General features: G+C 33.5%; 6 protein-coding genes and 1 long non-coding RNA gene across 10 annotated transcripts; 3 read left to right on the top strand and 4 right to left on the bottom strand.

Moving 5' to 3' along the window:
- The first annotated feature begins 4,721 nt into the window (after positions 1–4,721).
- On the top strand, positions 4,722–8,775 carry LOC113696844 (AP2/ERF and B3 domain-containing transcription factor At1g51120-like). Its single transcript, XM_072056302.1, has 2 exons — positions 4,722–4,744; positions 7,824–8,775. Exons 1-2 carry the CDS (start codon positions 4,722–4,724, stop codon positions 8,773–8,775), a joined length of 975 nt encoding a protein of 324 aa, XP_071912403.1.
- Positions 8,776–12,181: 3,406 nt separating this feature from the next.
- Positions 12,182–29,797, bottom strand: LOC113694956 (oxysterol-binding protein-related protein 4C). Of its 4 annotated transcripts, none has more exons than XM_072055858.1 (8): positions 29,555–29,797; positions 22,289–22,378; positions 17,423–17,578; positions 14,472–14,717; positions 13,929–14,025; positions 13,240–13,534; positions 12,907–13,009; positions 12,182–12,717 (listed from the first exon to the last, which is right to left on the bottom strand). In XM_072055858.1, the coding sequence occupies exons 2-8, from the start codon at positions 22,289–22,291 to the stop codon at positions 12,463–12,465; spliced, it is 1,155 nt and encodes a 384-aa protein (XP_071911959.1). In that variant the 5' UTR covers positions 22,292–22,378; positions 29,555–29,797; the 3' UTR covers positions 12,182–12,462. The 4 variants fall into 4 exon arrangements, with proteins under 4 accessions (XP_071911959.1, XP_027069694.2, XP_027069693.2 ...); XM_027213893.2 differs by lacking the exon at positions 29,555–29,797 and adding an exon at positions 26,273–26,423; XM_027213892.2 differs by lacking the exon at positions 29,555–29,797 and having other exon boundaries at positions 22,289–22,658.
- Positions 29,798–32,369: 2,572 nt separating this feature from the next.
- Positions 32,370–33,468, bottom strand: LOC113696843 (probable carboxylesterase 12). Its single transcript, XM_027216227.2, has one exon. The coding sequence runs from the start codon at positions 33,399–33,401 to the stop codon at positions 32,460–32,462; it is 942 nt and encodes a 313-aa protein (XP_027072028.1). The 5' UTR covers positions 33,402–33,468; the 3' UTR covers positions 32,370–32,459.
- A 5,209-nt stretch (positions 33,469–38,677) lies between these two features.
- Positions 38,678–54,762, bottom strand: LOC113696842 (uncharacterized). The gene is made up of 9 exons (XM_072054088.1): positions 54,483–54,762; positions 44,146–44,568; positions 43,812–43,974; positions 43,462–43,703; positions 41,479–42,404; positions 41,053–41,396; positions 40,405–40,668; positions 40,078–40,283; positions 38,678–39,783 (listed from the first exon to the last, which is right to left on the bottom strand). The coding sequence occupies exons 1-9, from the start codon at positions 54,741–54,743 to the stop codon at positions 39,064–39,066; spliced, it is 3,549 nt and encodes a 1,182-aa protein (XP_071910189.1). The 5' UTR covers positions 54,744–54,762; the 3' UTR covers positions 38,678–39,063.
- LOC140009200 (uncharacterized) lies at positions 46,052–48,192 on the top strand. Its single transcript, XR_011816558.1, has 2 exons — positions 46,052–46,330; positions 47,672–48,192. It is a non-coding gene; the product is annotated as an uncharacterized lncRNA (long non-coding RNA).
- Positions 54,763–57,632: 2,870 nt separating the features above from the next.
- LOC113696841 (actin-100-like) lies at positions 57,633–60,985 on the bottom strand. Its single transcript, XM_027216225.1, has 4 exons — positions 60,511–60,985; positions 58,850–58,933; positions 58,124–58,760; positions 57,633–57,702 (listed from the first exon to the last, which is right to left on the bottom strand). The coding sequence occupies exons 1-4, from the start codon at positions 60,983–60,985 to the stop codon at positions 57,633–57,635; spliced, it is 1,266 nt and encodes a 421-aa protein (XP_027072026.1).
- A 7,796-nt stretch (positions 60,986–68,781) lies between these two features.
- Positions 68,782–71,294, top strand: LOC113696840 (uncharacterized). Its single transcript, XM_027216223.1, has 2 exons — positions 68,782–69,175; positions 69,277–71,294. The coding sequence occupies exons 1-2, from the start codon at positions 68,782–68,784 to the stop codon at positions 71,292–71,294; spliced, it is 2,412 nt and encodes an 803-aa protein (XP_027072024.1).
- The last annotated feature ends 795 nt before the right edge of the window (positions 71,295–72,089 follow it).

Here is a 72,089-nt window from a genome sequence, read left to right as displayed (position 1 = left end):
TTCTCAACTTCTTGGCATTACCAACCTTTCTGGGCCTGGGCCTCGATGGTAATCGGGTCTTGTAACCAAAATAAAAGGACCATCATTTTTATTTGGGGCAACTTTTTGTTGACGAGCGAAACAGCTTACATTCAAGGGGTTGAAAGCCCTATGCACACAAGGCCGCGTACTACTCTGTACATTGTTTACAAAAGATGCAAAAAGAAAGAAAAAAGAAAAAAAAACACACACGCACAAACATAGCAAAGGAAGTCCAAGGAAAGATCCCGTTCTTTTTTTGATAGAAAAGATTATTTCATTCAAATAAATCTACACTAATGATAGAAAATACATTAAACAAATATGATACAGATACAAATATATCTGAAATCAATAGATACAACAGATCCAAGAAAATAATACAAATAAAGATAAAACTGATGCTCCTATATATCTTCAATATGGATGAATTATTGTAACCCAATACATCAGTGCATGTGCTGACAAACAGATTTGTTTAAAACTGATTCAAGTCCAAAGAGAAATTTAGATTTGACAATAATAGAGAAATTGTTGATCTAAAAAATTAGATTCTAAATCTATAAAATCTCAAATTTCACAAAAATAAAAACTTAAAAACCTCTCACAAGGAAAACTCAAAAGAGAATAAAACTCTTACTAGAACAATTTAGGAGAGAAGAAACTCTCGTTAGAAGATCCCAGGAGAGAAGAATCTCTCATTAGAAAATTTTAGAAGAGAATTTATTCAAATAAGATAAACTAAAATCTATAAAGAGTACTTCCTCTCATAGGGAAAGACTAGATTTGGTCTCTCTCTCATGGGAGAGATGAAGAAGATCTTGATGGAAGAGTTCTAAAGAAAAGGGAGAGAAAAGAGTTTTAGAGAGAGAAGGGAGAGGAGAGACCTCATTCTAGGCAAAAGTTTAAAATCAATCTTGAAACTAGAGCTATCAATCACAATCCAATTATATTGACCTGCTCAAACCTGCCCATCAATAATCCGTCTATTAATTTTGAATGTGTCTAAATGAATATCTAATTAAACCTTTAATTGGTGGGTATTCGCCTATTTATACCCATTTAAAGGTAATTGTATATTTAAACTCAACTTTTAGTGAGTGTTAAACATATAAAAGTGAATTTCTTACCCATCTAATGACAATAAAATACCTTTATTTCTTGCCAAACAAGATGTGAAAACAAAGAAAAAATAAGTAGAATTTTAAATGACTCATAAATGGCTAATTGGGTATACCCATACCCATTTATTAAATGGATATAAATGAAAATGGGTATAAATGGGACCTATTTATACCCATTTATTTAAATGGGTGTAAATAGATTGACCAAATTATGCCTATTATCCAATTATAAACTGTCCAAACCATCTGAATCACGTATTTTGACACCTCTACCTGGAATCTTCCCCTAAGCCTTGATCGCATTCATTACACTCTTAGTAGGGGAGGACCATTGGGTTCGATTGTCCTAAGACATGAACAGTGAGGATTATCATATCTTTTTTGTTTGATTCTCACTCGTAAAGTTTAAAAATTTTAGAGTCTTTGTTGAACTAAAATCCAAAAAAACTAAAAAGAAAAGAGTTTATAGTTGCTTCAAAAACCACATAAAGTGTGTGTAGAAAATTATTCTCTAAACTATGGACAAGTACACAATGTGTGCATCTACTTTTATGTGCTTTCGAAATAATTTTCGTGAGCAACAGTATAGAAAACTATCCCGTGCTAAAATTTTACAATGGAGGGCTAGTAAAGATTTATCTAGTCGAGAAAAGAATTACAATTGAAGGTCTATAAGTGAGAAGCTCTGAAATTTAAGCTTGATATTGTCACCCTTTTGTAGGTGACCATTAACGATAAAGTTATGTATAAATCTCCTCTCAATTCATCTTCTATATGTCCTTCAAAATTTACCCAAAAAAAAAAAAAAAAAAAAAGCAACACATCAACTGGACATAAAACTGAGTTGAAAGTTAATAAGATTCCAAGAATTGGTCAATTAGCATGCATGGTTTAGTTTAGTAGATCATTATCGTTCAATCGATTGTTGAGACTTGAATTTGTGTTTGAATTAATGTATTCCTAAGCTATTTTTGGTAATTGGTAAAATGCTCTTTTAATTATTGGGTTAATTACAATACGCCCCTAAATTATCACTAATTTTCACATAATTAATAGATGGTAGCTAAGGCCTAAGGGTTTTCATTTTCACCAATCTTTTTGCTTCGTCAAACTATCCTTCCCATCTTTTAGAAATTAATATGAATTTATGAGCTATCATATGGTGAAACTTTTATAGGAGTAAAGTTGTAGTCAAATATGTGTAGGAACAATGGTAGCGTCAGAAACCTTTGCAAGTTTTAAAACTTACCGACGCTATATTTACTGGTTGTCTAGCTCAAGTTTTACTTTTTTTTTTTCTTTTTGTTTTGTGTCTTTTTGGTTGCTAAAATTTCTTTGTTTTTTCCAGTTTAAACAAGAACAATGCCATGTCCGAAAATTAGTTATGGTCATCTGCCATTCATTGAAATAATCACAAACTGGTAGACTACAATGACCTTGAAAAATGGATGAACCAATGGAAATTTGTTCAAACTATTGAATATAATTCTGCAAATTGGTAGACTACAATGAACCTTGAAAAATGGATAATCCAATTGAAAATTTGTTCAAGCCATTGAATATGATTCTACAATCAGATTTATAAAAGTTTCAACACACAAATCACAAATCACGGGCTAAATAACTTTGACTAACATAACTACCGATGATCAATTTAGTCATGGCAGAATCTTCTTTTTTCCAGAAAAAACTTTTAATTTTTTCTAATTGGTCATTGGTTACATAATAAAATAACTTAATTTGAAGTTGAGTACAAAAATTGAGGTATTACACAATTCTGAGTCTCAATTTATGGTTGGAAGGAAATTGAGACAAATGTTGGAGAGTATTAAGAAGAGTTAAAAGTTGGAAGAGAGTAGAAGAGTTGACACAATCCAGGGAATTGTGCTAGTTGGGAGGAGGAAGGGAGTATGAAAAGTGAAACTTTGCGATAAGATAACTATCACCAGATGAGTAAGTAGCCCATCCCCTTAAAGATGGATGTGTGGCTAATAATTAATGTAATTCTTTTCAACGCAAAGCTCTCATTTTCCAATGTGTAGATGAGAATGACGGGGATATTGTCCAAATAAGAATTCTCTTGCCAGAGCAATTTTGCTCACACAACTACCCTTCCAAGTCAAGCTCGATAAAACAGAGCTTTCTTTTTGGAACGTCCATTCTGATAAGTCGTCTCTTCTCTAGTATTCTCCATCCTCTATTCAGGGACAATTGGAGAAATAACCCATGGAAATCACCAAAAAAGGTAGAGAAATTAGCCACAAAAATTTCCACCCTTTTCCACCTTCTCCATTCTCCAGCAACAGCATATCACCGTAATAAACCAAAATCTAACATCAAGTCACTATGGCTGGTCAAAATTTTTCACATGTAGAATTCTGAAACTACATACTACTGAGGTTTCCACTCTCTGTCTCAATGCAGCTTTCAAGAAAAAATTGCAGAAAATATACTCAAGGGATGAGACATATTATCAATTTATTTTCTCAATCAAAACTATCCTCACTTTGTTGTTTGCTACTTGCAAGCAATTATCATAATCTAATTCTTTCGTTTTCATGATGACCCTCTACATTTAACATCCCAAAAATTTTATTATGCAATGCAAAAGGGATTACATTTCATGTTGTATATCAGAATATAGTTTGTAAGATAAACAAATATTGTGAAAATTTATGAACAAGATGAGAAACGGAGCAATGATTGGACAAAGGAGATGGAAGAGAAGGACAAAGTGAAGGATACTAATCCGGACAGAATTGGCTTTTATAGCTAGTAAAGAATTAAGAATCACTATACTTCGTAATTCGTATTTTTAGATCGTTCGGTCCTTTTTCTACCTTTTCTATTTTTTTTTTGTTTCCATTAAATACTGATAGACAAGAACCATACCGGATGAAGGGAGGAGGAGATGTTATTTTCGACGGCCCAAAAAATAATTTGAGAAAATTCTTGACAAGATTTGGCAGTATTACTAGCCCATCAGAATATGTGGCAAACTGATTGCTAATCAGTGACAAGATTTGTGATTGTTAAGGAAACTCAAGGTATAGTAATTAAGGAAGCCAAATAAATAAAGCAGCTATTTATTTAAGGCTATTTGTATATTTTGTTTGAAATTTTGACTGTGTGAGAGGGTATTTTGTACATAAAGAGCATAATTACTTTGGCAGGAACTTCTTGATTTGGCAGTGTTACTAGCCCATCAGAATATGTGGCAAACTGATTGCTAATGAGTGACGAGATTTGTGATTGTTAAGGAAACTCAAGGTATAGTAATTAAGGAAGCCAAGTAAATAAAGTAGCTATTTATTTAAGGCTATTTGTATATTTTGTTTGAAATTTTATACTCCTGATTTTAACTATAGGAGGAGAAAATTTTAATATGGAAGGAGACAGAATTTATTGGAAAAAAAAAAGAAGTCGAGTCAAATATGGTAAGATTTGGAATATCAAATAAAACAAGGTTGCCTTCTCTTTATGTTATTTGTTTTCCTTGTCAAAAGTTCTTCTTTGTAAAATCATATTTAAGAGTGTTCAATTTTATTTTTTTTTGATATCCACCTTTCCCTGGAGGCTATGGCGATTATTGAAGTAGCCAGGTAATGCTTCTCTTGTTTGGTTATGTTATCCTTCTGTTCTTCTAGAGACAATGATATATCTATATATTTTTATGTTTATTGTTTTTTATATTTTTCTGTAACGTATATTTGATGTTGTAAGGTTTATTTGATGCTTCAAACATCATAATTGTTTATATTCTTTTATTAATACACGATCTTTCTTTTATGTCAAAGTGGATTTTTTTAGTTATAATTATTACTTTTGATATTAAAGTCACAAGTGGACTCATGGTGTTTTTATTCCTTTTGTCTGGGTTTTTTTTTTTTTTATTTGAAAGAGTTATTTGTAAAAAAAAAATAATAATTAAGGAATAACAAGCCAACCGGCGCACTTGTCACCGTGTAACCAGAAGCTGAGATCTGTACAAAATTGAAGAATTTGTTCTTTTTGAAGTGTTATCATCCCTTCGCCGTTGTGAAAGTTATATCATTTCCCGTGTGAAAATCTTGACCGCTAGATGAAGAATTAATCTTCACGGCAGATCTCTTTGAAGCAAAACCTGGTTCTTTGGGTTGGGGCAACTCAACATTTTCAGTAATTAGCGTAAGGGATAATTTCAGAAACCTCCCTTGAGATTTCTTACAATTTGAAAGAGCTCTCCTAAGGTATGAAAATTACACTTACACCCTTTGATTTGATAGTTTTAGTAATAAAACCTTAAAATAATATTAACTTGGTCAATTTTTTAAATGAATACCCAGCAATGCCCTTGTGTAATGAGTTTTAATTTATTTTTCTATACAATTATAATATTATTTAGTATAATTATAAGGAAAAGGTGTCAAATTTATCATGTCCATATATACTATTTGATAAATAAATATATAATAATTTTATGACTATGATATGCTACTTTTGATGATATTTTATTATGGATTTAGATTTATAAGATAGAAAAGAAAATGTTGAAATAATTCATTTAGAGTTTATGAATTTTTGGAGTAGTGGGATTATCATAATTTAGTAGTGCTTTTGGGTGATTTCATTTTGATTTATTGTTAATTTCAATACCAAAAAATGAAAAACAAAGATGAGCAAAAACATTGGATTACATATAAAATTAACTAGCCAAAAAAATCACTAGTTCGACATTTTATTATAATAGAAACTAGAGACAATAGTGGTAGTTCTACAATTTTATTGGGAAAAAATTAAAAAAAAGGAATAAGAAGGAAAAAGAATGAAAAAATAATTTTAAAACTCATTCTAAATATAAGCATACCAAATAAGGGAATTTCATTAAAATATTTAAGGGTACAATTGTCATATTAAATGACAAGGAGGTATGTGTAATTTTTAAAATTTTAGGGGAGCTTAGTAAAATTATTAGAAACTTCAGGGGAGGTTTTTGAAATTATCCCTTAGCATAAATACCACAGTAGTCATCGTCTTGAACTTTCATTACATTAGTTTTGATTATTGATGGGGTATGTGCTTATAAAGATTCAACTGATTACTAATTATGAATCATGAACATATAAAGATCACATGATTTAACTTTTGTTGGACTTTTAGCATGTTGATGCATGGGAAGAAGTCTTACTACCTCTTGTTCAAGTGGATTCTTGTGATTTGATTACAATTTGGATAGTGTATTATTTGAAATATTATTTGGAATAATTACTGTAGCACTTTTTGTGATGTGATGTATGTGAGATAAAAAGGTGATTGAGAATATAAAAAAGTGGGTTGGAAAATGTGTTTATGATGCAAGCGAAATATTATTTGGGATAAAAGCACTATCCAAACAAACCTACATGTAGGATGTTGGAGATAGATAACACTTTAACTAATTTACTATGTTTTGTTTTCCCTTATCCATTCTTTTTCTTTATTTTTCCTTTCTCTTTATTTTTCTATTAGTAGTTTTCTTATTCTCTCTATGGATTTCTTTCTCAAAGGAATAGAAGCGACTTTTAAGTAAAAGATGAATTATGGATTCTCAAGCTGAATGCTTGTGCAGCAAGTTCTCTTGTTTTGTTTATGTAAAAGAGTTGTTATTAAGCCCATACCCTAGTACATTATACCAAATCAGGCTCTTTAACTTCAATTTGGAATTCACTTCCAGATTTGTAAAGCAAATGGGTGCTGGAAGATTTCCAACCATTTTAGTAATAAGAGTTCTAGTGAACTAGCCAGTTATAATAGGTTTATTAGTTAGATGGCAATTGAACATTGGTGGTTCTTAGATTTGCAAGTAGACATAATAAATGCATCCTTTTTTTGCTTTTTTTTTTTCCATCATCCTATGTACATTTTTCTCAGACTATTAATTATGGTGCATTCTGCCTAAAATCTGCTCTCTACTTTATCTTTCCTTGTCATTTTTGTATGACATCCGTTGGGCAAAAGGAATGATTATTCTATTTTCAGAAAATTAAATAATCAAAGAACGCTCGTATTCTAAATCCGTTGGTCAGAAGAATATGATCATATGATAGTAATTAAACATCTATGTCCAGTTATTGTTATTCACGATGTTGGTTAGATGATATTTGTTATATTGCAGCCAATTAACATTCAATTTCATAGAAAGTATATGCTGTTATTGTCATTACTTTTACTCATCCTGTCACTTCTGTTCTATTACGAAATTTCTGATTAAGAGAAAGAGCTAGATCCTTTTACTGAATCGAGATTGACAAACTGACCCTGATTGAGTTGATTTTCTAACTAATTTTGGATGATCTACTGTTCTATACCTTGATAGTGCTCTTGATTGAATTATAGAACACAGCTTAAAACTTGTAATTCATCTTTAAACTTGTGTCTTTGTATTGTTTGTAACATGATTCTCAAGGAGTCATCACTCGGCATGAAAGGAGAGAATTAGTATAATAGCTCAATTAGAAGCTATCTATACAATGGCTCTATAATTCTTGCAAAAGAATTGAGTATTGCTCCAGATTGGTAATCCATATAAGTGGCTTGGATTTTGATCCATAACATGATTCTCATTTTGTTCCAACTTTGTTACAGTTTCCTCTTCCAACTTTGTTAGGTTCTCATTTGTGCCAATTCTTTTGGTTATTCTTTTATTGCATGTTTGGCTTTCAGCGTTACCATGCAAGAGGAGAGTGAGATTTGTGGTACAGCAACAAATAGCATCCAAAAAATTTTTGATTCAAACAGTAGTAGCCATTTGATCCAAAATAAGCGCCAAAAGCAAGATACTGATGTTGCCAGCACAAGATTCAAAGGAGTAGTCGCCCAACGAAATGGGCACTGGGGAGCACAGATATATGCCCACGATCGCATTTGGTTAGGAACTTTCAAATCTGAGATCGATGCAGCAATGGCATATGACAGTGCTGCCATCAAACTCCGTGGTGGAGACTCGTACAGAAACTTTCCATGGACAAGCATCACCAAGGAGGAGCCAAAATTTCAGAGCCAATTCAGCACACAAGCAGTTCTGAACATGATCAAGGATGGTATCTATCCAACCAAGTTTGTTGAGTATTTGAGGGCACAATCCTTCGTGCAAAGTTTTGCGACAGTGCCTAGCAACGAAGGATTCCTGTGCAAGAAACTGTTCCACAAGGAGCTCACTCCTAGTGATGTCGGAAAACTTAACCGACTTGTCGTTCCAAAGAAATACGCATTAATGTACTTCCCTCGTCTAAATTGTGATGTACAGGAGACTGATCAAGACATTGCTGGTGAAGATGATGCCGAATTGGTTTTCTTTGACACGTCAATGAGGTCTTGGAAATTTCGATACTGTTATTGGAAGAGTAGCCAGAGCTTTGTCTTCACCCGAGGGTGGAATAAATTTGTCAGGGACAAAGGATTGAGGGCAAAAGACCTGGTTATTTTCTCACAGTGTGAGTTCAAAGATGGATCAGATGAGCTTCAATCTGTGCTCATGATTGATGGTGGATTTCATGAGAGTTTTCATGGTGCCTTGATGACAAATTCATCTAAGGGAGAGAATAATCTTCCAGAGATGGAACAAAATGGTTCGGTAAAGGGGGGACTAAAGCTATTTGGTGTGCAAATCATCTGAGAAACAGTCTACAACTTGAAGCAGTAGAAGAGTCTACAACTGAATTTTTCTAATTGCTTATTGCTTGATGGAATAGCTTTTGTGATAGTTTTTTTTTTTTTGTTTAACTTTTATTAGGTTTCTTGACCATTAACTGGCTAATTTCTCTGAAACAATATTGTTGACAAATAGGCCATTATCTCTCATATATAATGATAATTTTCTTCATGATATTTGGTGTTTATAATGATATGTAACCCAGTCTATCAAAATATCCTATTGCTTTTTTTTTTTTATTTTAAAATATAATATGTGTTTAAATTGGATATCTAGATTAATTAAATTTTCTCTTATCACGAGATGTATATGTTGTTATATATAAAGATTGTGATTAATTGTTAGTCGTGAAACTAAAAGGGATAAAGTACAATAGAAATAGAGGTTAATTAACATGTTGCCATTCTTGGACTAGGATTACAATGTTGTCATACTTTTCCAACATTGTTGGAAGCTTTAAAAATAAATTTTTAAACTATCCATGCTGTTAAAATCAATACTTGTTTGTGGATTAATACTAGATCGGATTCAAGTTCAATCTCTTAAGTGGATACTATTTTTGTATTAAGAGAACCTATGGCAACCTAAGAGAATTTTGAACTTTATATATAAACAAGCATAGAGACATGAAAGAGCAAAATTGGATTACAATTTCCAAACTTGCATAATTAATCAACTGAAAAAACCCATGAAAAAAAATGTACTTTATACCACTTCTCCATGAGAAAGATTTCTACATCTACAGAATTCTCACTTGTTTTGCCTCTTCCATGATTTGCCTGAGCACAATAAGGTTTCACATCAACATCTAATTTGTTGCTCTATTTCTCATCCTGTATATAAAAAGAACCGATTTGCATGTGTAATACACTAAACAGGCTTTTTTTTTTTTGTCAGCAACGATACATTTGTATAACCTACTCTATTTAGGAGGCTGTGATAGGGGGCTAGTGGATATACAGATCCAACTAGACCGAGGGAGTGCTTTGGTACAACCCTTAGATTTTTTTCGCTGCAGGTGAGGTTTGAACCCTCACCTACAGGGGCGGCCACTGAGCCATTGGCCCAGTGGTTAATACACTAAACAGGCTTGAAAGCAAAAATAATCAAGAAGACTTCTCCTAGATCCATAATTTTCTTTGGGGCTCCGGGTATCATGGAAAAATTGTAGATAAAAAATAAAAATCTAAGCTCACAACCAAGATGGGTTTAAGTTGGATTTGGGCAAAACCCAGCCTATCCACAAGCCTACATGGAAAGAACTTGGAGAGAAAAATATTTAAGCTTAAGAGTGATTTGAACAAAATTTTGTTATTGCCAACTTATTTTGGGTGGTGTTACTATCACAACTTGAATTTTATTTCCACAATTATTATAAAATAAAATAGTAAAATTGCCCTTCAAAATTCAAATGCATTTAGACTCGGATAGAGGCAGTTTTTTTTTTTTTATTTTTAACAAGAACTGCTTGGAATAAAAATTCGGCTGTGACAATATATTATTTGCCTCTTTTTCCTTGTCAAACTGTGGTTTGGTTCAAGCCAGCATTAGGCAAGTTTACAAAACACAAATCCTAAACTATTGTATCAAGCTAATAATTGAACTATTATTTGACGTAGTCAATTAACTATTCATTCTCTATCTTCTCTCTTTTGTCAGCTTTAGAAAAAGAAGAAAACAAAATTCTATTATTCTCTAAGGTCAAACTATGGACATCAATCATATTTCAAAACTTAAACCGGCATCATAATTCAAACAACATTTTTATGAAATGTCCATTCTACACTTTGCAAAGAGACTGCTGCCTAAAAATTTAAAATTAGCTATTCTACGACGTGTACAATATACAAAGTGCATGCAATTTGATTTTCAACAAGTTTTGCTTGATAATCTACCCCTTGGCTGTTCAATTATATACAACCTTTCTTGGTTATCCCACAAAAAAAAAAAAAAAATCTAAACCTATTTAGGGAGGCAGAGAAGCTTTCAAAGAGGAGTAAGAAGTGAAAATTAAAGTCTTTGCAATGACTAAGTAGAGGGGACAATGGAGACCAAGGAAATTCAGTAGATGATCAGGTCAGTCCCCTCCCCTACGCCACTGGCTGTCAACAAAGGGAAAGAAAACCCTCAATTGTCGTTTGTTTGTCTTGTCATTTGAACCCAATTCACACGTTTCAAGTCAACTCCACTATGCTCAATCCTTTTTGCGTATGTGCGAGTGCAATTTTCGTGATTAGTGTTAGACTACACTAGACCAAATTGCAAGGAGTTTGACAAGTACATCTAACAAAATACCAAAGACTTTTTCATTCTAATTAGTTGACCTGACGTGATATTCCACTAACCAAGAAGATATCATTATGCGAGTCAAGCTCTCTTGTTCTATATTCCACATTCCACACAGTCAAGTTCTCTTCTTGATGCTTTTAAAAGGAGCGAATGCCAAGCCAGGGAATCACACCATTTTCAAAACAATGGGTTGCTCTTTCTCTTGCGATTCTTCATCTGTATGCAAAAATGTAAGGGTGGTACACTTGAACGGTCATGTAGAGGAGTTTGATTATCCTGTTTCAGTCAGTGAAGTCACAGCCAGACAGCCAAAGCACTTTGTATGCACTTGTGCTCAGCTTCTTTCCACTAGCTCGAAGCCTCTCATGACTAATGGTTTCTTGGAACCAGGGAAGATTTATTTCTTGTTACCATATTCCGTATTTCAGTCCAATATGTCTCCTGTTGAATTGGCTTCTCTAGCTAGGAAGCTGACTAACATTGGAAAAAGTTGTCAGTCCAAAGCTAACTCAGGGCACAGAAGTTCATTGATTGGATTAAATGGTGGTAGTCCAGCTTGCAGATCACCAGCAAGATCACCAGCAAGTAGTCCTGGCCGGTTCCCAGATGTAAATTTGAGGGTGGAAACAGAAAATTGTTTTACAGACCTGCTGATGTCACCTAAGTCACGGTCATGGAAGCCGATTTTAGCCACAATCAGGGAAAGATCATTTAATCAGAGAAGTGAATCAAATTTACAGGAAGATAGTTAATGGCGTGTTAACTGGACATAGTCAATCATTGTATTGGATTAGGGTGTTAATTGGACACAAAGGATCATTAGGACGGGACCATTGCAGCAATTGGCCGGTGCAATGATCATTGGATTTTGAAGTTTTCTTATTGAACATCCTATCCTATTGTCCTATTATGTAAATAGCAGAAATCTACTGTTTTTTTTTTTTTTTGGGGGCTTCTTACTCATTTTTGCTTGCCACTGCTACAATGGCTTAATATTATCTATGCTATGGCTGGAGAGCAAGGAAGGCTCTGTCCTTAATGTAATCAGTGTCAGCGAGAATGTCCCCTTTGTTGTGCAAACTTATTCTAATCTTTCATGGAATTTCAATTTACAAAATAATACTCAGTTCAGAGATGGAATAGGATTACAGTTTGAAGAATTAACAAATCAGTCTTCTCTGAGAAGAAAAACAACTAATAACCTTGATTCTGCTTAAGTTCCTAAGTGAATTATTCTGTTGCATTGTCATTTCTGTGCTAATCCTACAGCTTGATATCTAGGCAAATGGCAAAGGGGATTGTGAAGGCTTCATTTTTTGTGCAAGTGTAGATGAAACTAGCCTAGTTCAGGTTTCAAATGGATTAAAAGGGGGCAACAATTGGTGCCGGTGGAACTGATTTATGAATTGGTAAGCAGTCCCACCCATTCTCCTTGCTGTAGGATACTGTAAAATGCTTGGGAACCCAATTTTGTCCTTTTGACTTTCTCTCCTTTACTTGCTCTCTCTCTCTTTCCTCAATAGCACTTTTTGCTTCCTTTGCTTTGTCCCAGGACTTATTTAGGATGGCCTGGCTCACATCAGCCCATACAACTGCGGATTCAGTTGGCCAAATACCCTGTTGCACAACATAACAGCAATCAAGAACCAAAATACACATATCAGAAGGCTAAAATGCATCTTCTGGAGTATTATTTTTTATCCATACTTGCAAAGGTTACATAAAATAAAGTGCAAACTTTTTAAACTTAACAGAGATTTCTCTGAAGTTTGAGATTAGCACTACTGCTAGAAAGATTCTGGATACCTGTGAATCCTTAACTATGGGAGTCTTCACTCCTGAAAGGGCTTCTTTTGCATCGTAAATGATCTTGGATTTTCCAGTATTAAGGTCCTTGGCTGTGACAGTTCTGCACATTCAATTAGTGAAATTACTTCAGTCAAAATTGTAAGATAACATGTTGTGACACCAATGGGATTCTTTTATCACCCTAGTTGATCTCAATATTTTCAACCAAATATAGGTTCTATATGTGCCAAGTTAAGAACCAAGCAAGCCATGTCAATCTGGCTAAAAGGTCAGAATCTTCTATAGTTGTATTGCCTGAGAGGTGATTTTCATAGATGCACAATAAGTTACCTATCCCAGTGGCCACTGATTTCATAGATGGTCTTCGATGATGATGATGTCGAAAAGATCCTCCCTTTGATGGACCTATTAATTCCTGGACGAGGTAAAAAGGAATTGCCTCTGTAGTATAACTCTGCTGCAATACCAGTTTCTTCACATTTAATTGTGACAGTTCCCAACCAGTCCACACTGAGCATAGGAAATAATCTTATCACAAGCTTTGGAGAGTTCATTTCATAAGTTTCCTCTTTGTTAAGAAGCTTCAGTTGTCTTCTTCCATTCACTTCAGTTTCGATACTAGTACCTACATTTGCACCAGACTGTAATTACTATCAAGGAGTTATCCATCAACAACTCAACACTGATTCATTCCAAATTACACTGTACTATTTCCACTTGATTTAAGCAGACAAAGAATAGCATAGAAATATGTATTTTGCAACACAAACATTTTGGAGAACAATTACGAAACCGATAGGTCATGGTATCAAAACATTAGGTTGAAGTTAGCACTTCGTCTTTCTTTGCTTTAAGTAAATAAACCAACCACTGCAGAGCCTCAAAGAATAGAAGAGGACTAGAGCTACTTAATCTCAGTCAATCAAGATTTTAGTTTCAAAATTTATTGTAAGAAGCAAACAGAATGAGAACCATAGTTTGCATATGATAAAATTCGTCTAATGCAGGAGTATCAATACCATAGAACTTAGGAACCGGATAATGACACCATGTCATTTCAATGTTGTCCTTCTCATCTGTGGCATGAAGGGCGCTTACTGGAGGATGATGTGAAACCTGAAAGCATAAAGTACAGGATCATGTACTACTAGTCAGGGCTTAAACACAGAAACAGAATTGAGTTATACTTTTCTGACTTGATTTTGAGAAGGTTTAGTGGATGTCCTATATATCAGTACAAGTCTTATGGTCTGTTGTGCTAAAGTTTTCCTAGTTGAGCAATCCTTGTTCAAAAGAATAGCATTCTCAAAGTATTTAACTCTAAGATGTGAAACCACTGATTTCAGTTTGATCATATTCCCTCTTCACTAGTTTAACCTGATTTTGCAGCAAATGCATTATAGGCTAGTGAAGAGAAACAGAATCAGAATCAGATTGGCTTGTATGAATTGATGGAGGTAAAAAGAACCCTTCAAAGAGCAAAGGACCCTGTCACCTTCAACAACTTTCATGCTGGAAGAGTATATATTAAAGACGATGAAAATAAATGCTGAATCAATTACCTGCTCCAGTAGCACATTTAATGTGCCCCTTGAAACATGGTGAGTCTCTCCGAGAATGGGATTGTAAGGAGCAACACCGAACATCAATGGCCTCACGGTGGATACATTCCATGCAACAACAGAAATAAACCTTTCCATGGAAGTTTCTCCATTGGCACACTTGCTTAATAGATCTCCTCCTGTGCAGTAGACTGATTCTCCATAACATTGAAGTTGCGACTTTGGAAGGTTAAACAATGGCGGCAACTACATTTGCAATAAAAAAAATAAGAAATACAATTCATTAGTTTATCTAAGCAGGAAAGTTCTAATTGCGTAAGCTGATGCAAAGGTGGATTGTTTCAGCCAAGCATTCTCACTACAGACTCCTAAAATCTTTCCATATCTATCGACATTCCAGGATTCATTGTCAGTTTGTGTATGGTTCCTTCAACTGTAAAAAGGTGTTGCAATTAAGCTTTCAATGTATTAACAGAATCAAAGGAGGATGGTCCTTGAAGGACTAACTACCACAAGGACCTTGGTAAAATTCATCACCTCCAGGTGTTGAAACTTGAAATGTTATGAAAAGACCAGGACAAAAGTGCCCAAAACTTAAAACTGCTATTAAGGAAAAATATTGAAGTGAAGTGAAAGAAAGCTGATTCTTTAACTAAAGAACTCCAAGAACTTTCACGTTTATGTATGCAGCCAAATTGCTTCTCCTTCAAAACGAAAACTGCTAAAAAGATCAGTTATCAGGATATTAACAATTGTGCAAAGCAAGTCATGTTGGGACACTTGATAAATGGAATCAGACAAGGTAAGAACTCCAATTGGCTGTCGAAACTATGATGATTTAGAATTTCAATATCACGTAAAACTAAAAATGGCTTGAAAAAAAAAAAAGAAAAACTAAATCAAGCCAAAATTTTGTAAAACTCTGCTTAGAGAGCTGATCAATAACTGTTGAAAACTTTCAATTCTTTTGTCGTTTGTTTGTCCTTTCCGGCTGTTAACTTAATATTAGATAGTAGATGTAGAGTTATAACTAAGGATGCAATAATATACTGAAAATTTTAATTGAAGGCTGAACATGTAAATAGATACACTGAAGAAAAATTTTTTTTTTCTTACTGAAGAATTTTCTTGATTGAAGGCCAAACATGTAAAACGAATACTTAAAGAGTAGGCACGGTACACATATTCAAAAGTAGTTATGTCATAATGCAGAAATTGTTGACATGCCAATACAGCACTTCCTCAAAGCATACCGGACAAGAAACCATATTTAACCATGAGGGCAATTACTTTTGCTTTTTGGCATAAAATTCTTTCCTCAATTTCCTGTAAAAATATTATTATTTGGACAGGTATCTGTTCTGGAAATATTTGATTACTCTAAGAATGATGATAAGGAACTTTGTACAAGATATACCTGGTAATAATATTTTTCAAAAAAATTTTAAACTATCACATGACACCATAAAAAGCTAAAGAGCCAAACATTTAGGTGAGTATTGCAAAGTGAAAACATGTATTATTTATTTTGTTTTGGAGGTCACTGTGACAATATAGTTAGGGCAGTCAATGGATCGGGTCTAAGCCTGGATTCGACTTGGACTCGATCCATTTTTGAGATTTGCAATAACTAATAGATCTGTTTATTTGGATCCAACTCAAATTTGTTTTATCTACAATCTAAATGAGCCCAATTAATATGAATATATATATATATATATTCATGTTTATTAAAATTTTTTACTAACCCACTTATTTTCTATTAAAATTTTTTTTCTATAATCAAATAATTGTTAGAATTATTCTCATCGTATTGTTAATTTTGTATTGATAAAATTTATCCAAAAATAAAAATTTAAAGTTATTGAATTAATATTATGTTATATTATATTTAAAATCCAAATATACCCGACTCAAATCTGGACCGGAATCCAATAGGGCCGGATCTAAAGCTACAGATTGACACGCGTTCACATCCAGAATGTTTTGTTATCAATTGTGGTAATTCCAGCCCAGATCCAACCCCTTGGCATCCCCTGCCAATTCAGTGGTTCGGTAGTAAAAAGAGTTAACAATTGCTAAACAAACAAATGATGACAATTAGTCGTATCTGTCCGGCTTTATGAAACTGAGGCTCATATTTTCTCTTGTTGTCGTTTAGCTGAGGACAGCCTTCCAAAAATTAAATTATACTTTGCATAATCTGCATAAAACTTAGTGGTTATACAACTCTAAATAGGGGAAAAAGATTACCTGCCAGATAAAACTAAAATCACTTCAACTACCCTAGCTAAAAATTGGGGTTTATTCATCTTCTTCTTTTCTTGGTTCGTGAAATCAAATTGCCAAGAATTTGCCCTTCAATGTTAACCTCCATATTGACCTTCAACCTATATGTCCACATCAGATGGCTGGGAAATGAACTTTGTGCTAATTGTGCACCTCCACATGAAGGAGACAATTGCGGCATATGAATTTAATGCCTAGATCGGATCGAGTTGATGCAACTCAAATTAGTCATATGAATTTAATGCCTAGATCGGATCGAGTTGATGTAACTCAAATTAGTCATAAATCAATCACAGACATATTTTCTTCATCTGCTGTTCATATTCAAAAAGAGGACGAGGTGTAGGAACAGCAGCCGTTCTTGAAGGTTATGAGAAGGATTCATCGCCACAAAAAAAACGTAACACTCCAAGCACGTCTTATACATTAATTTTAGCCATATATGTGGGATCCATCAAAATTTATTTCGAATTTGCATTATTGTATGTGAAGTTATGTATATAATTGAACAAAGGGTTTTACACTCTGCTTAAACGCATGAAACTAGTTTTCAGATGATTGAACTGACAACTGTTCCTGTCCTGTATTCTTGAAAAGAATTCTTGAAAACTTTAACACATAAATTTATTGAGGGATTGGAATTGAGAAAATTAAGAACTTACTTGAAATCGGGTTAGATCAGATCCTGGCCGTACGTTGGCGAGAAGACTCAAAACGCGCTTCAGTAGATTGGGGGCTCTATAATTAGAGTCAGATTCCTGTTCTAATAATAATGGTGCTGTTAGAACTGGCTTTGGTCCCATGTCTTCTACAGTGACCTACAAAATAAAGATTAAAGACCATAAAGCAAATGTTTAAGTTCAACAAAATAGTCATCAATTAAATAAGTCAGCAACTTGTAAAGCAAAAGGCCATAATCAAATTTGGGCATTAATATGATTTGAAGGATCTAAGTAAGAGAAATGGCAACTTTTTCAAAGGGCTCATGCTAAATTTTCTGGAAATGCTAAAAAAAAAGAAAATTAATATTAAACTTGCACATCAGTTGTTTTTGTAATTGGCTGGCCAATATAATTGTTAGTTGTCACAGATTAGATCTTTTTTATGTGAAATCATTGGACGAAGGCAGAAGTGCATATATCACCATGATTTGGTCTTGTTTGGAGTACGTGTTTTTGCAGAAAAATTCTCTAGATACATTTCTCAATCAAATTTTTAGTTCACATACATCATACTGATACAGTATTCTTTTTTTTTTTTTTTACAGAAACTCAAAAAAAAAAAAAAAACTTGCAATCCAGACGAGGCCAAAATTCTGCATATTTGAATAATCATATTTTCAGTCATACAGTGGATTCAGGATTTTTTTTTTTTGGGGGGAGCATGTACAGTACCAATGCCTAAAGAAAAAATCTTGCTTGTATTTTAGCAATATAATATCTATTAGCAAGAATGCAAACTTGGAATCCGAATTAAGATATTTAGCCAAGAAACTAAACGTCAAAGTACTGTGATATATAATAAATTCATCGTACTAATGACAAGGATGAAATTGTGAATTGACAGGATTCTCTCCACCTCATCTACTAAAATAACTACGACAGGACAATATTAGCTCATTCATTTCTTTTGTCAATTTTGATTTTCCTTTTTCCACGGAATAGATGCTCAGAAGAATTGAGCCTTTATTATGTTGTCCTAAAGTATGTCAAGCTATTATCTTATTTTTTTTTTTTTTGATCATGAATTTCATCTCCTCAAGCAGTATTGAAAAATAAATAGATTTTATAACCTAATCCCTCTAAAGTTGGGTTTCGGTTCACCATGTTGGGAAATATCCCTGCAGTTAATTACCTGCTACACTAACAAGCTTTTCTCAAAAGTCATATTCTAAAACGTCACACTAATTGGCTTAGGGCTCTTGGCCTATTCCTTTTGGAAATGGCAATGAGAAGATGCCAACACATTAAGGGATTGAAAACTACAACGAGGAAAACAAGGAAGATACATGATGTGACTAACAAACTACCCCAAAAATGTACTGGTATCGATTTTCAAATCCTAATAATTAATGATAAAGATAATTGAAAATGATTGATATTTGGCCATCACCTTAATTAATCCTAAAATTTTGGATCATACAGCTTAATTCTATAGAATTTCGGCAAGAAACAACAAAGGGTTTGAGGACGTTCTTTTTGTCTAATTCGCACCACTAGTTTTTCTTCCTGTAAGTGGGAAGTCTCGAATCTCAGATCTATCACTTGCACTTCTTTCTCTCGAACCATCCAATCCATCTCTTTCCTGATAATTCAGAGCTAAAGGTGATTGTCAATTAGATCTTAGTTACTTATTGTTTAGTCTACAAAGCTATTTCATACAGATGGTGTAAACATCTCTGTCAAAACGATAAAAGGTAACCAGCTGTTTGGTTTATGGATTTGGTGGTAAGGCAATGACAATCATACCCACATATAACTTTTGGTAGACTTGTATAGGTATGGAAGGCATAAAATTTGGTAGTACTCAATTTGGATGACTTTGGTGTAATTTTTCTCACTTTGATAATTAATAATGACCTAAGGAGTACGACAATGCAACTTCAATATTCTCCAATAAAAAAAAATTCCCCAACAGTATAAGAAATGAATAATTTTGGGTTTCTTCTAGTCTATATTGTGCAAGCTAATGTGGAATAGTTCAAAAAATTGTTTTTGGAAATTTTTTTGACGCAAATTTGTTTTGAAATTGTTTAAGAAAAGGGAGACAAGTACAAAAAGAATCAGAGGGTTTGTAAAGCAGCAATTTAGCTGGCCAGTCAAATTCAGCTACGTCATGTCGTTTATCTACACTTGGAATTAAAAGACATATGACATCTGGACCTTTAAATCCTTTTCAAAGAAATTGATAGTCTAAATACTAAAAAATCGAGAAAAATATTCTGTAGGTTTTGGAAGCTTAAATTTCTTCTGGGGATATTAACAACCAGGATAACAAATTTTTGTATGGTCCAGAGAAGGATTGTTTGCAATCAATATACAGATGTTGAAGGACCACAATGCCAGGCCGACCAACACATCATTCTATGGAGTGCTTTTTGTTTTTTTTTTTTAAATATAATTTTTGTCCATCCTTTGAAAAAAAAAAATTGGTCTAGTACACTTTTAGGCTGGTGAGCAAAAGCATTATTATACAAGACAAAAATATATTACTTCACCAGATTTGTATTGGTAAGGCAAAGATGACAAAGCAGTAGTGTTGCCTTCTTTTGAATAAAAGACCAGGGAAAAATGGAAAAAAGACATTACTTTGCAGGAGGATTTGTTAAGATAAAGGAGACTGAAATTATGAGTAACCTTGAAAAAAGTAATGCCAGTTCTTAAAATTTATCAAACATTTTGCTCAAAAAATGTAAAACAAAATAAATTTTTTTTTTTATCAAACTCTTATATATCTCCAGAAGACTAGAGTAGAATATGCAATTTTTTTTTTTTGGGAAAAAGAAGAAGACTATGATATGGTTGCTTCTTGTATACCCACAGAAGACAGGGAACACGACGTAAGGTTTCAATTTTTTTTTTTTTTAAATCTTTCTAAAAAACCTAGATTAGTGTGAATACAACACACCACCTTCAATTCCTCCTTTACAAAGCATAGTTAAATCCTACTTGATTGGAGTCACTAAAATATGGTGCAAATTTTTGGTGTTGAAATGGTGTATTCATCACCATGTAACGTTAATTTTGGTGTAAGTCATTGTGTTGTTGAAATGGTGCATTTATATTTACTATCTGCATGGCTAATCATGTCGCAATATTCTATTTCCATATAATCTATACAAAAATACAGTAGTATTTTGTTCTAATGTTCTAATCTATGAAAGTTTATAGCAAACACATCAATCGTATACAATCAGATCAAGTCCTAAACGAATTGAGGAGGTGTTGATCTAGTGACTAAGGTTGAAATTCCAAAACGCAAAGATCTTGAACGCTAATTCTATTGCTCCCTCTTCATTTTTTAAATCCCACTTTTTTTCCGTCACGCAAAAAAAAAAAAGAAAAGATAAACATGTCTGCCCCACATCCCTAAGAAAATAAAAAATTAGTACTGTGTTTGATTAGATTCCAGTCACTTTAGTTTATCCCCCTCCTAGCCACAACACAACAAAGACTGCCTCCAATCATCTTTAGCCATTGGGCCAGTTCGTGTATCACCGTATTGCTGACTTTTTGAGACGTGGGCATGCCAAAGCTTGCCTACAAATTAACGGAGACACGGAAGATTGGAACCAAAAATGTTTACGTTGAAGGCCGAATTTTAACATATTTAAATCTAAGTAGATAATATAAAATATTTTTAGGCCATATTTGGATTGTCCTTTTTTTAAAAAAAAATTATATTTTTTATAAATATATTTTTCAATCATTTTTTTATTTTACGTATATCAAATCGCTACAATATATTTTTTTTATTTATAAAAACTCAAAAAATAGCAAATCCAAATGGGCTCTAAAATTTGGCGAGAATAAAAACTAAAAAGAATGTTTTTAAACATTTTCAATTTTCTAAATCGGACCTAGGATACACAGTCAGAAGGTTGACAAGACACCTGTGAACCTTGAATTTGCGTAAACTACCTGGACAGCACATGGTATGATCATAAATTATGGAATTCCGCTTCATCCCCCCAGAAAATTCTCCAATGTCCATTGATAATTTAAGATTTTATTTTAGACACCCCTCAATTTAGATTAGTCAAATAAGTCCCTATTTGGCTCAACAATTTGAAATTGTTTATGAGATAAGAAATTCACAAACGGTACCATCTCTCTATATTATGGAATATCAACTGATTTCTGTAAATCTTAGCAAGGCGGCAATGATTACATTTTAAATATGGTGACTTTTATGAATTTTTACGTTTAGTTTATGGATTAATCTTTCCTACACTGACAGTGTGTACACTATCAGCATTAGATGAATGACAATTATGCAAAATTTGAATTTAAAATTCAACTTTTACACACATTTAATGAATCCAACGATGATAGTGTATACACCGTCAGTGTAGGAAAGATTTACTCTTAGTTTATTGATCTTTTAAACCATTCTTCCATGTTAAGGTGCACATAAAACTTTAAAGATACAAAATGTCTAAAATAAAACTTAAAAGGTAAAAAGTGAAAAATGACGAAAACTTTAAGGATGCTAAGTGGAATTAATCTAAAATAAGTATGTATTCTTCGAAATTATAAATGTTTCCAATTTTTCACACCTCTTCCTCAATGCCCAATTAGCAGAAAGATAAAATGCTCCTAAAATACTTACAATCATTAACACAATTTAGATGGATTGATCAGGATTAATTGTTAATGCAGCTAGCAACTGTACCATGTCAGATTATGCAACAAAAGCCATCTACCATGAAAAATTGTGGGCACATATACGTAAGCAAGTACGTGGAAGCGTGTGTGTTACTGTGTGATTGTGTGCGGAAAAAAAAAAAGAATGAAAGAGATGGGTACCATTTTAGGGGGTGGCTGAGCTGATATATTCTGTCGAAAATTGATAGCGACCGGCGACCGGAAAAAGTTTGCTGAAGATCAGTCCTCCGCCTGGAGAGGGGTGGAAAGGGGGTGTTTAATTTGTTATGATTGAGGAGAGCTTTCAGAGGTGGTGGTGGGTGCAAAAGAGAACAAAGGAAGGAAGAGAAAGAATTGTGAAGGTCGTTTCCGAGAAGATTTTTGCCTGCATCATATAGTTTATGGTATATATATAGATGTGGTGGTCGGCACAAAAGAGAGGAAAGGGAGGAAGATAAAGAAATGAGAAGGTCATTTCCGGGATGGCTTTTGTCTGCATCATGTATATGTAAGGTGGAAAAAGGGAATATATAAAGTAAGATTTAAAGGTTTGCTTGTTGTTGATGGCTCGCTGCTGCAGGATAGGGCTGCAAGATATCGAGCCTTTTTGGTCGATTATTCTTTGTTATTTTTGTTGTTGAAAGCGGTTTTTTTTTTTTTTTTTTGTTTTTCAAAACCAAATTAGAAATGGTGGAGGGTTGGGCATAAACCCCCAACTTGTTTATTAAGTTGAAAGCGTTTTCTTTTGTTTGTTGGGTGAGTTTCCATGTGAGATTTTGAAGTAGAGTTTCCATGTGAGATTTTGAAGTAAGTTTTTGTTTGGGAGGAATCCATTCGATAAGAGAAGTCTTAGACGATCATGACCTTTTTAGAAAATTGAACTTTAACAATGAAAGTTTTTAAGTGCAACGAGAATTTTTTAAACTTTTAAAATTATACCAAATTTATCATGCGAATGCATACATTTATATTTATTACGCCCCTCAAAACAATTTTATGAACTACTTTCAATTTTACCAAAAATTAAAGCCTTAGCAAAACCCTTTTTCCTAAAGATAAAACTTCATTCATTCATAGCTGTGTGAATCAAATTGAACTACGTCGGTCATTTCTACTTATTATATAAGAAAGAAGTGAACTTTAATACTTTGTCTCCTTACTTGTCACATGGCTTCTTAATAACTTGACAAGTGGCTTGCTAATATTTCTTGTACATTGCTATTCTTGCCATTGCACATTTTTTTTTGGCCTTTTATTCATGTAAAATCAAACAAGTCTGGCCTTATGTTTATGGGTGTTCATCGATCGATAGTCGGAAATTCGATAAAAAGTTTTGATAATTTGGGAATTGATTTTTTAAGTCCAATATCCGATTACCGTCCAAATTTTAGTTTGATAAATTGGATTGGAAAATCAGTAGTGAGTTAAAATATTTTAATTTGCTCTAAAAAAATTGTCATAACAAAATAATATCCCATATGTTTTTCAGCAAAATTAATCGACTTACTCAAACAAATATGAAATGCAAAAAAGAGGGAACTCATAATCTCAATTCTTAAACAATATTGAAATAAATAAGAATTTCAAACTTAATTGTTAAGCTAAACTCCAATGTATCAACTTCCATTAAAATTTTATCTCCAACTATAGTTATAGTTAGTTTAGCTAATTACTAATTAATATTTAGTGATAGGATTAAGATTTACTCTTGTATTTAGTAATATACGTAAGTGGGCTTGTATTCTACTTTTGTCTTCTATTGATTTTATGCGATTTCCACTTAATTGTTCTTGAAATTTTAAGTGGGCATGGGCTGTGCTAAGCACAGCCTGAAGTCTTCTAGTTATCTACACTTGGAATCAGAACTTCAGTAAGGCGTATGGGTGTGGCAAGGATATGACACTTGGATCATTCAATCCTTTGCCAAGAAGTCCACAGTCCAATAGTGTTTTGGGTTGAACTAAATATTGTTAGGTATTGGAGACTTTAGTCCTTATTTGAATAGTAATTTTTCTTTAAAATTGTTACGTTTTCTGTGAACACATTTTCTAATCATTTTTTTATTTCATATATATCAAATCGGTACAGTAATTTTTCTACAAAAAATCTAAAAAAAAAATGCAATCCAAACAAGGGGTTGTTAGAAGAAGTTAGGATAACAAATTTTATTGGGTGAGAAAAAGAAGTGTCTTCAATGAATATTGTTGGCAGATGTCGAAGGACCACAACGTTTAGACCCACATAGAACCTTTGATTTTTTTTTTTCCTTTAGAGATTGATGGAATTCTTTTATTCCTTTTCTAATGTTTTTGACCAAAACATTCTTTAGGTTGTTGGCAAAAAAAAAATTTTTTTTTAAAGAAGAGAAATATGTATTACTTCACCACATTTGTATTGGTATAGCAAGGATGATAAAGGAATATTTCCTTTCTTTGGGAAAAAACCAAGATAACATGAAAAAGACAACTGATTGTATAAAGTTGGGGCCCTTGAACGAAGTAATGTTATTTCTTGAAAATATATTAAATTTTTGTATACCTCGATAAAAGAAAAAGACTTAGGATAGGTAAGGTTAAAGTTGGCGTTAGCGTATTTATTCATTGTTTTAAGATGTTATATGTCTAATTATATCGCAATATTTTATAACAAGGGGTTAAATCCACTCCCCTCCCTTCTAAATCCACTTCTTATACAAGTTTTAATATTAATAGTACAAGTCATTAATGCATCATATATGTGAATTTAAGATATGAAAGTTTATGGTACATTAACAGTGCATAGGTAGATCAGGTGCCAATAAAAGCCCCCCCAATCATCCTTCTATTGGACCATTATGTGTCCATTTTCATGGTTTTATTGACTCGTTCAGACGTGGGTCAGACAGCACAATTCTACTGACAGGACAACTATGACGTCTTCCCTTATGCAGCAACGCATATAGACAGATATTAAGATTTTAAAACTCTGTTTAATCAATAAATTAAGTTGTCTACTTTTTGACCAAATACATGGCTCCTCCGTTTGAATTAACTATTTTTGGATGTTTTTAAAATATTTTACTGTAACGATGTAAGTGAAATTTTTTTATTATAGATGAGATTTTTTTTTGAGTCTTTTTTTGTGTTTTTGAAATTATTTTTATTTGTGTATTACTGTAACATTGTACATAAAAAATTTGTTTTTCAAAAAATAATCAATCCAAACGAAGACTCATAGACAAAGAAACATACACATGAATATGCCTACATATTAATTATTAAAAATTCTACATTAAACGACTTATACATATAGATATAAACTAGATTATAACCCGCCTCCTTCATTTTAAAGATTCCTGTATTCGAATCTATCACTTATCTATATAATGATTTTCAATCGCTTTTTCTAGATAAACTTTCAATTATTGAAGAGGCTGCGTAGAAAAGATTTCCACTAGCTTTCCAAAACTTTGTTCAATGTCCATTAATATTTTAAGATTTTATTTTAGACACTTTGCAATTAAGAATTTCCAACACGTCCCTATTTGTCTCAATCATTGGGAATTTTTCACGAAAGAGAGAGAGAAATTCACAAACGGTACCATCATCCCATTTGGAATGTGCATGAATACTCTAAATCTTAATCAGGAGGCAATGATTCCATTTTAAAGATGGAAACTTGTAAGTTGTAGCAAAATATTTTGCTCGTTAATTTCATTAGTCTTTCAAACCATCACATCACGTATTAAGGCCCATCTAAGACTTTGAAGATACAAAATGCCTAAACAAAACTTAAAGTTGAAGGTACAAAGTGGAAAAAACGACGAAATCCTTGCCTACTTTACACTCTTCCCAAAAGTCCAATTACCAAAAGATAAATCCAAAGACGAAAAATGCAAGGATTTTCTCATTAAACAAACTCCTAAATACTAACATGGGATTAATATCTTATTCCACAGGAACCATTAACACCGTTTAGGACTTTAGATGGCTCGATCCTAATTGTTAATGCAGCCAGCAACAGTCCCAATTCAGATTATGCAACAAGACTCGTCTACCAAGAAAAATCTATACATACATGGATATACACATATGTAAGCAAGTACTGGAAGCGTCTGTGTGTTACAGTGTGAGTGTGAGAGGAAAAAAAAATGAAAGAGTTGGGTACCATTTCATGAGGAGGCCGTGTTGATTCTGCCATGGTGGCCGGCGACCGGAAAGTTTGTTATTGATTGTGAAGAGCTTTTAGAGGTCGGTGCTGGTGGTGCGTAGGAAAGAGAAACAAAGGGAAGAAGAGAAAGAAATGCGAAGGCTGTATTGGAGAAGGCTTTTGCCTGCAGCACATAGTATATAGAATATAGTGTGTATATATATATGGGGTGGGAAAGGGGAATATTTGAAGGAAGTTTGAGAGGCTTTGATTGGTCTTGGTGGGATATGAGGGAAAGCTGAGGAGTCTTTTGGGTTACTTGTTCTTGTTATTCTTACTGTCTTTGTTGTTGTTGTTGAAAGCGTTTCTTTTGTTTGATTGGTGAATTTCCAGGTGAGATTCTGGAAATAGTTTTTCTTTTTCAAGATTAGTTTGACAAGCTTCCATTTGATAAAGACAAGCCTTGGACAATGATTTTTTAGAAGAATGAACTTGAATAATGAGATTGCCAATGGATAATGAATTTAATTGTTTGCATTCTTGAGTAAATTTAACATAATTTAGGTGCATTAATGAGGTCCTAATAGTACTGAATAAAAAAAATTCATTTTTTATGATTGAAATTTCTTGGAGACTATAACTAATGATAAACAAATTTTTAATAGCGTTCTGAACAAAGTGGGCAGAATTTTGACGATTTATATAAAAGTGGGGTCCTGAACAAAGTAATATTAGCTCTCAAAAGTATATTATATTTATGCATACCCTCAATTTCAAAAAAAAAAAAAAAAAAGGACCTGGGATAGTTTAGGGTTAATGTTTGTGTTAGGTACATAGTGTTAGTGTATTCACTCATTATTTTACGAAGTTATATGTCTAATTATATCACAATATTCTATGAAGATGGACTAAATCTGCATCCCTCCATTTTAAATTCATATTTTTTACAAGTTACGAGATGAATGATCCAAAAGCTCAATGGCCACCTGGGAGGGACTTAAGTCACTTTGACTTAAGTCCCTCCCCCACCTAAAGCAAAAAAAATCCAAGGGGTTGCTGTGATTTAGTCAGGTCTGCATATTTACTAGCGCCAAACACACAAGTCTCCTTAGACTCCCCCTCTCCTATAGATTAGGATAGAATAAATTATATAATTGTTATCATTTCCGGAAAAAAAAAAAAAGGTACGAATAGTCCAAGTCATCCATCCAACACATGTATGAATTTACGAAGAAGGAATGCCGGTTTATCGTTTGCCTATTCTATTTTTACACAAGAACTGTAATTTGTAATAAGCACAATGGTAGTGTCACAGTCATCCTCCATTTCTAGTTTACTATCTTAAAACCCACCCCTCTCATTCCTTAGAAATAATCGGATAAACACCCATGATGCGAATCCCCTACTACTACCTCTCTGTTGCAGATTTAACTTTTTCTAAGTATTTTTAAAATTTGTTTTCCTTAGTTGCAATTATCCCCATTGTTTCCTGCAAAATAATATAAAATCTTTTTTTTTTTCACTTTACAGCAGTGTATAGAAGTTCTTCTTTGGCATCTTATGTTATTTAAGTTATCCCCAAAGAAGGGGAATAAGAATTGAATGATTGGATTGGAGACTTGTTAATTACCAAGTGAAAGATTAAAAAATTGAAAGATTAGAAATGATGGGTGTAATAAAAGAGAGGGTGAGAAGAAGAATTGATAGACTGGCTTGCAGAGAGCATAGAGAGAAGAGAAGAAGATAAATTTACTCATCTCTACGTTTAATCGGGCAAAACGTGCACTAGAAATCTATGATTAGGATGTGTCCGTAACATCAATTTAAGTTACGGACTGTGATGCTTATATTACCCTTTGTAATAATATATGAAGGATTTTTCTAATACATCAATCGTTACATCATGTGCTAAGATAAGCCCGCAATCATCCTTGGCTATTGGGCTACTATGAGTGTGTTTGGATTGAAATGATTTGAAAAAAAAAAATATTTACTTTACAAATTTTAATTTTTTTTTATCTTTTCAATCGTTTTTTTATCTCACATACATGATATCATAAAAGTGATATAGTAATTATTTCAAATAAATCATCTAAATAAACTCCTATCCAAACAAACTTTACGGTGTTTTATCGAGTTGCTCAGACGTGGGCATTTCAAATCATTGTATTAACATGACAACTGTGGCTTCTTCCCTTGAACTATGATTTCCAACACACAGACAAAGTTTGAGATTTTTATGATCCGTTTAATCAATAAAGTTGTTCAGTGTTTGACCAAATACATCATACATCATTATTTACTCATATACCAAGAAATACATACGATATATTGAGTGAGAAATTCTGTACTGAGTGAGATACGAGTTAAGCGATAAAACAAATTAATGGATAACCAATCTTTTTCATTTCAGAGATTCCCATATTTGTATCTATCGTTAAGAGATATCGCGATTTAAGAGTTTTGTAGGCGGAATCACATTGAGTAAACTGTGATATATGTGTATACCTATTGATTATTCATGAGGCTGTACAACAAAGACCTCCATGCTTTCCCCACAAAGCTTTCTTCAATGTCCATATAATATTTTAAGATTTTCTTTTATATACTTGGCAATTAAGAGTTTCCAACACGTCCCTATTTGGCTCAACCGTTGGGAATTGGTCATGAAATATACGGAAATCCACAAATGGTACCATCATCCGCATGGAATGTGCATGAATTTTCTATATCTTAAACAGTAGGGCATGATTAAGGTGGCAATTTGTACAATATTTTTTACGTTAATTTCATTGGTCTTTTAAACCATCACATCGTTACCAGATCAAGGTGCATATAAGACTTTTGAGATACAAAATGTCTAAAACAAAACTTAAAAGGTACAAAGTCGAAAAAATGACGAAACTTTAAGGATGCAAAGTGGAATTACCCAAAAGAGGGTGGATGCTCCTCGATATTCTCTTGCCAACTTTAAACTCATCCCAAAAGTGCAATTACCAGAAGATAAATCCAAAGATAAAAAAAAATGCAAGGATTTTCTTGTCAAACAAACTCCTAAATACTAACAATTCTGACTGGGATTAATTTCTTATTTCACGGGAACCATTAACGCCGTTTAGAACTTCAGATGGACCGATTCAAAATGTTAATGCAGGCAGCAACTGTCCCATTTCGGATTATGCATCAAGACTCGTCTATCAAGAAAAATCTATACATATATGGACATACGTATTTAAGCAAGCACGTGATGCCTGTGTGAATGTGTTAAGTGAAAAAATAAATAAATAAAGACATGGGTACCATTTTAGGAGGAGGCTGCGTTGGTTCTTTTGAACGTTGCCGGTGGCCGGTGACCGGGAAATTTGCTGAAGATCAATCCTCCGCCTGGAGAGGGGTGTTTGTTGTGATTGTGAAGAGCTTTTTGGAGGTGGTGGTGGTGGGTAGAAAAGAGAACAAAGGGGAAGAAAAGAAAGAAATGTGAAGGTGGCTTTTGAGAAGGCTTTTGCGTTTTGCCTGCAGCATATAGTGTTTAGAATATAGTGTACATATAAAAGGTGGGAGAGGGGAATATTTAAAGGAAGTTTTTAAAGGGCTTTGTTTGTTGTTGGTGTTTTGCTGCTGCAGGCTGGGGCTTGTTGCAGCACATGAGGGAAAGTTGACAAGTCTTGTGGCTAACTTGCTCTCGTTATTCTTGCTGTCTTTGTTATTGTTGGTGGTGAAAGCGTTTTCTTTTGTTTTTTGGTTGAGTTTCCATTTGAGATTGGAAAATAATGTTTCTCCTTTTTAGACTCCATTTGATAAGACAAGTCCAAGAAAATCGGTGTGTGGAGATGATGAATTTGATTGTTTGAATTCACATGCAAATTTGCAATCTAGTCTAGGAGTATGTAAGTATCAGTAAAAAAAAATCCTTTTCTTAAGATGAAGTTTCTTGGAGATTCTAACTCAGAAAAACAAAATGTTTTTATAGTTTTTTCTTTTAACTTTCCTAACAAGTTTTCTGGTGGTTGATACACACTTTTTCATGAAAAATGTACACTCTTTTATTGTTGTCACTTGTTTTATTTACAAAATTTTCAATTTGAAAAATTAGAAATGGTAAGGCCCCAATCAAGCAAGTGCAATGATTACACAAACACCTTCTATATCAGTCTTGATCATGTAATACATATATATATATATTTGGAGATTTGTTGCCAATTATTTCTTTGTTTTTTTCTTCATTATTTATGTTTAAAAGATTTTGTACCTAACTAGGATTCTGCAATTCTCTTGTCAAAGATTCTATTTTTTTTTTTTTTATGTTCAAAATAGAAGATTTGAAGATTTGAGGGGGTTTCTTGTCACCACCATATCTAAAGCAACAACTGCCTACAACTCCAAAGTATTTTGAACTTGCCTTTGTTCCACTTCAAGAAAATGCTTAGATGAGAAATTAGACTTCCCCTCACAACTTCTCCACCACAACAGACTTGCAAAAATGTGATGAAAGCTGAAAATTATGAATAAAAATTAGACGTACATTTCTTTTCTTTAAGTATAAGCAGGAGGATTCGAACCCGAGACCTCTTACTTATACTCCCTCCCCTCGTACCGCCCAATTCAACCCTCCCCCAAAAACTAGACGTACATCTTTCCTACTTTCTCCTCCAATTCGTTATGGCCCCATACAACATATATATTCACCACTTTTGGATGTTATTAACGCATATATACATTTTCATACCGTATCTTGCTAAATTTTGCCTCATCTGACAATAATATATGTATGAAAAATGACCCACTTAATTACATGAAATAAAAATTATTCATAATTTGATACTTATCCACGTTTCAATTAATGAAAATTTTTGAAACAATTGGGTACTTTTTAACTAGAGATTTACCTTAATGTAGTAACATTGTAATTATAATAACTATGTAAATTTATATTTTCTCTTTTACTTATATACTCTCTCAGTTTCACAATTTGAGTCTTGTTTTGGGGGAACCAACTTTTTAAAGGAATATATAATCATTGTGCTTGAATGAGTTAGATTTGGGTGACTTTACAATGTTGTCCTTACATTCAAAATTTGAAAGTATGAGAAATGTATTGGTAGATGAAAAAAGTTACTTTTTTAAAATGGCAAATTGAGAAAACTAATAAAATATTGTGTTGATTTATAGAGAGTGACTCTTATTTTGGAACATTCAAAATGTGAAAACATCATATTAACAATGGGGTGTCGTGAGTAATTCTTAAAAATGCTTTAAGAACCTAAAAAATTAAATTTTTAGTAATTTCCTGATTACGATCTGGGCCCCATTGAAATAAATAGGCTGAAAATAGGGCAATATGTATGAGTTTTTAGGGGCTTGGTCTTGGCCTGCAAACAAGATATTTCTTCGTTTAGGCTTCGGCTTGTTGAAGCCCTAACCATTTGCCTAGGCCTCGGGCCTGGCCTGGTTGGGCCCAATGAGTTGGCCGGACTGGTTGGCTGACAAGACCAAATAGTTGCACAGAGGCGAGAATAAAAGATTCTTTTTTGTTTTTGTTTTTAGAATAAAAGATAATTAGATGTGTAACCTTGGTTTTTGAAATTTTTATTTGACGTCTTCTTCTCAAGATGGTTAGATATTTTTTATGTTTAGAAACCTATATAATTTTTATTCTTTCCTTTTAAACGAAAATATTATTTGAAGTCAACTAAAGAGTTATTAATAATAACGAAACTACTCTGATTCAGATCTTGTAAATTAGAACACAAGCCTGCAACAGTGAGTGTGCTTGGATAAAATATTACTTAAAATATTATTTGAAATAATTATTATAGTACTTTTGAGTTATGAGATATATAAAAAATAAAAATATAGTTGAAAATATAAAAGTGGTGCTTGAAAAATGTACTTATGATATATGCAAAATAATATTACAATAATTTTTGTATCCAAACACACCTACTTTCTTGTTTTCTTCATTTTGATTCCTGACAAACAGTAAAGAATTAAGATAAAAAAATCATGCATGACTTCTTGATGAATGTAGCATTGCTTACTTTTTTCTTGTTAAAAGATTTGGTTTACAAGCCAAGCATGTATGCACCACAAGGAAAAACAATACACACTGCTTGAATTGAACTATGAAAGTCTTTTCAGACTTGAAACTTTATTCAGTATACTCAATAACAAGAAACAACTTCATCATCCTTGTGAAAATTCATTCCTATGCTGTTAAAAATGAATCCACCCTTTTCATCAAGATTTTGGCATTATCACAATTTGGATTCAACAGGTGAAAAACATGACCCTCATCTTCAATCTCCAAAAAGTCCAACTCACCTTCCCATCCACTGTTTTTCAGGGCCTCATAGTAAAGCCAACCTCTCTGTCTGAGAGAATCTTTCTCCGATATGCAAATTAGAATCTTGCTGCAAACCAGGCTCGATAACAAACTCCGATGAGCCATCGGATGCAGCCTCGGATCATCCCATCCGTTGAGATCAGGACAGATGAGCTCCCAGAGTTTGTGAGGCTGTCCATTTCCAAAAGAGGGATGCATCAAAATCAGCCCCAGAAGCTTCACACCATCTCCCAAGCTATGTTGGCTTGCTTTAGCTGCCATGTTATGGGCAATATTAGCTCCAGCGCTGTCACCGGCGAAGAAAACCTTAGTGAAGTTAGCGTGATTATTGATCCATGATTCAGGTCCTTGTCTCGTTTTGGCATGAGATGTCACCCAATTGATCATAGTCCAAGAATCATCGAAGCATGCGGGCATGGGGTGCTCCGGGGCCAGCCTGTATTCGATGGACACGGCAATGATATTGGCCTCGGCCACGAGGGAGCTGAGGTAGTTATGGTACTGAACAGAGAAGGCTGATTCTATGACGAATGCACCGCCGTGGAAGTAGACGAGGAGGGGAAGTTTCTGTTTCTCGTCAGCTTTGATTGTTCTGGGAAGAAACAGGCGTGCTCCTACTTTGTTTCCGGGTGAAATGAAGACGTCTTTTGATCGGACGCCACCAGATATGGCATTGGGATCATCTGACGGAGGGATGAAGGGAGTTTGAAGGAATTTTTCGACGCTGCCATCTTTGAATATGCGAAAGAAAGGAAGGAAATTGTGAAGTACTTCAGGAGAATCAGCTACCGGGTGGCAGTCCATTGATGCAAAAAACCAGAAGAATTTTTTGGTCAATAATCAAGGTTTCACAGCTCATTAGGCATCAAAGTTTGTGTATTACTATACCCCAACCTCAGTAGGTATAAGACGTTTATTTTATTGTCCTGGAAGATGAATTGAGATTCTATGAGATTTTCTGGAGTTGACTATTACCAATTGACAGTGACAGAGCAATTGCATGGTTGTCTTGATATCGATGGACAGGATTTATAGGGATATCGATGGACAGGATTAATTGTGATACATAATTTTTGATGAGTATATAACAAAATTTATAACATTTTTACATGTTTTTGTCTTGATGTTTGGGACAACTGACAAACAATGTGAACGGCAACAAATGTAGGAATAGCTTGCAGACTTCTTTTGCTGGTTTGTTGCATGAAAGCCACTTTGAAAGTTTTATTCTTTTACATTTAACTAGAATTTTTTTCAATGCCTTAGCACGATCTTTTTTTTATTTATTACAAAATTATACAAATATGAATAATTTAAATAAAAAATTAACAGCAGTTCTATATGTTCATTTATATTAATTTTAAAAAATTAATGTACTTTAAATGTTCAATTATTTACTAATTTTAAAAATTTGTTTACATACTTTTACTATAATATGATAGTATACATCAAATAATGTATTCCATATCAAAAACTTGATAGTTATTCTTTTTTTATAATATTCTTTTAAATAATTTAAATTTTTATAATGACCATAAATCTGGAATCATATATTCATATTTAATTAAGTTGAACAAGATCCATCAATCCATTTTTTTTATCAATAAATATTCAGTTTTCAATAATATTGATAAATCTATTGGTGTAACAATTAATTCTCTTTTTTTCACTAAGTTAATTCAAAATTAAGAGAAGAGATGATGAACAATTTGAATACTAATCAATGATATTGTGGTGAAAGGAAGTAATTTATAGGATATATAAGATTTCACTAATTGTGATTTAAAAATATTTTACTTTATTTTTATGTAATAATTTGGTAGAAAGCAGATATCATTAAGATAAGATTAGTTATTTTAAAATTAAAGATAATTTTTAAAAATAGAATATAATCATTGTAATAATTTGGTAGAAAGCAGATATCATTAAGATAAGATTAGTTATTTTTTAAAGTTACTTAAAATTAGAAATAATTTTTAAACACATAATATAATTCAAATAGGATTCAGTGTTAATTTGCAAAAGACAGGCATCGATCAATCCATGTGATCTGAGCCTTCCTTATTGTAAACATTCTCCTAGTCTCCAATAAAATAAAAAAGCTTTCATTCACATTCGCTTCCAAGCCCCACGCTCATCAAATTCCTAAACTCAAGACTATTCAAGAACTTTAATTACAAGTAAGTTCAAAAACCCTCTCTTCATTTTCTTTCAACACGCCTGATTTCAATTATTTATTTCTTTCTTAATTTTCTGTCCATGCCTGGGCTGGTTCTGGTATCAGAGCCTGGTCAGAAATTGTTTTAATTACAGTTACTATTTATGCTATATTCTGACTATTTTCTATGCTGTGTTGGTAAGCCATTGAGACTTAGTGAGACCGTTGGTAAGCCTAGAGAGTTGGTGTTCCCGGCATAAGACTCTGGTGTTCCCATAGGATAGATGAATAGAAGAAATTAGCAAATATGGCAGCTAAATTAAAGCGATGGATGACTAGATCTGATTCAAAGAATTCAGACTTGGTATTAAGTAATGAAGTTAAGATGGAAATAGATAGTTCAAATTGGACTATACCTGAACAGAAAATTGAAGAAATTTACAAAGTAGGATTATTTGATTTCAAAGTAGCAATGACTATAAAAATACACGAGGAAACTCGATCTGTAAACGAACAATTTCAAACTATACATTTATTGAATGACCAATCATTACAAAAATATATTAATAATGGATATAGATATATTCACATAGGTTTGGTACAAGTAGCCGTAAAACCCTTAGTTCATATGGGGGTGGATGCCCCAATCTTCATGGCATTAAGAGATAAAAGACTCAAAAGATATAAAAGCTCTTTATTAGCATTAATTCAAACTAACACATGTAATGGTCCTATTTATTTTAATTGTGCACCTAACTATTCATTAGACATGACAGACCCATTTAATAATGGATTCATTAGTCCTAGATATTCACTTACAAGGGAACGAATTTCATAAAAATTGTAAAAATTTTGCTATAATCTATAAAGTATATTTTAAACTATTATCCTCTCAAATTTCACCAAAATATATAATGGTACCTAGTTCAAAAGATGAAACAGTTTTATTAGAACTACAAGCAGAAAAATCTAATGTATTTGCTCCTAAAAAATTAAAATGGAATGAAATAACTATTCCACAAGAATTTCAAATAACTAATCCACAAATTCCTTGAAATATAGAACAAACTGAAGTAGGATTCAGTGTTAATTCTTTTCAATTAGGCATGTCACGTAAGAGTGAAAAATACTATGATTAAAATAGCTACTTTCATATATATATATATATATATATATATATATATATATATATATATATATTAGTGTTATATATTAACAAATTCAAATTCATAAGTCATTTAGGGCTGTACTGTTTTTGTTAAAAAAGTACTTTTGAAGGATAAAAGCACTTTTAATGTGTTCAGTGAATATCATTCCTTGAATTTAGGAATAGAGTTTTTGATCATTAAAACAATTTTGTTTTAAGTTCAAAATTGGTGCTTCTAAACTAATTTTTGCATTTCAAAAAATAAAACATTAACTTCAACAATTTTATTATGAATTTTGAACTAAATGAAGAGATAAATATATATTCAAAATTCAAAATTGTGCATTATCAAATAGAAAAAGTAATTATGCAAGTATACACCCAAATAATATGATTAAGCACTTAATAAGTATTTTGACCAAAACCCCTACTAATTGAAGTGCTTTGTGATAAACCACCACAACCTGAAATGGGCCAAAAGTTATATTATTTTCTTCAAAATGAAAAGCCTGATTTTTTTTTTCTAATTATCAAATGGTCAACTACTTTCTATTTTGTCAAGTACTTCTTGTTTTCACTTTCATCGAATTACTTTTCCTCCTTTATCTTCTAATGATTTTTCTAATATTAGAGGTGTCAAAATGGGTGGCTTTGGCGGATTTAGATTAGTTAAAATAGGTGAGTCAACCCATTTATACTCATTTAATTAGATGGCATAAATGGATAAGTTAAAAAATGAATTGGGTAATCCAATTACCCATTTATAACCCATTTATTTTAACTTTTTGTAAACACATTTAAATTCATTTTTGCAAACTAAGTTATCAATTTATACCACCCTTTGCACTTATCATTAGTTTTAAATATTTACTTATAATGCTCAATAAACCTAATTACCAATTTTTTCCCATCTGTATTCTATGTCGTAAAATTACATACTATTTAATAATTGGACAAGAAGAATATAAAAATTTGAACTAAATACTATAAAAGTTAACATATAAACTTAATCCAAAAATTTTGAACCCCTAGTATTTTTTTTCATGTGTAAATTTAAAATTTCATTTTAGAAAGGTAGGAAAAGAAGTTAAAACTTTTCATAAATTAGTAATGCTGAAAAATGAAGAATAAATAAAATGATAAGATAAAACCAATAAATAATAGTAATATTGAAACAAAAGTAGTTAACATCATGACAAAATGAAAAATTTGAAAAAAAAAATGGGTGGAGGGAAGAGAGGATGCTTGGGAAAAGATAATTCTAAATGAGTTAATTGGGTTTGATGAGTTACTCAGCAATACCCATTTATTAAATATGTATTATTGGATAACCCATTTACACTCGTATGCAAAAATTTAAGATATCCATACCTACCTATTCATGAATGAGTATGGATAAATTTAGTTAAATGGATTTGTTTGCCATCCATATTTTATATTGTACTCGTAGTTTACTCCAATTTTGTTTTTGGCTAAAATTAAAGGACCATGTATCTCGACTGTTGTCAGTATCGTCTTCTAGAATGAAAGATTAAGCTTAAGTAAGAAAAGCAAAAAAAAAAAAGGATAGATCAAAGAGAGCTCTTTAAGTTCCTTTTGAGGAATCTATATTGAAAATTGATCTTATGAAATAATTAAGCTCTTGAATATCAATATGCATCAATAAAATAGGTGAAGCAATTCTAAGCATGGGAAACCCTTAGAAGCCAACTCGTTGGTTCATATTAAGTTGTTTTTTTTTTTTCTCATCTACCCATATCCTTGTGTAGTAGGTGGAATTTATATATCCTGAGTTCACAGATGTTATGATCAACATAAGTTAAACAATATAAAAAAGATTCCGAATGAATAAAATATTACTTCTGCTATGTTATTAGTTAAATTCAAGGGATAATATCAGAAATCTCGCCTTAGCTTCTCTTAATATTTCTTTGCACCCTTGAGGTTTCCAAAAGTTATCTCTTAATCGTATTTCTTTTCGATATCTTTCTTTCTATTTTTTTTTAATAATGTAAATCAAGTGATTTTAGTGATTTTCTTGCTAGACTACTTCTATTGTATTCCCCAATAACTTGTTTTTTCTCACTCTTTTTTCAAAGAAAATATTTCAAATATATAAGTAATGAATTGTATTAGGAGAATGTAAAATAAATTTACCACTCTTGAAGTTTAACTATTTATATTAGAACGCTAACAGGCTTTTCCAAATCAATCGTGATAAGCCTATAGGCTTTTCCTTTCTTTTCTTCTTCTTTCCTCGTACTAAAGCTCACAGCAGCAGAAGCAACGATAAATTCTACGGACGGTGCCATTGTCGGGCACCGCGAGCCACCTCTTCCGTTGATCAAAATTCACCAAAATTATACCCCTTTGAGGAGATAATAATAAGAGTGAAGGAAGACAAAGATAACGTTCAAAAGTAAAGTCAAATCTTCAATTTTTGTTTCTATCCCTTTATCCTTTTTCTTCTTCTTTTTTATTTTCCTTTTTTTTTTTTGCTGTTCTTGATTTTTTGATTTTGATTTTTCATTTTTTTCTGGACTTGGGCCTGTTCTTGGAGAACAAAAATAAATTGGTCTGGGCTTTTAACCATCAATAGTAAAACGAATAAATGGGCCAATTTCTGTTCAAGGGATGAGGTTGGTACTGTTAGATTTAGATGCGGTTCGTATGATTATTGTATTTTTTTTTTATAATTTGATGTACATTAACATAATTTTGTTATATTTCTTGACGTATAACAAAAATCATATAACTATATACCAAATTATGAAATACAATAAAATTATATAAATATATATATCAAATCATGAAAGAAGTACAATAACTCTACAAAACGCATCTAAACCTAATTATACCCGCCCCAAACACAAATGTTCATATCTAAACTTTGAATATGAACTTTGCATTCTTATTCTCACTTTTGTTACATTACAAATTTCGTCTTCTTAATACTGATAAAATTTTGATTATTACAAACATAAACTTAAAGGCAATGGTAATTAGCACCTTTAAAATGATTGTTCCTAAGCTATTAAAGACAAAACATGACTAGCAAATGAAGGGATCGAAGTCATGGAATCTCCTTTCTGCCTCTCGCATTCCTAAACACATTCCAACCCAGGGGTTGGCCAGAGCTGGAACATCTAAGCATTACTACGTTAAGAAAAGAAATAGGCTATGAGAACTATGAAGCAACAAAAAAAGGAATAGGCATTGATGAAAGATGATATGCAGCCCCAGAATCCTCCCTCATCCTGATACAGATCATCAACCCATGACAATGCATCCTTCTGGTACTCTCTCTCGCTGGAAATAAATGCAGCGGTATTTTCCTTCTCAGCTAATGCAATATGAGATAGAATGTGAGGGAAAACCTTCTTAGATGAATCTTCTCCAATCAAAAGATCCGAGTGTCCAAAGCCATCTATCACCACTCTTTTATGTCTGAATCCAGGCTGGTGCAATTTCATGTACTTATTAGCTAAGAAAGATGTTTGAGGAGTTACAAGGAGCGTGCGTCCTCCGGATATATATAATGTTGGGAGCCCCATTCTCTCAGGATGGATCAAATACGTGTTTCTTCCTTCTGTATCTACTATAAACCCGGCATTACAAATCTTCTGGAGATGGGAAAATGCCCCCATGTTAAGCCTTGGTAAGTATTCTTTGTTCATCCAATGATGTACTTTGTGGCTTACGTTTTGGTGCCAAAATGCGTTACCAAATATGCCTGAGAGGACCTCGCATTCATCATAGGTGCATCTTTCGTAGCGTGGCATGGCACGAGCTATAGCCTTTAGGAGTTTCTGGCGAGAGCTGGCTTTTAATGTTTGGAACAAAGGAAGGGACTTGTCTTTTCCAAGTATTGCCATTGATATCTTCAGGTTGGTTGAAGTCACAAGAAGAAAGCCACTAGCATAAGCAAAATGGTAGGAGATATACAATACTATATAAATTACACATTTAAGGATAATCATTAGTTGAGCACAATTTATCCTAGAGGTCTATCGTTTAAGTGAATTTGGACAGCAGTACTCACGTAGAGAAGCAACAGGGCTTGATTTCATTCAATTTTTTAGATTAGCAAAACTGTTCTGATCAAATTCTGTCCACACTTTCTCCCCACATTCAATATGCACAAGGGCAAAATATCTAGCCACCATGGTACTTACTGGTATGAGAGGAAGCCATAATTTGAATTTCGACCAAGCAGTCAGCTTAAAAAACATGGAAGAGTTGGTGCAGGAAAGGGAAGCTATTCTTTTGTAGAAAACATGTCCCCCCATAAGGGCAATATGTATTGCAAGACCGCCAACGCAATGTCCAACAACATGTATCTTTACAGACTCCCCGTGCAACTCAGAGATCTTGTTGATTGCTGCAGAAAAGACAATGTGAATTAAAAAATTTCACACAAGAAAAAGTCGACTAAGTAAATCAGATATAGATTTTTTTTTATGTACTATGCCTAAAAAAAGGAACGTTATCTTTTGCACTACCAGCAGGAATATCAAACATTCCAATAGCTTCTACTGTCATATTAATTGAAGAATTAGTCCCAAGCAGTCTTGTTTGCAGTAGCCAGGTCTCATGCCCTTGGTGTAGTAAGCTTCTAACTAGATCATTACTTTCACTTGGCAAGCAATAACTTTCAGTTGCATAACCATTAATTAGGAGAACAGGTAATGGCTTATTCCCTTCTTCTTGCCTCTGTGGTCCTTGATTGCACTTCCACTGTTGGCAGCTGATTATAATGCCATCTTCTGTTGAATTTACAAGCCAACATGAAAGTGAGAATTATTTGAAACAAAATCAGAAACGATAGATACAATCTAAGATATGTTTTCTTGGATTTTGAATTCCTTTATTTCCTATCTTAACTCTCAATATATACTTTTGATCATACAGTTGATAGCATTTTCCAAACAGCATGAGCTTGACAACCATGCCTAATCATTTGAAGGAAATATTTAGCCTAAAGTATATGTGCAACATGATCATTATTGGAGCAGTATCTAACTATTACTTTTTCCTTGTGACTCATAAGGAATGTGTTTGGGACAGGATTGAATTGGATCTATCAGGTCTTATACCATTTACGAACTAAAAGAACTACAGTAGCTTATTGGATTTATGACAACGAGTACCTGTTCTTATCTCATGGAGTGTGCTTCTAGGATAATTATTTTGGTACGGATCCAAAGGAGTGAACCCCTTTTGACTTGCTCTAGGTACTTGTGAGATATATGTCCTGAAAAGAGACTGTAGCAGGATATGCAAAAATTTCATTTTTCCACTTCCAGACATACTGAATAGACTCTTCAAGAGCTCTATCATTGAAATATGAAGTTTCCCTTTTAAGCTTATCATGACTTCCTTTGAAGTATGCTGAGAGATTTTTCTTAATACTACGTGAAGTGTTGTTGAGTCTTTCCACGCATCAAGGCCCAAGAGAAAAGGGTTCATCACTTTCTTCCCTTCGAGTATATATCTGCATTAAGTAAAATTTATCAATATCATTTAATGCAACAAGAAAAACGAGAGAAATAGTATTTAAAAAAAAAAAAACCAACCTTGAACCAGAGGATGCTGCAAGGAGGAGACGATAGTGCATGTATTGAGTATAAGGAGTTTTAATATCTACATGGCACAAATCTACCTGGCCATCTATCACGTACAATTTGTCCATTTCTATGGCACAACACATGACATGGCCGCTAACTTTTCCTTGTAGGATAGGATTAGGCTCTCTAAAGTCTCCCATAGTTTTTTCAGAAGTTGTTCTTACGTTCAATTTCAATTTCAGGTAAGCAGCACAGGGCAAACCACCTACATGCCCACGCATGGTTTCTTTAAAAAGTACTGCCGTTCCCTGGCTATTCTCTGACTTCCAAGAACGGACTAAACTTTTCTTCTCAACAGGTTTTCCTCTTACAAAGTCTACATCTTTGCTTTTGTAGTCAAGAGCATCCTGCAGGAGGTGCTTGCTTACATGCTCAGCAGCTGTAGCAATGGTGAGACATGGGTTTATGCCAACCGAGCAAGGTATTAAGGAGCCATCACAAACGTACAGCCCGGGGTACACTGTTGTCAGATTTAATGTGTCAAAAACTTGACCATTGCTGTTGCAAACACCAGATGAAGCATCCGATGAAGAGCAACATCCTCCAAGTAGGTGAACGGATGTGCTTCTATACCTTGACATGAAGAGAATTCCACCCAACTTCTTCGTTATTCTCTGCAACGCTTCAATTTTTCTCGCTAATAAAGGGTCACTTGGTGGTTGAAAGCAAATCTCATTAGCGTCCTTCCGAAATGTAAGTTTCCCATCACCATTATCGTACCCAATTACGTTGAGAACCATGTCTTGGCTGGGTTGACCGAAAAGATGCTTCACCTTGTGCACTATGCTATCTAAAATACTATAGCCAATTGGCCATCCATATGTTGTAATCCCTTTAAAAAGTAGCCAGGGAAAAGCAATGGGAATTACAGCACTCTGCAATATAGGAGAAAGTTAGTCTTGTCAACTTCTACTCCAATCTGCAAGTAGGTATGTCTCTTAATTCCTCAAGATTCACATTTTCATGGTCTATGACTGTACAATCTTGTGATAAAAATTTGTGAGAGATACATAATCCTCTAACTAACATAAAAGAAGCAATCATTTAGCAACATAGTATCATGCTTAAGGACTAGGCTGATCAAGCTAAAGAAGTCTAAACTATAAGGCTAGCATTAGAAAGTAAGTTGATTGGAATAGTGGAAAATCACCTTGGCTAAAAAATTCATAGTATCCTAAAAATGGGACTCCTTAGATCGACAAATGGGACTCTTTAACTCATGATCCATTTCCACCTGGCAACCTGAATTACAATTTTGGACATTGTATCCTAAACTTTGTCTTGACTCCATTTTTTGTTAACGGTATTAAGAAAATGAAGTGAATTTTTGAACGTGCAAATTACACATTTGTTTAGTCAGCAAGTCAAATCTCACTTTGCCACCCCAACTCAGGACCAAATTACACATTTTTCAATCAACACGTCTAATCTCCCTTTGCACCCACCTAACCCAAGACCATTTTTTGTTTTGCATCAGTAAACTCTAGTATTTGGACACATCAAACTTTCAACTTCGGTTTTATCTAGTATTTCATTTACTAATAAATAGCTCATAAAGCAAAACCATGCCCTATTCCTAAATTTGATTGTACCTTGGTTTCTTGTGTTTTTTTATTTAACATTTTCATAATTGTAAAAACATAAAAGTTACAAAAATAATTTTATTACTTTGATCGAGGCACAGTATGTCCTAGACTAAGCAAAAACTATGGTGCAATGTGTCCACATATTGAAACTCCATAATTTTCTCGATGCAATTGAAGGAAGCATGGTAGTGGAAGGAATATGAAAGACCACGGAGCAATATGTTCAAAACTTAAAATTTAAGGTGTAAAGTGAGAATCAGTAATAAGTTATGGGATGCAACATAGAACTAGTCCTAGACAAATGGCTGCTTATAACATACAAGTAAAAGAAGACAAGGATGTAAACCTGAATTGTGAAACCCAATGACGAAATATATGATGAAGTAATGGATGGCCCTGGACGTTCTTCAAAAGGTACCTCTGATAGCTTCTTTCTGTCCAAGCCACAAGCATTTAAGGGAGCTCTACTTCGTGAAAGATAAGCAACATTATTACCATTGCAGCTCAATCCACAGCCCAGCTTCTTGGAAAGGATCAGGCCTCTCATTTGTGATTGGAAAAGTATCTTTGTAGTGCCAAACACTCCAGCTGCATCCTCAAACAGGTAAAGGTATAAATATTTCAGAATTTTTGTTCTCCACCTTGCAAAACTTGATAAGATATTTTTCCTTATTTGTGTGCGCTTTCTTGTCATACCTGAGAGTACAACAAAATCTGATGCCATGCATTCAAATTCATTAAGAAATACTAGCCATCTGCGACTCTTTCTTCTGCATATTGCTTCATCTACTTCAGAAGTATCGTCTAGATTTCTGAATACATATTGCACTTCACATGCCGTTCTAATATCGCATCCTGCCTGCAATTTACGAAAAAGCTTCTGCATTACTAGTGCCTAGAATTCAATAACCAATCCATGGTTATGGACTTGTCCGAGTTTTTATGTTTGTAATCCTGCAGAAGGATGCTTATTGGCTTTTCAATTTTTTTTTTATTCATGCTTTATCTAAGGGAGGGGAACAGAGTCTACCTGTATGGCTGACAACAAGTAAGTTTTATCTGTAGAATTTTTCGCATTATAGGGACAACCAGACATACAATTTCCACAAGCCTGGCAGGAATCAGCCTTCCCAAGCTTTTTTGAGCTATACATTTGGTCTTCTGTATCAAAATTCACAGTTAACTTCAATGGCTCGGGATTTTTAAAGCCAGTCTCTTCTCCTACTGCTTCATCCATGATTTTCGCATTCCTGAACTTGATGGGAACATCTTGTATTCGTAGCATTGTAGAAGCTAATGCTTCACAAACCTCCCAATCTTTTTCCCAATCTTTAGGCCATTTCGGGTTCCTTCTTGTGCGAGCTGGTGTTGGCACCACTACTCCTGCATTCACCAGTGAACCTCCACCAAGCCCACAGGCCATTGCAGCTACAGAATCATCATGTCTACAAACCTGTACTCTCGTTGAGCATGCCCACGAATGGAAGAGTTAGAGCTTTAAATCAGCAGACCATAATGCAGAGTCATTAATACCACGGAAAAACGTTATTGTGAGCAATACATAAAGAGTCTTTTCGTAAAAAGGATACTCTATGGTCTTTGCTGTGAAATCATATTTCCTCGGACCTGATAATACTGTCGCACACATTGATTTCTCAACTTTATATAACTAATAAACTATATGAGTAAATTTTGTATGTATACACTATCATGATTGTATGGATGACATATGAGTAAATTTTTTATTTCAAATTTAAATTTTGTACATCTAACATATATCTAATGATAATAGTGTATGTACTTGGATATAAAATTAATCCAAACTATAATATTAGAGTGTTTTCTGCTGAAGTTCCATTGTAACCTTGGGGTGTTCAAACGTTAGAAAAACTTAAAAAGCCAGCCAATCCAATTTAGATCATATATCAGCTACAGGAAAATGGATATCAAGGAAAACCAATTTATATCCAATCTCTAAAATTCGATAAAATGGAATGATTACAAAAAAAAAAAAGAATGATTACAAAAATTTAATTCCAGAATTCTTAATTACTAACTGAATTATCGAATTTTGTATGTAAGAATATGATCGTAGAAACACATTAGTTAAAAAAATAAACAGACTCTATCTTTTTGATTACATATTAAATATATTTAACTAATCTACATTTGAATATCCAATTTAAAATTTTGGATATTATTAAAATCTGGCCAAAATCTAATTATCGATCTTTAAATTATCAAATCAAAATTTGAACGAAAGTCGAACATTGATCTTACAATATATATATATATATATCGAACTCTTTTGACTGAGCTATCGATTACCAATTTCAGAGCACCCCTAATATAGCCCATACGTAAACTTGTTACAAGTTGCAATTTGGAAGACTTTTCAACTTTTGTGCGTCCATGACTACACCACTATCTGACAAAACAAGAGGGTACGTACGGGACTTGGAGTATGGAAGGTTGTTAGTGACAATCATATAACTATTTTTTGAACATCTTATAATATTTGAATTACTTATAAAATTTTATAACAAATGCATAATTATTATACATGAATCCACATGAATAGTAGCAGAAGGACAATGCTATAGTGCCTATAGTTATGGTAACGATATTAGGGAAACCTGCTATTGTAGGTTTCTATTACCTTTAGTGACAGATCAAAATTTTTAGGGACTTTTTAAATATTATATTAAAATAATTAATATTAACTTTAGTAAGTTTTTAATTAAAACTAGTAAGTATATACCTGAAAGATAAGTTTTAGCCAGAAACAGAAATTTACACTTTGAGTAATTTAATTTACTTATTATTTGACAAAATTTACTTATGTTTAAATTAAACTTACTAATACTAAAAGTAAAAAATGTATATATTTAAGTAATGAAAACGGTTTTGGGTTCTTGAAAACGGTTTTGGGTATCACCTTTCTCTTTAAAATCATCTACCTTCTTCTTATTTAGTTCTCAGTTCCAATGATACGATTGAATTCCCAGGCAAAGGTTTCCACTTTGGTCCACACTTTCTCTTTGTTACAATTGAATAAATCTTCTCACTTCAAAATTTTTATCTTTAGTTCACACTTTCCCTCTATCCTTTCTCATCGATCGGTTGGTTTTGAGTGCTGCCATATGCAGACACAACAAAAGAGTTAGCGACAGTGGTAGCCAGCCAAAGAGCATATGAAAAATAGCAGTGACGAGGTTAGACCATCATGTTCTCTTGAAATTGTTTGATTATATTGCTGTAATTTATTTATATTTCATTAGTTTTGTTTGTCAAGATTTTCTTGCGAAATCAAGGCTGAGAATTTGAAGATTTTATTGCAATTTTGGGGTTGAAAATGTCCGTTGAAACATCTAGGAAATGGTTGTAGTTTTGATTGTCTGCGGGTAAAATATGCTTAATAGCCATGTGAAACATCTAGGAAAGGACTTGAGACTAGGCGTTTAAGTTAAATGTGATTAATTTGTGAATGCATATAAGATGTTTGGTGAAATGTCAAAGGGAAATTTGTATGTTGTGATTGCTACTCTGTGCGGGTGACAATTACTAATAGATTAGTAACTCAACATGAGCTTTATAACTTGAATTCTTCAGGCAAGAGAGATTTCTCCCGTTCTGGAATTCTAAGTTGATACGCTTGATGGAGCAGATGTTATTGAACTGAACTGATCTAGATTCATTGTTGTGAATCTGTTGTTTCTATGGAAATTTATTATCAGCTTCTTGAATTTTTTACTCCATTGTAACGTCTGCAATACCACGGAAATTTGGCCATCTATGGAAATTTATTATCAGCCTCTTGAATTTTTTACTCCATTGTAACGTCTGCAATGCTACGGAAATTTGGCCATTATTACTCTTGTAAATCTGTGTTGCAGAAGCAATTCTTATTACCGTCCTATGATACATGTAGATTTTGTAGAATCACATCTTCCCTCTTCTTCAATCAGGAAAGGAGAGAAAATTCATAGAACAGTTTCCAAATGTAAGCAGTTAAGATTTCAAAAATAAGAGGGATCACTAAAAGGGAGATGATATTTCAAATACTAAACCAACCTAATAATATCAAGGAGCAGGACATAAAGATCAATGTATATTCATTTCTGGTTTGAGCAAAGCCTGGACAAAGCAAGTTGTAGCATCCTGTTGATCGAAAATTATTCCTCTGTTCATTGTTGGATGGAAGACAGACCGATAAATACATGATGTCAATTTTAGCTGCATTCTGAATTTTTAAGAGAAAGTGATTAATTTAATTTTAAACTATCAACAAATGTGGGATGCTTACAGTCCAATAAATGAAAAAACTTGTTCTTTTATCTCCATATAATTCTGGAAAAAAACCTGTTGTCGTCCAATTAAGACATACAAAGAAATTAATAGAATGATTAAGTGATCATTTTATATATGCTATTTTGAAGAAAATAAAAAAAGGCTTGTGTAACAGGTGCCCTAATGCGTTTTGATTGTAAATTTGAACATAATCTCCTTAGTTTGCAATTTCTGGTGTTTACTTGTTTTAATGTGAATAATTTCAGCTTGCTTGGAAAAAAGTTTGGTGATCAAATTTCAGATATTGTTAGCATCCAAGTGCTCTTGGGTTTGTAAACCAGAAATTTCAATCCAAACTGAAGCTTTTGATAGTGATATCAGAGCCCTTGATGCTGGTGATCAAATTCTCAAATCAAGTTACTAGCCTTTTGATTGGTTCAGTTTTCTGAAGCCAAAGTCTTTGTGCTCTAAATTCAGTTCTTGGCCATGTAATCTTGTCATGCTTAGATAGCTCTATCTAGTGTCCTGCCAGAAAGCTATATCTTGACATGCTTAGATAGCTATAGCTATATCTTGTCATGCATGGAAACTTTAAATCCAGCATTGCATTTCAATGTAAGGAGGTGAAATCCTATTTTCTAGTGACTTGTTGGCCAATTTGAATTAGATGGACCTTTGTTTAGTCCAAGTACTAAATAAATAGGTGAGTAGATTCATTCTGATGCTCAAAATGAGCCGTTTTCTCCTATTTTGAAATACCAATTTCATATCAAATGTCTTGTGCATGTAGATTTTGTTGTTTATTTCAAATTGGACTGGCTTACTTGATCAGCAGAACTCGAAAAGCAACTCAGATACTCATGTTATACAATACTCAGCACACGGTTTTTTAGGTTTTAAACTGGATAGATCTCGGAAAACTTGAAGATGTGTTGTGGAAGTGTTGTGACTGCTATGCTATACTAATAGTCTGCAATTTCCTTCTAAGAAATAAGCACGGCATGAACTTTCCCGTGGAGTTTTTTGCTGTGTTAACCAAGTACCTGTGCGTTTATGTGATTTGCTTGTATCCATAAAGCAGGAATTTCGAAACTCTAGAGCTTTCGAAATGAGTTTTTGAGTTTGAAACCAAGCATATGGTTCGTTTATAATTAGGGGTTTTCTATTATACCCGATCTCAATCTGACCGGCCACTATGATTTGGATCCGATTGCCACTCCTAATTATATTGGTAAAAAAATATATATATTTTACAAATTATTCCAATTTATTTAGAAAATGTTACTAATTTCATTACAAATTATGAAATGTAATCATGGTTTACTAATTTTTTACTAAACATAAATACTGCATACAAAAGGAAAAGATATTTGACTTTGTTTTGCTTTGATTAGAAAAACTTGTTGTAGTAATAACGAAATAGTGACCTTGGTGCAAATTTCAAATCAATAACCAACGTACACTTAATTACGGTAATTTTTTAGTTGATTATACTAATATATGCCATAAAGTAGTAAGATTTGATCATTTATAAATTGACAATTTTAGCAGTTTATATACCATTCACCTATAAAAATTATGATTATTATAAAATGATATTTTATAATAATTTACATACTATTTGCCAATTAAAAGTAAGTTTCATAAAAAATGTGCATGTAAATCCATATTGTGAATGATACGAAAAATATTTGAAACTCACGAAACTTAATATATGGGTAAATTTACTATAATTTTAAAAGATTACGCTACATTAGATACGATCACTTTACCTTTTATACTTGTGACCTAGAAAATAAATTTATTAAAACACATAACATTTATAAATGATACATACATTTATTAAAATGCTTAAAACACAAAACATTTATGAATGAAACATACAATCATGTATTATACATTTACGTTACCAACAACTACTAACTATAATATTAAGTTTCAACCATTAATAAAAAAATCTTAGCACTAGTTTAAATAAACTTCCTAATACTTGTTTCATATAAGTTTCTTTAAGTAATATAGTAAACTTATGCCACAAACTAGTAAGTTTTGATGATTAACCAAATTTACTATTCTATCAACAAGATTTACTATTAATCTATAAAAACTTACTATTACTTGAACTGAACTTACTCCCCACAAAACTAAGTTTCGAATGTAGAGTAGTAATTTATTTTTTTTTAAAAGTAACTTTCACTTTTTATTTCGATTGACTTTTTGAAACATAAATAGGATAACACTTATATGACCATTTTTTATTTAATTTTTATTTACTTTTAGCGGCCATTTGATTATTTGATAGGTCTATCTACCTAAATAGGATAACACTTACAAATAAGAAAGTAAGTTTCCCATCTAAAATAGTAAGTTAACAGTAATAAATTACTAACTTTTATACTTCAAAATGTAAATTGGAATAAATATTAAACTTACTTTTTAAATAAATAAATTACTACTTTATATCCCAAACTAACTTTTTTAACTTCCTGTTTAATTCAAGTAGTAGTAAGTTTTAATACATAAATAGTAATTCTTACTGATAACATGGTAAAATTGATTAATAATCAAAACTTACTGATTTATGAGACACATGTACTATTTTACTTTAAAACATATTTCAAACTAGTGTTAGGGAATTTATTTGAAATAACGATAAGATGTTTTATTAATGATTAATTTTTAGTACCTTAGTTAGTAAGTACGCATAATATACCTGTATAATACATGATTATAGTTATCATTTTAAAAAATTTATTTACATATTTTAAAATACTATGAAAAAAAGTTTGACTTTTCACATAATCTCGTAAAATATGTAATAAAATTTTGTCGTATTATAAGTTTTTAATTATTTTCAATTTTTGAAAAGTTTGAAAGTTTGGATAACAATAACAACAAATCTTCCTAGTTATATATAGAATATTACTTGTTTATATATCAAAATTTTTATAAATTAACACCTATGAATATAATAAGATGATAAAGTTTAATAAATTTACATTTGAGACACAAGAAATAATAAGAGTAAAAGCCTAAACAAAATGAGAAATAATATAATAATAAAAATGATAAAATTAGTATAACAATTAATATAAGAAAATTAAATTAAATTTAATTCATGTATAAAATGGTCCTAAAATAATTAGTACACTATGATACAATGTTATTTTAACAACAAATTTTTTTTTTTACTAAAAGTCTGAAATATCCATGACATACGTATGAGGGATATTTTACCATATTTGTATCTCACATCTAATTATGAAAGTTAATTTGAGAAAAAATATTTTTGACAATAGAATTATTTTGAATTTAGTCAACAAGTTGAGATTTTTTAAACAATAAAAGTGAAATATTTTGGGAACTTAGTTATTTATTTTCCCATAATTAAAAATTGCTATATTTTAGCAATTGTTGCCATTGACTTTTCATTCTGTAGACTAATTTTTATCAATGCAATATTAGTTTTATTAACAATCATTGAAGTTCCATTGATCCGAGGATGGGCATTTTATTGCTATTATTTTATATGTAAATATTTAGCCTAAGTAATAAAATAAATAATAGCTACTTAAAAAAAAGGGAAATTGATGTACAATTGATTGTGGTGTAAAATATTAGTATACAATTAACTAGAGTTTGAAATGGAATTAAATTTATTTAGTATTTTACTGTTAACAACTTTGACCCCATTTAATGGTTAAACAAAAAATAAAAGAGACGTAGAGACTGGGATTGGTTCCTTAGTGTGAAAAATGAAAGTTTTTCTAAACTAATGCTGCATAAAATTCTGGATGCATATGAAATTAGAAATGTGATAACTTTGCAATTCATTCTCATTCATGATGAATTTCTGCGATTCTATATAGAATCGCAATTTTTTTCGTTCAGCATGGAAACATTCTTTTTTTTGTCATATTGATGGCTTTTGCTTTTAAGATTATCTACATGTCGGTGGTTAGTATTATTGACAAGGTTAGAGGTCATGGTAAATGTTACAAATTTTAGGAGAAATTATGTATTGTAAAAATGGTTTAATAATTTTCGATTAAGCATAAGTACTGCATACAAAAGGAGAAGATATTTGATTTTATTTTGCTTTGATTAGAAGAACTTGTACTAGTAATAAAGGAAATTTCAATTCAACAATCAACGTGCACATGATTACAGTAATTTTTTAGTCATTTAGACTAATATGTGCCATAAAGTAGTCAGATTTAGTCATTTGTGAATTCATAATTTTAACAGTTTACATAAAATTCATCTATTAAAATTTATGATTATTATAAAATGCCCTTTTATAATAATTTACTTACCATTTGCCAATAAAAAAAGAGTTTGATAGAAAACATATGGATACAAGTCCATAATGTAAATGATACAAAGTATGTTTGAAAGTCACAGAACTTAATATATGGGTAATTTTACTATAATTTTCAAAGATTATGCTATGTTAATACAACTTTAATTTTTATACTTATGACCCAGAAAATAAATTTATTAAGATTTTAACATTTTATTAAATTCATAGGCATTAATATATGAAAATTGCGTACCATTTTATTATATTCGTCGGTGTCCATATATGGATATTGTGATGTATAGATAAGTGCAATTCTATATATAACTCGAAAGATTTTTTTTTACTATCATCCAAACTTTTTAACCTTTCACAAATTCAAAATTTATAATATGACAAATTATTCTTACATATTTTATAAGGTCATATGCAAAAAAAAAGTTTTCATAGTTTATTTAAAATGCTTAAAACATATAACATTTATAAATGATACATACAATTGTGTATCATACATTTACATTACGAGTAATTACTAACTATAATACTAAGTTTCAATTATTAATAAAAAATCTTAGCATTATTTCAAATAAACTTCCTAATACTTGTTTCATATAAGTTTCTTAAGCAAAATAGTAAATTTATGCCACAAACTAGTAAGTTTTGATGATTAACCAAATTTACTATTCTATCAACAATATTTACTATTAGTCTATAAAAATTTACTATTATTTGAACTAAACTTACTCTCCAAAAAGTAAGTTTTAGATATAGAGTAGTTATTTACTTGAAAAAAAAAAGTAAGTTCCATATTTATTCAAATTTACTTTTTGAGACATAAAAGTTACTAATTTCTTGAGTTAACTTACTATTTTTATTGTAAAACTTACTAACCATATTTTTAGGTACTATTTTATTTAGATGACCAGTACAACAGGTAATCAAATGGTCACTAAAAGTGTTTTTACCTGTTATATCAGGTAAAAACAGTTTCGTTACCATAACGTTCGTTACTTCAGACTTTTCCGTAGCAGAATATTATACTTCTATTATAAGCATGTATAAATAGTTAAAATATTATTATAACTTATTTAAAAAGTGTTATACTATTCTGGATGATTATTACCGGTAATCGTTCGTGTTCCGCATCCTTGGGATTTGGAGACACAGTACTGTCCAGGGTCTCCACATAAGTCTAGTTGTGCTTTGCACACCAGTTCAGGTGATTGCAAATGAAAAAATTAAAATAAGCCCACTTGTGTGATAAATTTTGAAACAAGCGTGAGAAGTAGAAATATCTGGATGTGGAATATATGAGCTTCCTTGGACAATTCTACATGTCACTGGTGTGCCTTATTCAGAAAGAAATGATAGCTCTTGTGCTCTTGTGGTGTACAAGTTGGTAGAGTATACTACCTTGATGGACTAGTCCCATTCTAAAAAGATATAATATTTTTTGAATGAGATATAATTTTATCTGAACTATTTATAAAATTTCACAATAAAAATATAATTATTATATATGAGATTCATATGAACAGTAATAGAATATCACATCTCTGTTATAAAAATGTACAAATAATTCACTTAAAATTAAAACGTTCAAAATATATTACATACGATTAATTTGATTTGTCCCTGCCCGGCACCCTACCTTAATCAACAATGGGGGCTGCTCTAGACTAGGTTATCTTTCTGACTTCTCCCAGTCAGGAAGCAACCGCGTAGAGCAGTCATTGTCATTGTGCCATTTATGCTCATTTAGTTCATCTGTATTCATATTAGTACTTGTCTACTTGAATCATTCTCCAGCACAAGGGTAAGAAGAAGAAATTTGTAAAAATATTCTTTACCAACCGACATGGAAGCGATTTCAAAAAAGAATTACTTGATCATCTTTTTAAACAAGACTCGGAGAATATTAATGAAAAATTTGAGCGTATTAAGAAGCAATTAGAATCATAAAATTTGTCAAAATATGATACTAAGCAATTATATTACAAGGCAACAAGTTAGTAGAATTGTATAAGGGATAGAAAATATGACACATGGAAATTACTTAAATTACGCAAAACAACTAGGATGTCACGTTGCTATCCATTGAGGATCGATCCTGCTTGGAATCCAACTTGGGTGCCCTTGGGATCCAAATGATGAGTTTAAAATGTAATATGAATAGCACTAGAAAATAATAAAAATAAATTATAATACGAAAGAAAACTATGACGTTTATTCAAATTAAACATCTTAAACTGTTTCTTGGGCATTTTTGGTTGACGGGGTCCTTTTAGCCTAAACCCGGGCTTGATGCATCAAATCACCAACATGGGAAATTAATGATAAGTTTTCATTCAATTCGAAAAAGAAAATATGACAATAACGTTTTTTTTTTTTTGTTAAAGAGGAACCACTTCCTCACAAAAAGGCCATACATTTGAATTTTCTATCGATGTGAGGTTGGAAGATCTGTAAAACTTATGATTGTTCGAGAACATGTCCTTATTCACGATGGCGATGTGAGGTTAGATGATCTATAAAACTTATGATTGTCCGAAAACGTGTCCTTATCCGTGACCGCGATCGGAGTTTAACCCATCTAAATTTTTTATTCCCAATATATATATATATATATATATATATATGACAACAATAATAACATGGAAGAGAGTAACCGCAAAAACGAAAGGTTGACGCAGTCAATCTTCGGCAACTAGTGTGGAACCAAACTATCAAAGGAGAAAGAAACTGTAGACAAGAGAAGGAGAAAGTAAGCGATTAACCTGATAAAGAGCATCCTTAGGGCCAAAGCTGACTCCAAATGTCCTGTGCTCTATCCTGACGGCAGACAGCATTTGGGAAGTGTCAGTCGGGAAATCTTGAGCTTCCCATTTCCTCCCTTTTTCAAGTAGGCATACTCTCAGACCACCCATAGCTAGCCGACAAGCAGCAACAGAGCCTCCATATCCAGACCCGATTACTACAGCATCATAGTCGTTACAAGCCCCTTCAGCAAAGCACTCTCCTGACCTTCGAAACTCCATTTTCTTTTTTCTTTTTTTTCCCCTTATTTTGGTTTGGATATTTAACCCCCCATGTACTTGGTTGAAATCTGTCGAGCAAGTTAACTATATATAACATACTTGGTTGAAAGTCCAAAGTCCAAAGTCCAAATATGAATAATATTCTCCCACAATTGATTCTAAGTTCTACTTGCGTGTTGTTTGTAGTCTTGCGGCTATAAGCCTAGTCATGGACTTAGTCTTCGATCATGCACAGCATGGCAGAGAAAATTGCTGTTTTGGTTGCAAATATTTGAGATATATGCATTTTTAGTTTTTACAACCGCAATGTGGTCGTGTGCTAGAAACTAATTTTTTAAAAAGATCAATAAAAATCTGCTAGCCTTAATTTGTAATAATAAAATATGATTAATTACCCATATACGAGTCATGTGAGCAATTAGTTTTTAACCCAATCGTTTTTTCGTCAACTTCATTTTTGTATTTTTAGGCTGAAAACTAATTACTCACATGATTAGTTTGTGAGTAATTAGTCTTCTTTTACTACAAATTATGTCCATTAATATTTATTTCAAGTTCTTAAATTGCTTTTAAAAAAATTAATTGCTGGTGCGTAATTGTATGTTATCGGATTCCAATTGCAATTGATAAATAGGACTAAATGTGCTTAGAGATTGAAACATTTGGCACTATGTTTATCTTTTGCTAATTTTTAGGGACTAAAAACACTCATATCACAAAAATTTGGGACCTAACTGAAATTCTCTCGGCATTATATGACGAAACTCACTCATAAAAAGTCCAAGTAAATTTAGGTCTCCAAATGGACTATAATAATAGTAATCGATTTTCAGGCAAATGACAAATGCAGGCCGCTGAATGATGGAATTGGTTCTTTTGTATTTGATACTAGAAGTTTTGTCCTATGCGGCTATACCAAACGTTTTTTGTACGCTTGAATCTTAATTCCCATCAGGATGCATTCGGCTCCACGGATTTGGAGTTGACTTAGAAGACAGATTTGTGATCCCAAAACATTGAATAACGTTGAAATTTCTTGGTTTTACAAATGTATTGAATTGAGAAGGCATTCATTTGGAATTCTAGATTCTTGATTTGGATGGAAGAAGAAATAGTAGAAAATTACAATTATTTATAACTTCGATTTGCTTATTTGAGAATTCTCTTTCTTTTTTGGGGTGTATAAGAATTCTTTGTTTACTGCATTTTAGCTAATCACAATGCAAAGCTTTCAAAGAATTTGAAGTAAATAATTTGTGCCCTTTTTGGCCAAAAAAAAAAACTATATTAAATAGTGAATCAAGTTATATATTTAATACAACCAGAACATGAAATCATTTGTTAGGATAAAAAAAAATCACACAGCAAAAGTATTAATATCATATCAAAATCAGGAGGATCAAGACAAAAGCTACAAGACAAAAGGTTATTCAAATTCTCAACAATACAAACATATAAGTATGGAAGTTTGGTGCGGCTCCATGCAGGAGTAAAATACTTGGAACAAGAAGGCTTGGAGCAATATGTATTATATTAAAGACAAAATAGCTACAGATCTCCTCAATTAAAAACAATCGGCCACAAGACATTTTATAGGAAACAAAACTAACTCCTTACCAAGTTTTACCTTCATCAACTTAAACCTATTCCAATACTAACACCTAAACACAACTCAACTATGTTTTCTAAATCAACTTTGATACCAATTCTAATCTAGTTATCAAATATTAAATCGAATTCTCAAACAACTAAAATTCTATATAGCTTAGTTTTTTTCGATCAATATTACCTTCCTTAAACCAAACTTTCCAATTTTGTCATTTCCAATACCAGCATGAGTTTTAATCGCCATTGCAATCTTTGCAGTAGTATAACCGATGTGCAACTCCAATTTTATTTTTTATTCTAATCTTCACCAGTAGGTATGGATCATACTTGTACTTTGTACATGATTCGGCTGCTAATGTCGCTTGATCAAAAATTTTATCCCTGTTAAGGGATTAAATCCTTGACCTGCATTCTAATACTCAGGCGTGTAAGCATTCATTTGGATCGATAATGATTCAGTTTTCTCCGAATTGTCCTTTGACTTCTTTAGGTTTCCCCTCCCCCTCCTATAAAGCAGGAATAAGAGTATGAATAAGTATAGAATATAATTTATAGTAAAAAAAAACCTTAAAATTGTGCTGTTGCTATTGTAAATTTATGACTTTTGGGCTTAGTTAGACTCCATTGGTTACACACAGAGCTAAGACTAAAATGTTCCCCTCCTTCCTTTACACCAATTTGGTTGATAACATTTAAATCAAGATTTCCTATTACAGAAACTCTAGCTCATGTTTTTAGTACTATTTATTCAAAAAAGATGATGGTCTTCGAACCTAGATGAGCCGGTAGCCATAGGCACCATTTCATACCATAATTCAACATTCAACCTTCCCGTCCCTTTCACTGACTCCTTCCCATTAAAGGAAAATAAGGCAGAGGTAGAGATAAAGATCCATGGTCTTGTCGGTGCAAAATATTCTTTGGAAAGTCTATTGTTTGTTTCAATGAATTTGTGTTTCAATTTAGAAGTTAGAAAAATTAAGAACTAGTCATTGCCATCAACATTGGAGTTTCTTTTATCACTTCAATTGGGTGCGAAAAAGATGCAAAGCCAAAATCTACTCAACGATCACCTGCTAGGTGGCATGCGAAATCTGTCGATTATGCAAATAGTATTTTGAATTAAGTTATGTGTGAATTAGATTTCTTGATTGAAGTGAGAGACACTTTAGTTGTTAACATCAAATCATTGAACTGTTGATTTTACTACTGAAGAAAGATAAACATTTTATCCTTCAAATTTAATGTTAAAGAGAAAAATAAGCATAATAGTCATCAGTCTCATAAACATTTCTTCTGTACGATGCTTGGGCCATATTCATCATATTCATCCGCTCTGATCCACATCTGCAGAGGAACATTCAAGTATATGTATCAGGTGCCATGGTATTATTCTCTGAAGAACATGTGTGAGGCTAGTACTAAGTAGTAACAAACAAAATTTTATTCTCAATGAGAAATGAAAATTTTTGCCATCAAGATCACGATAAAGCAGTCTTATACAGCAAATCTGACATGGTTATTGCATTTCTATGTTTTTTTCTTCTATGGCTCAAACTTTTATCAGTTAAAGCGTGCTATAAATGAATTATTCGGCCTAACAAAAATTGTAACAAAAAAAGTAGAAAATGGAAAGAGGGTCTAACTGAAATTGACAGTACTAATTAATAAATAGCGTTATTTTTCTGTCTGGGGAGGAATAAATAGATACTTTGGCTCTTAATGTGGATTTTCAATTTCTTATAAAGAAAAAAAAATGGATAATTAGCCGTTTAAATGTGTCAAGAGCTGCTAATTTTGAGCCTCCGATCCAAGGACCATACTCTCTTCCAGGTAGTGCGAGGACACTGATGTTTTTTAAGATGGGAACACGGCCTGTAATTTCCTTATCTATTAGGCCTCGAAAGCTAGAGCACAAAATCAACTCTTTTCTCACGCGATCTGCAAAACCACGGAGCAAGGTTGATCCACCACTAAGTACAATGTTGTTGCTAAGAATTTTTTGAACGTGTACATCACACTTCCTTATAGATCTATTAGTTAGCTTCTGAATTCCATCATCTTCCAAGCCAATAATGGATGGCTGAAATAGGATCTCTGAACATTGAAACCTTTCTGAGCCAACTAGGAGCACTTCACCACCAGGACACTCGTATTTCTCATGAAATAAAGTGGGATTGGTTATTGAGGTCTCCATTTCTTGTGAAAAATCTAGTGCTACATATCCAAGCTTCTCCTTTATTTTTCGCAAAATTTCTCTTTCCGAACAGTTATACCAATGCTGACTCCAAAGGCGTGTTGTGAGATCACGACCTCCAAGATTTAATTTTGAAATGGCATGTGGAAGTGCATGGCCTTCATAAATTGGAACAATGTAGCTAATCTCCTCGCCTACATGAAGAACTGTACCTGTTTCCAAAAATAAAATCACTATCGAAAAAAAATCAACAGAAGAGGAGAAATTATAGTGAAAATCCTGTAAAGAAAAAGGTACATACCAGTAGCACGACCGCTAAAATATAAAGAAAGAATGGCTGGATTAGCCAGATACATTGCAGGTACATGGTGTTGGAATGTATGCCCTAAAACAATGTATTTGTTTTTATCTTATACATTCCTTATTATATGTTTTGTATTTTAATAACTTCTTATTTATCTGTTAAATATTAGATACAACCGATAAAGTCCTTATAATATTACTAATGTGATGATAGTCACAAGAGTTGGTGACTATGAGATATCAATCACATTTATAGTAATATTATTAAAATGCCCTAGTTTTTGTACTAATGAAATAGGACATCTTTAGTACGATAAAACTAGTACACAGTTAGCCTCTAATTAATGTAATTAGTGGTTGTTCTCATCAACTATGGTATGAAGATACTTAGGCTAATGTGTAGATGATTTGAAAAGTACAAATGCATTGGATGATCCGTTTAGAGATCCCGTTAGGATATCTATCTAGTGCCAATGGTGTATCTCTAGTGAAAATTGTGTAAGTGATCCTACGACTTGAGATCACCATAGTATCTTGAGTGTGAATCGCTACATTTTGACTCTATTTACTTGTTACTCTTCGTGAGTACCTTAAAATGTAGAAGTTGGATGTAGTGTGAAGCACGTAAAGAAAATGGGTGATCAAGACAGGATTTACCACTCTGATAGAAGGAGTTGATATCCGGATGGCCACTAGTGAGAAATTAACCCTAAAGTCGACTACTAGGTAAATTGAAGAATGTCTTCAATTTAACCTAATTAAGGGTAAATTTCGGGAACTAGAAAATTTAATTAGTCATCAGGGAATTGGCACTTATTCCTTATTCCTGACTAATTGGATATCTTTGGTGAAAGGATAATAATTACACGGTAATTTTTCACGGAAAGGTTAGGTCAAATTCCCTTGACTAATTCCGAATAATTGGGCAATCACGATGTGTTGCTAGACACCGCTCGTGATTTATAATTATGGGTTAATTATTTATTATAAGTTATGATAAAATAAAGTCGTTTATTTTATCTAATTATTAAACCATAATTATTACCAATACATTCGGGACCTATTGGGTCACACGCAATAGAGATTTAATCTTGGATTGAAACTATGTGAATTATCGGGGTTTAATTTTAAAAGAAAATTAATCCCAGGCCTATTTGAGCAGATAAGAGTAAATGGTTATCTCTTATCTATCAGATGATGATAGATAGAGTCTTGAGTGAAGAGAAGTCTTAGGCTTTTGATTTTGAATCAGACAAGGAGACTTATCATCATATATTATCAGGTATCCCTCTCTCTCTCGGTTAAATAGTTTTTTGGCTGAGATACGAGAGGAAAAAGGTAACAAATAGAAAAAGGGAGAATCTGTGAGTGTCACATATTTTTCGAATAAGAGCAAGAAGGGCTAGCAACTTTTTCTTGCTCTTCAATACATAGTTCGTGAGACGACTCAGGGTTGCTCTAGCGTGGATATCAGTAGAGGCAGGACGATTGGACTGCTCAAGGGCTGACCATCCTCAAACAACGCTGCAGGGAGACGCTGCTTGGATTAAGGTAATCCTATAACCCTACTTTTTATACATCATACGTAAAATCTAGGGTGATTCCTGGATGGTTTTAGGGAAAATTTTTTATTTTTCCGCTGCGTAGTGTCCCTAAAACCCAACACATGGAAGGTCTCAAACATAATTTCGGTTAGTTTCTGTGGATTTGCCTTTGGGTTTAGAGGTGGTTCTGTGAGAAGAACAGGGTGGTCTCTAGGATCAACATGGAGCTTGTCATAGAATGTATGGTGCCAAACTCTCTCCCTCGAATCCCAGTTTTTTACAAGACCATTTTCTGTGGAAGGAAATATTTCAAGAAAACCCCTTTTGCCAAGTACTTCTTCTCCAACATAGGTTTGATAAGTTGGAAACATGTGTCGAGTCCGACCGACTAAATGAGGGAATGATGCCAGCGGAAAATCATCACCAGCAAAACCAGCCTGTTTAATGACTAACATTGCTAGCTCAGCTATATCATAAATATGCAGCAATATGGTTTCAAATGTTATCAGGCTCAAGTGCGTTTTTGGAGGTAAGGAAATTGAATCTGCAAGAAGTCCATTAATGGCTAACCTTTGTAGATCTAGTTCCATTGTAAATCACGATTGGAATGAGTGGTAAGATTCCATCATCCATCTTTCAATAATTCTGCACAAAATCATCACCACGTGAAAGTATTAACAAACATTTAGCATGTTTAGGAAACTTGTTTCAGATCATAAAATAAAAATAGTGAGTGATACCTTTTACTTTTCCTCGCTTTCAGGAATGCATCAGCAAACTACAAGATATGATTGTTGTGAAAATTACGAAATGGGGAATGAGAGAGAAATCTAGTTAACAAACTACAAGACTTTATTAAAACAACTCAAGGTGAAAGTATTTTGATGACTTCAAAGATATTCATACCTTCAAATGCAACAAATCTGGAATATGCAATCGATTATGACGGTTCTATTTCACCAACAAGCTTCCAAAAAAAAAATGTATGTAAGAGGGATTTTGCTTTACCTTAAACAAAAATAGCCATTCTTCTACCAGTAAATTTTCACTATTATTTTCTTGAATTGAATGTTTCTCTAGAACCCTAACAGCTTTATCCTTTCTTTGTGCTCTGTTTCTTATGTTGATGTTTTTATGCAATTTCAAATTGTCCATAAGTTTAGGCCCGTTTTGGACCTTAAGTCAGTTGATGTCAGGAAGATATTTTCAGACCACAGCGCTATGTCTGAAACAATGACCCCTCGTTTAGTATGTAGAAGAAGCCCGAAAAGAAAATGCCTTTCCAGATATGGTTAATTTAAGTGCAAAAATCCTTTTCCCCTAGAATACATATTCCAAATTTTTCCGGGAATCTCCCATTCCTTAGAAAAACTTGGCAAGCTCTTTCCAACTTCATCTTACAATGCCTAAAAAGCAAGGGTATCAATTGGGCCTTTTGAGATGGGTTTCAGCAAGTCCAAACTTGGTTTACAAATTATATGTATTTTTTGACTTCAGACTTTTGGGCTTCGGGCTCATATTAAAGGGTTCAACCGCGCATCACAATAATAAATGAGTTTCAGTCTAAAATTGGGATTGGTCCAAACTCATAATTAAATACATAATTATATATAATATACATTTTATAATTATAAATTAATTCAAATTTATATATAAATTATTAAAATTTTATGTTGTAATATGTATAATTATAAATTATAGATATTATTATATATTTTTACATATATAATTATACTCATATATGGGTCAGATCTTAATCGAGTTTAAGCCCAGTATAGCACAACCTTGACTTACATTTAGTTTGGATCTAACATTAAACCCAACCTTTGTCTGACCCAATTAAAACTTAGGTTTAGTGAATAATTATACTCATAAATGAGTCGGATCTTAATCGAGTTTAAGCCTAGTATAGCACAACCTTGACTTACATTTAGTTTGGATCTAACATTTAAACCCAACTTTTGTCTGACCCAATTAAAACTTAGGTTTAATGAGATTTTTTGGGCCAAACAGGCCAAACTTGGGTTGGTCCGGCCCATTAATAGTCCTACTAAAAGTAGGATGTAAAATTTATCCTTATAAATCTTTATACTGCATTATCATGATATCTTAAACTATTTGTAAGTTTAATTAAATTTGAATGTTATTTTTCATAATAATTAATTTCCTTATATTTAAAATAATCCTTTTCTTTTATACTAGGATACAAATGTTTCCAAAATAATTTATTTTTTTGACTTTTGAACAATTATACAAGAAATTTTTTTGAATCTTATCAAAATTGAAATAGATTAAAAATAAATTATAATTGTGTGACTTCATGTAATTTATATTTTATGTTACTAATTATATTGCTAATAAATGCAAAAATTTAACTTAAAAATCTATATATTAGAATAAAACAACTATTACATTTGAAGAATTTTGATATCAATCCTCATTTATTTTTGAATTAAAAATATCATAATTTTACATAAATAGACAAATACTATTATAGAAGCAAAACAAAAAGTAATATAACATATTACGTCCAATTAAATGGGTGACTTGAACGGATTTGGATGAGTCATATTTGGGTCAATCCATTTATACCTAATTAATAAAAGGGTCAAAATGAGTCAAGTCATTTATACCCATTTAAGAAATGGGTATGGATATACTCAATTATCTATTTATGACTCACTTTAAATTCTACTTGTTTTTTAAATTTTTTCGCATGTTGTTTAACAAGAAATAACGATATTTTATTTTTATTAGATTGGGAGGAAATTTAAATTTATATGTTTAACATCTACTAAAAATTGTGTTTAAATATATAATTATTTTTAAATGAGTATCAATGGGTGAACCGAGTTAACCTACTACTTACCAATTAAATGGGTCTAATTGGGTAATCATTTGGATTCATTCAAAGTTCATTACATACCCAACTCCACTTATTAATAGACGAGTTTGTACAGATCAACATAATTAGGTTGTGGTTGACACGTCTAGTACATATGATGAAGTGAGGAATAAAGCATTGTTCTCATTCAGGTGCTTTTTAAGGAATAGTAGTCTTGTTGAAATAAGAAAATCTTCCCTACTAAGAACTACTTCCCAAATGCGGGATAACAAACTATATTTAAGGATCTGGGTAATAGGAAAGAAACGCACACATCTAACCAATAGCTCATATTTTGTATATGGCTTGCAGATAATGAAAAAATGCAATATCTGAACTACACACTGAGACAACAATGGGCACTCCTTGGTTAACTTTACAAAGTAGAGAAGGCTCGTATCCTCAGCTATGACCATTACCAATTCCAGATGTTTGAGATGTTGGAGTTGGGGGAGTCCAATTTCAACGGCGGACAAATATGTCTCCCCGAAAGAAAACTAATCTAATCAAAAGTTTGCAACAAGTTAGTGCACAACAGCAGTTGAAATTATCATAACAAATAATCAATGAAACGACCAAAAAGGTCATTCTAACCTTATAAGGCGCACGCAAGACAAGTTTCTCCAATTGGTTGCTACACTTTAAATCCTTGGAAGTACGAAGAAGAAAATGCAAACACAATTCCCCATCCAGTGTAAGCTCCAATAACGAAGGAGTATTCTGATATTTGAAAGCGAATTTGTGGGAGGTTCAAACAAATTCTCAAAAAAAAAAAAGATTTGCAGCAGAAATTGTCAGAATCTCCAGAGGATGGCAAGAAGGTACAATCAAGGACTTGACATGGACTAACAATACTCAGATTCTTCGCGATGTTCAAGATGTGGAGAATTTGACAATAGCTATTGAATCATTTCCTGTATGATCTGTATAAAACGGCACAATATGTCAAGGATGTTAAAGACAAAAAACCACAATGATCCCTTGTAGGCTTCACTATGAATGTCGATAAAAACTGATCCAGGTCGGGGAAACTAGGACTACATGGGAAAAATCTAATTCGAAAACTCTTACAGCCCTTTGTGTGATACACCGAATGTTAGGAGATTGTTTTTAAAGAAGATACTGAAGTTTATTTCTTCGGGTTTGATTTAAAACCTTAATTTTTTAAAGGGACTAGAAACCCTAAATTCTAATAAAAAACCCTAGTTTACTTGTGACTAACCGGTTTTCTTAAATCTCTCATATATTAATCGAAACCCTAAATGTCATCAATGGAATTGTAAACTCCCTCACATTTTTCTTAAAATTCCTTTTATTTGGCATTTATTCCTTTCTAATAGCTTTACTACTCATTCACACCCTCAGTAATTGCAATCAACCATAGAATCAAGGGTTTTCCCTGTAGGTTCTTAGTTCGGTCAAATTAGGGCTTTTTGCGTATTTGACCGTGTGATCACTTGGTGAGATGTGTGCACTAAATTCGGTGCTTAAGGGTGAGTTTAGATGATATTAAGTGTGTGAATAGAGGTGATAATAATAAGTTAATGAATTATAAGATAAAATCCTAGTATACGCGATTTAAGGAAAAATCGACTCGAACCGACGGGTATCGGTCGCTACCGATTGGCTACCGATTGAACACACCATTTGACCACCATTTTATCAAGTTAATCTCATTGTTGTTAGAGCCTAAATATTAGCCCTAAATCTGATCAAGGAGGCTGAAATTTTTGACTTCAAGAACCAAGAGAAAAGAAAAAAATTGAGATGAAAATCGGCGGTGACAAGTGGCGGTCATCCATGAATTGTTGACCAACTAATTTCCTCTATATTTATCATCAAAAACTACTCAAAATGCTCTCCATTTCCCCCATATCAGCCGTGAGAGAGAGAGGGAAAAACAAGAGAAAGAGAGCTTTAATCCATCTTAGGTTTTGCTTGATTGAGTAAGAAAACAAGAAAACTAAACCGATTAACTTGCAAATTGAGAGTTTGGGAAGCTTAGGGAGCTAAATTTCACAAGGAGAGGTGAAGGATAATTCTTGCAAGCCCTATTATTGAGGTATTATGGCTGACCATCATTTCCTTTTCCCTTACTCTTGTTTGAGTTATGTAGTAATTTGAATTCATGCTTGGTGATACCTAATCTAAGTGATTTTGATGATTGTGGTGATGAATTTTGAGTTAGGGTTTTGAATGGTTCACTTGTAATTCTTGTTGTTTGGATGGTATATGGTGTATGTAGGCTTGTATAGGAGGTATTAGTAGTGGTTTTAAGCTAGAAATGTGAAGTTACACCTTGAATACCTTAAATTCCAGAATTGAGATTCTTCATTGCTCTGTTCTGCCCGGTTCTGTTTGACCATGATGGAGGCCGAATTAGACTTAGCACAAAACATGAAAGTTGTAGAGAATGATGTTCTGTAGCTGCTGTAAAATTTCAACTTAATCCGAGCACTGTAGCATGTGAAAAGACAAAAATACCCCTGACTGCCATAGGTAGAGATTTGTGGACAGTTTTGACATTTCACCAATCTGACCGCGTTATTTTCCCCCTGATCCATATTAAATTAGCATTTGGCCAAAACACAAAAGTTGTAGTGCTATGTTATAGCTTTCCAATACAGTTAAAAACGCCTCAATCGGAATTTTGTAGCCTGAGTTATTGTCAATTGAATATAGTGCAGTTAACTAGCCTGTTGGTGAGATTCTAGTTCTGTAATTTGAGAATTTGACCCGGATATACTAGGAACTGGACTGAGTGGTTTTCATCAAAGTTGTAGCCCTTTATCTTAGCTTCGTAACGGTATAAATTTCACCCCAATCCAATAAGCGTAGCTTCGATTGTTTCCGATACGCTAAGCGACGTCAAATCTGTCTTTTGTTTTATGACTGAAACTTCATTTCCGAACATTTTCCTAACTTGATTTTGTACTTGTACGACATTGAACCTATTGAACGGCTATTGTAATGAGATTATTTTGTGTGTGAATTTGGGACTGATTGAGGAAAAGAATGAAGCCATAAATGGCTGAAAAATAGGCAAACACAAGGGGCATGCCGTCCAAATTTTTACTAGAGGAATAAACCGGTCTTTGGAGTTCTGGTTCGGTAATCTGCAAATTTGACTTGGATACACTGAAAACTGGGTTGAGGTGTCTTCATGAAAGTTGTAACCCTTTGTCTAAGTTTCGAGACACTACCTAGTACATTTTGATCCGATAACCATAACTCCAGTTATGGTCAAAATCGTGTAACCTGTTTTGTACCATTTTCATTTCCGCGCACGCGCGCATGCATTCCTTTGCCGTTTTGCCGCTTTGATCGTTTTAGTCCTTATTTCCATTTGTGATGGTCGATTCACTGATAGTTGAGTATAATTTTCTGTCACAGGCAGTGACGAATCAGACGGAATCGGTGGACCCGTATAAAGTGTCTTGATTTACAAGCTAACTCTTTTGAGTGAGTAGTTGGGTTATTTATTGATGTGAAATTGTCAAAGTGCTTTGTATATGTTAAATGGGTACTTAGGCGAGAGTGTACTTGATCTCACTCGACCTAAGCCCATCCTTTGTTTTGATTTCATATGTCAGAATACATGCCTTATGTTGAATATCACTCTTTTGCTGTGTACTGATGGGGGTGTTTACATGATTTGAGTTCAACCCCTTTTTGCTGTGTGCTGTTGGGGTAAATACTTTGTTGTGTTTTTTGTTGAGAAATATCATCTATTGAGAGATTGGATATCTCAGGGCTTGGTTCCAGCCCGGTTCCAAGGGTAGACGAACTATTCGAGCCAACCGGGGCTTGGTCGAAGTTAGTTCCATGCTAACCTTGAGATTTCATTCTTTGTTAAAGTTTTGATTAAAACTAAGTGATTTTGTTTCGCTCGAGCTGCTGTGTGCTGTTAACTGGCCAGTGATAGGGCGTCATTTGTTAGTAATTTTATTAGTAATTTTCCCTTTTATCCCTGCCAAATATTGTGTTAATTGCGGATATCTACTTATATTTGGTTTGTGAACTTAATTTTAGGAATGAAACAGAAAACTACAAAAAAGGAGGGACTTTATGGAGAAAATGGAGACTTCTAAGGGTTTCAATCCTTGGGCCCTTGAATTGGTGGGGACCACAAAGTTAGTGAAAGGCATTTAGTCAATTGGGCTCTCCAAAGAAGGGAATGTAGAGAGACTTGGAACAAGAAGCAATTTGGAGACTTTGTCCACATGTGTGGGGACCACCTAGATAGCTTTTAGTCATCTTTCTTTTGGTTTTTTTAAAAGGGGACAACGTACAGAAGCAAGGGACGGCTTTAGTTTTAGCTTTTAGGGGAGTTTTAGTTTTTCTTTCTTTCTTTCCTGAGACTGGCCTCTGACACACGCCAGGTGTTCGACAATATTCCCCAACGGGAAAAACATCTTTTATTCCTTGCTTTCTAGTAGAAACACGCAATGCCTTTGCAATCTATTACTTCGTGTGGTGATTTAATTATGCGGCGTGGCTAAGCCTTCCATCTAGTCAAGGGTCAACTCGACGGCGCAGTCCCGAAAATCTGTGAGATCTAAATAGTTTTCACGCGTTCCTCAATTTATTAATATTTGCACGTTATCTGCTTGAATTTTCATGAGATTATTTTATTATTTGAATGTCAAGGGCCCGATGTTCAACGTAATTTATTAATCTCGTGCCAATTTAGTCAATTAAATCCGTAATTGTTTGATTGATTAATATTAGTGGCAACTGGTGTGTTTACACATTAGGGGAACATACAATCTAATTTAAATAACCCTCGTAGCGTGTTATTGATTAGGGCTAGGTTTTTCTAGTGATTAATGCAATTGGAAAATTAATTCCTACGGTTGTACCTAGGAGTATTTTCTGGTTAGAGGTAATCAATGGTCGTACCTTGGTTATCAATAAATTAAGGAAAAATTGGTCGTAGAATTCGTCGGCGACTATAACTAGTCTATTAATAAATTAAGTGAACCTCTCTTGCATCAATGATCGGATAAATGGACTGTGTCTGAGTAGTTGTATCCTTGGCTAGAATTTATTTATTCTTGATTTAATTCCTGCTATATTTGTGCTAGTTAATTATTTATTTTTAGTTGGATTGCTTAATTGTTTTTAGTTGCATATCGGTGAAATCCCCCTCTTACCAATTGGACTTTAAAAGAGACAAATATCCCCAGTCCCTGAGGAGACGACCCTACTTGCCACTGTCTACTATTTAGTAAATTTCGTCAATTAATTAATTCAGGTATATCGGATTCAGCAAACTCTTCGAGAACAGGGTGAATCAAGTAACCCATTGCACACCTAGAGTCCCTGCTCCAGTACCTAGGATTAATTTTTGACTGATTTTGGTGGTATTTAGGTTATTATTATTATTATTGCACAGATTCGGCACCTGTCAATTTTTGGCGCCGTTGCCAGGGACTGGCGTTATTATTTGTTTCTTTTTAAATTCATTTTTGTTCTAATTCTCTGATATTTTTCTAGTGTATGCCTCGGTTTTCTCGTACAGGTGATTTGATTTTTGACCCTGAAGTAGAGAAGACTGCGCGTAAGACAAGAAAAGAGACCAGACAGCTCAGAGAGGAGCACTCCAGTGCTACATCTCAGAGATCTGAGTCAGAAGTTGGACCAACAGATTCATTTGGTGACACTTCGAGTGACTCGAAGCAAGAAGAAATCCCCATGGCTAATGCACGAATATTAAAGGAGTTGGCTGCTCCTGATTTAAATCAGCAGCCTTTATGCATTACTTTCCACACTTTAAATGATAACACTCCATTTGAGTTAAAATCTGGTCTGATTCATCTTTTACCCTCTTTTCATGGTTTACCAGGTGAAGAGCCGTATAAGCATCTGCAGGAGTTTGATGTCGTGTGCAATAGTATGAAGCCCCCGGGCATTACAGAAGAGCAGATAAAAATGGGGGCATTCCCTTTTCCTTGAAGGATTCTGCAAAGGACTGGTTATACTACTTACCACCAGGTAACATCACCACGTGGGACCAGTTGAAGAAAAAATTCTTAGATAAATATTTTCCCGCGTCCAGGGCTGCAAGTCTGAGGAAAGAAATTTGCGGGATCAAGCAGCACCCAGGGGAGTCACTCTATGAGTATTGGGAACCGTTCAAGAAGTTGTGCGGCAAGTGCCCCCAACACCAAATAAGTGAGCAGCTGCTCATACAGTATTTTTATGAGGGGCTCCTTTTTAGAGACAGGAGCATAATTGATACTGCAAGTGGAGGGGCACTGGTGAACAAAACCCCTCGGGAAGCAAGAGAGCTAATAGAAGGGATGGCAGAGAATTCACAACAGTTCGGTACGAGGGAGGATGTCCCAGTACGTAAGGTGAATGAGGTAGAGACATCCTCTATCCAGCAGCAGCTAACTCAGTTGACCTCGTTTGTTAGGCAACTGGCTGTAGGAAATGCATCTCAGGCCAAGGTGTGTGGTATTTGCACTGGTATGGGTCACTCTGCAGACATGTGCCCAATGATTCAGGAAGAAACTGCAGAACATGTGAACATGGCTGACCACGCGCCCACGCCAAGAAAGCAGTGCGACCCTTACTCAAGCACCTACAATCCCGGGTGGAGAGATCATCCCAACCTCAGTTATGGAGGAAATAGGCAGCCCAACTTTGCACCGAACAGACAGTCTAATTTTGTGCCAAATAAGCAACCAGGGTACCAGCAGCAATACCAACCCCGACCACCTCCGCCCCTAAACTCTGGTCCATCTTTGGAGGAGATGATGAAACAAATGATGGCAACCATTACGCAAAATCAGCAAAGGACGGATGCAACAATTATGCAAAATCAGCAAAGGATGGACTCCGAAATGCAGGACATAAGGAATCAGATAAGTCAAATGGCTACTACCATCAACCGTTTGGATTCCCAGAACCAAGGTAAATTACCGTCTCAGCCTGAATTAAATCCGAAGAACGTGAGCGCAATGACCCTAAGGAGCGGAAAGGAAATTCAGGGGCCCGAGCCTGTGACTCCTAAGGACAAGGACGAGGAACGAATCGAGAAAGAGTTGGAAGAGGAGGGCGGAGACACCAAAAATCCAAAGGTAATCTCGGATCCAATCATTGCAGTTAGGACTAATCCACCTCCCTTTCCTAGCAGGTTAGAAAAATCAAAGAAGCAGAACAAGGAGAAAGAAGTCCTAGAGATCTTTCGCAAGGTGGAGATCAACATTCCCCTTCTAGATGCAATTAAGCAGGTACCCAGATACGCAAAATTTTTGAGAGACTTGTGTGTCAACCAAAGGCGGTTGAAGGGAGATGAGAGAGTGGTAGTGGGGGAAAATGTGTCAGCAATCCTGCAACGAAAGCTTCCACCGAAATGCGGGGACCCAAGTATGTTCACTATTCCTTGTAGAATAGGCAATACCTTGATTGGAAAGGCTATGTTAGATTTAGGAGCCTCAATTATTGTCATACCGAAATCTATATATGCTTCTCTGAAATTAGGACCTCTGAAAGACACTGGAATAATCATCCAACTGGCTGACCGAACCAATGCATACCCTGACGGATTGATTGAGGATGTTTTAGTGAAAATTAATGAATTGGTTTTTCCTGCTGATTTTTACGTGCTTGATATGGATGATGAACACTCTCACGACCCATCACCTTTACTGTTAGGAAGACCCTTCTTGAGCACAGCTCGAACTAAAATTGATGTAAATAAGGGCACCCTATTTATGGAATTTGATGGTGAGATTGTTCATTTTAATATTTTCGAGTTCATGAAATATCCTTCAGAATCACATGCTGGCTCTGTTTTCTCTATAAATGTTATTGACCCTGCTGTACGAGAAGTTTTTGAAATTGAAAGTAGGGATGAGTTGAAAATCGCCTTGACCAGGCACTTCGAGTCAGAGATGGCGTCTGGAGTAGAGTTGAGTGAAGAGCTCAAAATGTGTGATTGGAGCGTTGCAAACGTTGCCAACCACAAAAATAAGGTATGGTCTCGCACCCGTATTTACGCCTGAACCTCACCAAAGGTTACTTTCATCTGTGGTGCAGGCACCTGTGTTGGAGTTGAAACCGCTGCCGAAACACCTCAAGTATGCATACTTGGGTGAGGGGGGGACACTCCCGGTAATCATCTCCGCGAGTTTATCAAAAGTCCAAGAAGACAAATTAATTCGAGTTTTGAGGGACCATAAGCAGGCGATAGGGTGGACCATCGCCGATATCAAAGGAATTAGCCCCGCGGTATGTATGCATCGAATTTGACTCGAGGAGGATGCTAAACCTATCCGGCAAGCTCAAAGGAGATTGAATCCCCTTATGATGGAGGTAGTGAAGAAAGAGATCCTGAAACTGCTGGAGGTGGGGATAATCTTTGCTATATCAGATAGCCCCTGGGTGAGTCCAGTACTGGTGGTCCCGAAGAAGGCAGGGGTAACGGTGGAGTCAAATCAAGAGGGCGAACTCGTACCAGTTCGAAAGCCCACCGGGTGGCGGCAGTGCATAGATTATAGAAAATTGAATGCCGTCACGAAAAAAGATCACTTTCCCCTTCCTTTCATTGATCAAATGGTAGAGCGATTAGCAGGTCGAGCTTACTATTGTTTTTTGGATGGATTTTCAGGTTATTTCCAGATTGCTATCGCACCCGAGGACCAGGAGAAAACTACCTTCACGTGCCCGTTTGGAACATTTGCATACCGGAGGATGCCATTTGGGTTATGCAATGCACCTGCTACCTTCCAACGATGCATGGTAAGTATCTTTTCAGAGTATGTTGAGAAGATTATTGAGGTTTTTATGGATGATTTCAG

This window comes from Coffea arabica, chromosome 6e (assembly GCF_036785885.1).
Source record: "Coffea arabica cultivar ET-39 chromosome 6e, Coffea Arabica ET-39 HiFi, whole genome shotgun sequence".
Taxonomy (NCBI): Eukaryota; Viridiplantae; Streptophyta; class Magnoliopsida; order Gentianales; family Rubiaceae; genus Coffea; species Coffea arabica.
Note: the sequence above shows the minus strand (reverse complement) of the source record. Positions and strands in the feature narration are given on the sequence as shown.

Excerpts from the sequence above, each read along its gene's own strand:
- LOC113696841 (XM_027216225.1), bottom strand. The coding sequence starts at position 60,985 with ATGGAACTAGATCTACAAAGGTTAGCCATTAATGGACTTCTTGCAGAT. Across the intron at positions 58,934-60,510 it reads TGAGACCTTCCATGTGTTGG|GGCATACATTCCAACACCAT; the intron begins GTTTTAGGGACA and ends ACATTGTTTTAG. Across the intron at positions 57,703-58,123 it reads GCAGCTCTTGACACATTTAA|GCAGATGTGGATCAGAGCGG; the intron begins ACGGCTAATTAT and ends GAATGTTCCTCT.
- LOC113694956 (XM_072055858.1), bottom strand. Across the intron at positions 14,026-14,471 it reads TAAATGTGCTACTGGAGCAG|GTTTCACATCATCCTCCAGT; the intron begins GTAATTGATTCA and ends TTATGCTTTCAG. Across the intron at positions 13,535-13,928 it reads TCCGGTTCCTAAGTTCTATG|GTACTAGTATCGAAACTGAA; the intron begins GTATTGATACTC and ends GTGCAAATGTAG.
- LOC113696840 (XM_027216223.1), top strand. The coding sequence starts at position 68,782 with ATGCCTCGGTTTTCTCGTACAGGTGATTTGATTTTTGACCCTGAAGTA. Across the intron at positions 69,176-69,276 it reads GTTTGATGTCGTGTGCAATA|GTAACATCACCACGTGGGAC; the intron begins GTATGAAGCCCC and ends ACTTACCACCAG.
- LOC113696843 (XM_027216227.2), bottom strand. The coding sequence starts at position 33,401 with ATGGACTGCCACCCGGTAGCTGATTCTCCTGAAGTACTTCACAATTTC.
- LOC113696842 (XM_072054088.1), bottom strand. The coding sequence starts at position 54,743 with ATGGAGTTTCGAAGGTCAGGAGAGTGCTTTGCTGAAGGGGCTTGTAAC. Across the intron at positions 43,704-43,811 it reads AGATTTTGTTGTACTCTCAG|CTGGAGTGTTTGGCACTACA; the intron begins GTATGACAAGAA and ends TTGAGGATGCAG. Across the intron at positions 41,397-41,478 it reads GCAGCATCCTCTGGTTCAAG|ATATATACTCGAAGGGAAGA; the intron begins GTTGGTTTTTTT and ends TACTTAATGCAG.
- LOC113696844 (XM_072056302.1), top strand. The coding sequence starts at position 4,722 with ATGGCGATTATTGAAGTAGCCAG. Across the intron at positions 4,745-7,823 it reads GCGATTATTGAAGTAGCCAG|CGTTACCATGCAAGAGGAGA; the intron begins GTAATGCTTCTC and ends TTTGGCTTTCAG.